The sequence below is a fragment of the Eulemur rufifrons genome, chromosome 17 (assembly GCF_041146395.1).
Source record: "Eulemur rufifrons isolate Redbay chromosome 17, OSU_ERuf_1, whole genome shotgun sequence".
Taxonomy (NCBI): Eukaryota; Metazoa; Chordata; class Mammalia; order Primates; family Lemuridae; genus Eulemur; species Eulemur rufifrons.
In genome coordinates, this window is record NC_090999.1 from 4,257,061 (window position 1) to 4,328,756 (window position 71,696).

General features: G+C 48.8%; 1 protein-coding gene across 1 annotated transcript; it reads left to right on the top strand.

Moving 5' to 3' along the window:
• The first annotated feature begins 24,900 nt into the window (after positions 1 to 24,900).
• Positions 24,901 to 57,623, top strand: UBE2QL1 (ubiquitin conjugating enzyme E2 QL1). The gene is made up of 2 exons (XM_069492766.1): positions 24,901 to 25,686; positions 57,492 to 57,623. The coding sequence occupies exons 1-2, from the start codon at positions 24,901 to 24,903 to the stop codon at positions 57,621 to 57,623; spliced, it is 918 nt and encodes a 305-aa protein (XP_069348867.1).
• Positions 57,624 to 71,696: the final 14,073 nt, after the last annotated feature.

Consider the following 71,696-nt stretch of genomic DNA (forward strand, 5'->3'; position numbering starts at 1 on the left):
CTTCCTTAGCGCTGGCCCGGGCACCGACATCACCGTCCATCATGAGGCTGCTGAACAAGAGCTGTCTGATGTTTTTGTCATCTGTTGTTTGCATTCGGGTAAGTTCAGGGAACTTGGATCTACCTCTCAAAAAAGCCAGATAGTCCATGTATATATTAATCCCTCCATCTACATCGGGAGGAGCTTAACACAACCCCTGCCCCCTGAGTGCGGGCCCCACGCGGTGACACACTCCCAAAGAGCAGAGAACAGTAGGGGACAGTAGCAACATCGCAGTGAGAACCTGACAGACACCCCCGAACCAAACAGTCCAGTGATCATCCCGGGCTGTCAACTGGATACCACGGGCCTCTGATACGGTGCAGCACGGGGGAATCTTCAGCTTGGTGATATTTTTTCCCAAAATATCCTGGAACCCCAGAGCAAACAGGAGAAAAACATCAGAGAAGCCAAATTAAGGGACATTCTACAAAACGCCTGACCAGCACCCCTTGAAACCACCGACGTCATGAAAAACAAGGAAACACTGAGAAACTGTCACAGAGCAGACAGGACTATGGAGACATGACAAGGACTGTGGTTTGCATGTGTCCCCTCCCAAACTCAGGCTTTGAAACTTAGTGGCCAATGTGATAGTTTTAAGATGTGGGGCCTTTAAGAGGTGCTTAGGCCTTGGGGCCTCCACGCCTGTTAATAGGATCCAGGCCCCTCACAAAGAGGCTTCACTCAGCGTTCAGCGTGCTTGACTCTTGACAAGGCACCCTCTTGGCACGGGGTTGGGGGGCAGCCCTCATTAGATAATCCAACCTGCCAGTCTTGGACTTCCCAGCCTCCAGAGCAGTATAAATTTCTACTGTGTATAAATCACCCGGTCTCGAGTATTCTGTTACAGCAGCACAAACAGACCAAGACTAAATGCTCTGTGGGATTCTGGACCAGAAAAAGAGAATAAGTAGAAATGCTGACGAAATGCAAATCCCACCTGCTGTTTGGTCCATAGGAACATAGGAACGCACCAGGGTCCACCTCTCAGCCGTGACAATGGGCCGCCGTCCTGGGAGGCGTTAACAGGACAGGAGACAGGGCGAAGGGGGTGTGGGAGTGCAGCCAGGCGCCCGGGGTGTGTGTGCACTTAGGGAGGTGCTCACTCTCAGGGTCACACGTGTGCCAGCCCTGCGTGGCCCTGTGCTATCTTTGCAACTTCTCTGCAAATCTCAAATTATTCCAAAACAAAGGTTTATTAAAGAGTAGACTTGAATAAGTCAGGCCCTGGTTGGAATCTTGCAATGTCCTCTCTATTGTACAAAACGACTACATTCTCGGCAAGGGAAGGAGAGAGTCTGACAGGGCTGGGCAACAAGGAGCCTCCTACTGCCCCTGCCGTCCTGAGGTCCACGCGCACCTGCAGTGCAGAGACAGCGGCAACCGAATCTTGGGCGTGACGGCCAGGCGGGAGCCCGCTGGGGGAGGTGTCCGCATTTAGCAGGACCTAAAGGGATCCCTTAACTTGGGGCTTGGCCACCCCAACCACAGTGTCTGTGGAGGACGGTTGGCCCACAGGCCGTTAGGAGTACGTCACGACCCCAGTCACTGCTCAGGGGCAACCACGGATGATAACTGCGGGTCCTGGTGAGAACGTCCACTGTGCCTCCCTCAGGACCTGTGTCCAGCTGGATCCTGATTTGTGGCCGGGCACAGTCTGGGCTGGTTGGGATGGCGCTAGTGCCCCTGGCCCCGGGCCTGCTGGCCGGGAGAACTCTCCGCCCCCACGTCCTAAGCACCTTAGTGAACCCCATGGGACCGCAGGTCTCGCTCCCCCGTCCCGCTCGCCCCCGCCCACGTCCCCAGTCTCTCCGGGGGGACGAACCTTTCCTTCAGCTGCGTCCTTAACAGACTGCAGCCAGCCATGGACACCCTGGGGGGAGGGAGGAAAGAGGTTTAAATTCTTTTTTGGGGGGAAGAGTCACCTCCTACTTGAATTGGGAGCTAAAAAGAGCTCTCCCATGTGTGCAGTGCCACGTAACTTCCGGTGTAATGCCACACAACACCCACGCCTGGGGACGCAGTTGCCAGTTCCTCCTCCCCCGGGCACGAGAGCCAGGCAGCCGGCCCCCCGAAGGGCCGGATGCTGGTGTTGGTGTGGACACAATAATGAACAAATAAGTGTGTTTTAGCTGACAAGGTGACAAAGAAGATTTCGGATTGGAGAATCTTGCCTGAGGAATAGCTGAATGTCAGTGGGGAGAAAAAACACCGAATAAACCCAAAATATGTTTTCAGGAAACCTGGAAAATGCTTTCTGCATAACATTATATCTCCCTCTGCTAGAAGTGCCAATTTTGAGTTTCTCACTATTTTTATTTTCTTGAGAAATGATCATTTTTATAAATAGCCTTTTAAATGTCAGACTAACTGGTTGAATAATTTATCTCTACTTCTCCCGAATAACTTAACCCTTGCTTAATTTTCTAAAGGGTTGAGGGAAAGAGGTTCTCAGAAATAAGCATCCAGAAGGAATTCTTCTGCTTGTCAAAGGCTCTGCCAGTCTCCTCTCCCAAGGGCGGTGTTGGGCTCCCTGCGGCTGGAGGGTGGTCGTCCCTTCGCTGTCCTGCTCCTCCTTGGCTCTGGTCACTCGTCAGCCACAGCCCACAGCCAAGGTCGATTCGGCCTCCTAGAACTGCTGAGAAGCAACCAACCGGGGCCCCGGGAGGCTGTCCTCTCGGCCACGGCAAGACCGGGACTTGTATGCCTCAAGGCCGCAGGGGCCGCTGGCCAGCATGTCCGCCCAGTGCGGGGGCCCAGCAGACCCTCGTCCCCCAGCAGGCTCTGGGCTCCTCTGGCGGGGCCAGAGAGAGGCAGCACCTGGCCAGGCGGAAGAGGCGTGGAGGGTTCGTTTGACCTAGACCACGGTCCTCAAAGGGCGAGCCCAGCCTCACCTGGAAGCTTGTCAGAAACATAAACCCTCGCCCTTCCTCCAGACCGTGGGGTCAGAACTCCTGGGGGTGGCCACGGCCGCCAGGTCACTCCGCTGCACCTTGTGGGTGAGCACCCGGGTCTGGAACCTTGGTCCCCAAACTTGGCTGTACTTTTTTTAAACGTGCCAACATCTGGATCACCAGAGACTGTCAATCCGTCGATCTGAAGTGTGGCAGGGACACTGGGGTTTTCAAACTGCCCGATCACCCTGACAGGCAGCAAGGCTGGAGACCTGCTGATCCGGAACAATCCAGAAGCCCTGAGCCCAGGCTCCTCCCCAACCCGGTGCTGCTCTGTCTTCCAGGGACTGAAAGCTACATTTCTCTCCGAGGGTTAATACAGAACCGGGAGCAGGGGTTCGCTGCTCTGGCTGCACCTTGGTGTCATCCCGGGAGATTTCCAAAGATCCTCATTGATTTTTCTAAATTTTTTTTCATCATTATTTCTCAGGCAATACTAACATGCAACCAACCAGGGTTAAGAGTCAGGGACTAACCACTCCCCCATTCTCATCTGGGTGGAATCCTCCTCTCCAAACAGCACCTGAAATTATCTCCACAGTCCGATTGGAGTGAGCATGCCACCCAGGGCACGCCGGGGTTAAAAGTCCCTCCTCCTAGTAGTTTGAGAGGTTTGGGTCCTGGTTGTTCACAGACCACCCTCCTGACTGAAATTTCAAATGAGCTTCAGGTTCCTGCACCTGTCCTTGGTCCCTGAGTCACAGCAAACCGGCCACCCCTGTGAGAAACGCATCTGCCCCTGGCCTGGCCTCCTGGGCAAAGCCCTGGCATGCAGGACACCTGTGCAGAGCAAATTCCTCTCTGTCCTTTAATGCTCCCTGTTTGTATGCAGCGGCATCCCTAATGACAGCAATTTTATGACATTCCTTAAGATAAATAATCCCAAATTGCATTTTAGCATAGCCAGTTTCACCACAATTAAACTGCCCTGGTGGATCTAAATCACAGAGAAAATCAAGGCTTCCATTTCTAAAACAAGCGTGGAAATTCTTATCTGAAAGCATCTCAGCTCAGCTCTCACTTCCTCCAGGAAGACCTCCCTGATCTCCCAGATGGAGACAAAACTCGTGGTCAAAGTCCTCCTGGCTCTGCAGACCTTTCCTCCTTGTCACTGGGCAGAGCCTGCAGCCACTGATGTGGGTGAAGTGAATCCTCCCCATCGGTGAGGGGGCAGCCAGGCCACGTGGCTCTCTCGCATCCCCAGCGCGTGGCCCCGTGGCTGGCACTGTTGTTGAATACACAGCAGGATGATCCTCCAACTCCAAAGAGCCCGGGTCCTTTCCCCATCTTGGCAGCTTTCTCTGGAAAGGCAGAGGAGGCTGCACGTGAAATCATAGGCCTCCCTGGCAAATTTAACTCCCCACATGGAAGTTTCAAACCAGGCATGGAAGAGATGTTGCCATTCTGGGAGGGTGGCTGGCTGCAGACCACCTGGGGCTGTTCGGCTTGGGTTTGTTCTGTTTTGGGGATTGCTTCTGCTCAAGCTGATCAAACGCAAAGCAGAAAACGTGCCACACAGTGGGGCTCACGCCCTGCAGTGGGGTCAGTCTCAGAGAGGCAGGCAGGGAGCAGTCGTAGCTCGAGAGCCCCCGCTGCCTGGGCATCCCAGCAGAGCACCCCTCACCCCACTTCTGCGGACAGCGCCACCGCCGGCTTTTTATTTTCCTCCAGGTCCCTAGATGAGAACACAGGGGAACAAAACTTAGATCAGGGAGGCTCATTTTCTCTTTGTGCCAGGTGTTCTTTTTGTCAGATCGTGTTCTGACAATCATTAAGTTCAAACATTAATTAATAAAGACGCTTAAAATACAAGATGAGTACGTTTTCAACGATCGTTTTGAAAGGATAGAGTCAGACTTTGCATTAAGAAAAGGTTGTTTGACGTCCCTCCCGCCCCGCAAGCTTTTGCCAGGGCTGCAGCGATGACCAAAGGAAAGATCGGAAAACGTCACCCTTCTCCTCCAGGAGGAATTGTGAAAGAGCGGAGAGTAAAAATAGCAGCAAAGCGTTGGGGAAATCCTAGAACTAAAAATCAACTCTTCGACAACCAAAGGTATGTTATAAAATAAAACCTCCAGAGTTTGTTATTCAGCATGGAGAGAGTTTTACGTGCAATTTAGGTCCCTAATGGAGGATTTAGTGAACGCTGTGCGTGGGTGTAATGCACATCATAGCGGTACCTCCTCATGCTATGACAAGTTACAGAATATTTTTACAGGCATTATCTACTATATGCCTCAAAACAATGTGTGAGGGAGGTATGAGCTTCCTCTAAGGCTCAGTGACGTGAAGAATGTGGCCAAGTCCCGGCAGCTCTGAGAGCCATGGCCGGGACTGAAGCCAGTTCTCTGTCTCTGAATCCAGAGCTCTGTTCCCCACCTGCAGCCCTGGGACCTGGGCTGCACCTGGAGCTGGACGCTGGCGCTGGGCTCACGTCCTGGGGCCGCCATGGCAAACCAGCACAGCTCGGTAGCTCGGAGACAACAGCAGCTGATTCCCTCGCGGTGTTGCAGCAGTCTCGCTTACATCAAGGTGTCCACAGGGCTGCGCGCCTTCCGGGCTCGGGGAGAGGATCCTTCCTGCCTCTTCCAGAGTCCGTAGCTCCAGGGGTTCCTTGGCTGGCGGCTGCCTCACTCCTGTTTCTGCCTCTGTCTTCACGTGGCTTCCCCTTTGTATATCTGCGTCTTCTTCAGTCTCTTACAAGGACAGTCTCGTTGGATGTAAGGCCCACCCTAATCCAGGATGAGAGCACCTTGATGCTTAGTTACATCTGCAAAGACCCAATTTCTGAATAAGGTCACATTCTAAGATTTTGGGAGGACATGGATTTTTGGGGAAACACTATTCAACCCTCCACCATCGCACCTACAGATGGCTCCACAGCAACACCTAGGTCAGCTGTTTGTTGGAACAACTGGGTGCACTCACAGCCGGACCGACACAGGCCCTCCCCAGCCCGTCGAAGCTGCAGGGCGGTGCACAATTGGCTTGTTTTAAGTCAATGACGTTGTGCTGCCTTCACAGGCTCTGAATGCTGGGGCACCAAGAGAAGACAGGCAAGCAACTAGTCTGTGAGGAAAGTGTGTGAACTGCCACCCCGATGGAACAAGGAATCTCCCTGCCACCTGCCCGGCGTCAAGGTGGAGACGGAGGCAGGGTCCAGGCCCTTTGAAGCACACATCAGATTCCCCTGATGAGGCTGCTGAGGGAGGCAGGCGGAGGCTGTGGCTGTGACCCAAGCAGGGCAGCCTGTCCCCAGGCCCACTCGTGGCTGAGCGCTGGAGGGCTGGGGTGCAGGCGCCAAGGGCATCCTCCCCTTGAGGCCTCGGGGGCCATGGGCCAGCCTGGAAGGGGACACCAGGGCAGCCCGGACCACCCAGCAGGAGGGGCCCTCCTCGGAGACCTTACAGGAAGGAGACTGTCCACGAGACCATCTCTAAAAGGGGCATTGGCTCAAGAAGGGACAAGATTTCTCAAAAATGCAATTCTGACCAGAGACCCCAGGAGGGAAGGTACCCTCGGGGATCCAGGAAGTGCTCTGTGTCACTGAGAGTGGCCGCAGGAGGAGGAGGCAGCCCGGGTGATGCTGGCTGGGAGGAGGCTGGGCACCAACGTCACTGCCCTGACGGGTGTCTGCGCACCGTGGGGACCTGGGAGGAGGCTTGATGACTGCAGGACACAGATGCCCCTGATTTTGAAAAGTGGAAGAAGGAGAACCCACCACCCGTTTTATAAGAAAGGGAGGCAGAGGGAACATGACACAACAGGATATTTAGGGATTTGTGCAGGGCTCTAATGATCGCTCACGATATCTTAGAAGGCCAGAGCAGAGGCAAGTGCTGGGCAATGGAGAAATGAGTGGCACCCAAGCCGGCAGCCCAGGCCAGCCTCGCACCCCCGTCTCTGGGGCACCCCTTACTGCCAATGGTCCACAACGAGTTTCCAATACTGCTTACTTCCAAGGCCATGCGGGCTAATTTTATTGATCAGCCAATTGATACGTGATCCAAACCAGCTTTCCTGGTAGCCCTAAGACAGACGACTGCTCTGACCACAGAGCCCCAAACAAGATGTTGCCACCATGGGGTGGAGGGGAAGGTGCCAGCAAGAGAAGACCTGCTTTCAGGTTGGTGGGGGCGGGTGGTGACATTTCTCCCAATTCCTTGTAACCGATTGCATCTTGGAAATATTTCTGGATAGAATTACAATCTTAGCATTTATTTCAGCCTTATCAATAACTATGTATTTGGTTTCATCATGCAAAACAGGAGAAACACAATGATTGACTTTGGAAAGTGGAACCGTCCAGAAATAAAATGCACATTGACTTCCTCGTACTCCAGCATTAGGCATTGTACACTGGCAGCTAAGATTTCACTCCAACTTTGACCTCGACTAATCCTTGCATAATCCTTTCCCCCTTGTCATAGCCTAGGGGCTCTCAGCTCAGGGCAATTTTGCTCCCCCCTCTTCCCATATGACAATGTCTGGGGACACTTTTGGTTGTCCCAAGAGGGATGCTGCTAAACACCCTATGACACACAGGACAGCCCCCACCACAGAGAATGACCCTGTCCCCAATATCAATATTGCCAAGGATGAGAAACCTGCTCTAACCCCCAAGACTCAAGTTCAAAGTCGTTACAACATTTTTAAATTCCAGATTCATTCATCTAACCCAATGATTACTAGCTTACGTATTTCAATAATTATAGAGACAAAAGGAGGCCATTAAAACAAAGTCCACAGAAGAAAGTAAAAAGAAAGTAAATAAGTAATCACTAACTTTTCAGTCTGCATTTATTAAAACTGAACAATCATTCTTATCACATCATAGCGTAAGTAAAAAATTAGGTACCAAATGAGACGAGTGTTCTTTTTGACTTTGACTTGTCACCTTGGCATATTCTCTGATGTGTCCCACATTAACCACCGTGGCAAGAGCCCAGACGACATTTGCCCTGTAAATACAATGTCAGTGGGAGGAGAGGCATGTAATTATACCAGGCAGGAGACCGAGCTTACCAAATTACATGTTTTTCCAGCTTTTCATTTTACAATTTAATAATATCTCCTATAATTATACATTGTTACAGCATGATGTCAGAGACGCACTCCAGCTCTTCTCTTTGGAGGGTTTTCAGTGGCTGTGCTGCACCCAAATGCTTCCCCAATCTGCAAGATGTTCTAGTCTTTTTATAGCTCCAGCTAATAAAAAGAGAAAGAAATTGCAAGGCGGCTGCTAAAAAGGGCCCCTTTATGTCGAGCGGTTGTGTTTCCACTGGCGTTTGACTGCTGTGGCATTTCCCAGAGCCGATGCAAATCTTGTGCTGAACACGGTTTGGCCCCTGCAGTGAAAACAGCCCCCAACTTGTGCAGCCCGCCGGAGTCTACACCGCTAATCCCTGCCCTGGTGATGCCTCAACCCTTGTGCATTAGTGTCCGGGGGCGGGGTGCCGTGGCAAAGTGCCCCAGACCACGGGGCTTAAACAACAGAAACTTATTGCTCACAGCCGGAGTCGAGACATCCAAGACAAAGGTGCTGGCAGGGCCACGCTCCTCCTGGAGGTGCAAGGAAAGGCTCTGTCCCAGGCCTCTCTCCCTCAGGTGTGGCTGCCTGTCTGCCCCCCGAATCTCCTCGCATCGTCTTCCCTGTGTGCAGGTGTGTCTCTACGTGCAAATTTCCCGTTTTTATGAGGACACAGATTATCCTGGGCAAGGCACCACTCTCATGACCTCACTTTAACTCAGTTACCTCTGATAAATACCTATCTCCAAATAAGGTCACGTTCTGAAGTATGGAAGGTCAGGACTTCAACATATCTTTTTGGGGGAACACGATGATTCGCTCGGTGACGCGCTGCTTCCATGGGTTTGTTCCTGACAGATGCACTGTGCAGAGACACGTTGCTGAGGCCTGCCCAGCGCCAGGCAGACTACAAAGTCCCTTGTGCACGTCTCAGATGTCATCCCGTCACAAGCCAAGGCAGAGGGTGCATTTACTCCCACTTGTGACAAAGGGTCCGGTCTGTCCACACAGCTGGCGGGTGTAGAATCAGGATTAAAACTGAGTCTGGCCAATTCCAAAGCTCACGTACTTCCCAGCCCACCTGCCTCTCCCTTGTAATTAAGGCAGATCTATCTTAATTTAGTTCTTCTGAGCGTCTGGGAGCCCTACAGCTCCTCTAGAGAAAACCAGAAACCCTGTGTGTCACCAACATGTCATCAAGAAACTTGCTTCTACAATTTTATATTTTTAAATTAGGGAACAAGTGTAACCCTTCGGCTTTGTAGTTAATTTTCTAAATCTGGTTATTATGGTATTGGAGACCCCTAGCTCATTATGTGTTTTCTATTTTCTAAAATGCAGAATTTCTTGTCTTTGAATCAGGAAGCGGTATTGCAGGAGTCCAGGGATAAAGTCCCCCTGGTATCGCCTTGGGGACAAATCCTAGGGTAAAGGGCATTGCCACGTGGACGTCAGATGAATGGGGTCCCAGAGGAGCCCGTGGTGGCCGGGCCCGAAGTCAGACTTCCAGATAAAGCCATCCTGTCTGTCTTCATCGTTCCCTCTCACCTTGACCCAGTTCCACTCACCAGTCTAGCGAAAAATTGACTTGGAAGACAGGCTTTGCCCCACAAATCAAGATGTTTAAATTCTGTCTGTTTAAATTCTGTCGATGACGTAACACCATGCCCACAAACAAAAAGCCACTGTCGTGGGAATCGGCGTGTGTGGCGGGCGGTGACGGTAGACGGTGGAGGATTGCAGTGGTCAGTGTCTTAACTCCCTCCTGGGGCAGAGCCATTCATTTCTTCTCGCCCTCCGGTACAGGGTGAAGTGTGCCCCCCAAAAAAGATGTGTTGAAGTCTTAACCCCAATACCTGTGTATGTGGCCTTGTTTGGAAACAGGCTCTTTTATAAATGTCATTAAATTAAGATGAAGTCATTAGGGTGGGCCTAATCTGAAGAAGAGGAGAATGCCATGTGAGGACAGACACGTAGGGAGGAAGGCTGTGTGACGACAGAGGTGGAGGTCAGACTGATGCCACCGCTAACCGGGGACCGAGAAGGACTTCCAGGGGCTTCGAGGGGCAAAGTAGGATTCTATCGGAGTTGCAGAGACAGCATAGCCCTGCCAAAAGCTTGATCTCAGCTTCCGGCCTCCGGAACTAGGAGAGAATGAATTTCTGTTGTTTTAAGCCACCCAGTTTGTGGCCCTGTGCTACGGCAGCCGTGGGAAACCAACACATCTTCCTTTATTGATCACCTTCCATGTTAGGCTCCAGCCGGGCTCCAGTGGTGAGGCACAGACCCCTTCATTAAACATCAGCTCAGATACATTTTGCTAGTGGTAAAAAGCTGAATTCCTCTTTTTAAAAAATACCCATTGGAAATGGAATCTTTCCTCAATATCCTGCCACTCCGTGTTGACCACCTCTTTTGTCTGTGAGCTGGGGGTTTACATGGGCACATGGGTCCGTGCACGGGGAGAGGGAGTCCCCAGGGCGCTGCAGGGCCTAGCCCTGGAAGGGCCGTCAGAGACGGGGTGATGGCGGAGGGCTGGCCTCGGGCACCCAGCCCCAGTGGCTCTGAGTTTCTGTCTGACTCAACTTACCCCATGAAAAGAAAAGCACTCAGCAGGGAGACGATATGTGGGCAGCGAGTAGCACAAGCAAGAATAAGCAAACCAGCTATTGAATGGATGCTCTGGGATAGAGGGGTGGGGACAGTCTCACAGGCCTCCCCTTCCTATCCTTCCTACCCCATGTCCCTCTGGTGTCTCCCGGGTTCCAACGCCACATCCTAGCCGAGGACACCTAGTGGTGCCAGCAAAGCAGGAGGCAGTTTAGTCTGCTGTGTAGGGGGTGCAGTCTGTCTGTCTGCCTGATGGGCCGGGGATGGCCAGGAAATAAGTCCATATATGAGGGCTTAAAAAGCCACTGTGTAGCCACCTGGGGGCCTAATCACAGTGCATAATAGTGTCTTTCAGGACAAATCCAGTTTGTTCTCTCTAACAGACTTAAAGTGAGGCTTGGAGACACTGCCTGTATTTTACACCATCAGCTATAACTAGGTTGGGAAGAAGGTTGGAAGAGAAGCCACAGCTGTCTAGAGTAGGCCAGGAGTCCATGCTCAAAGATCTCTCCCTTCTGTATTGCACAAAATGCCACTTGGGTGGACAGGCTCATTAGGGAGGCTGCCACAGCAAAGTGCCACAGACCAGGGTGCCTGAACAACAGAAATGTATTGTCTCACTGTTCTGGAGGCTGAGAGTCCAAGATCAAGGTGTCGGCAGGGTTGGTATCTTCTGAGCCTCTCTGGGTGTAGACAGTGTCTTCTCGCTGTGTCCACGCATGGTCGTCCCTCTGGGCCTGTCTGTATCCTCATCTCCTCTTCTTGTAAGGACACCAGTCAGATTGCATCAGCGCCTCCCCCGCCCTCCCCCTCCTGCCTTTGTTTAACCTTAATTACCTCTTTACAGGCCCTGTTTCCAAACGCAGTCACACTCTGAGATGCTGGGGATTAGGGCTTTAATACGCGAATTTGGGAGTTAACCAATCCTACCTTTAATGGGAAACTGTGCACATGTATCTTTGGTTTGGTTTGTTTGTATTTCAGAGACGCAGTCTCACTGTCACCCTGGCTAGAGTGCAGCAGCTGTTCCCAGGCATGATCACCACGCACTGCAGCCCAGAACCCCTGGGCTCAGCCATCCTCCTGCCCCAGCAGCACAGGGGGACCACAGGCCGCATCACTGTGCCAGGCTCATGCACGGTTTCCTTGGGAGGTGGGATAGACAGGATGTCCCTCCCCTCTGACCTGTGCTCATTTAAACATGGTTGAATAATGCAAATAATTGGCCCTCCTAGGAGACCACAGGTAACTGAGGACCGGCCCCGCCTCCATCCCATTCAGCCTGGAACTGGCCCGGGGCAGGAACAAGCAGGCGGCTCAACATAAGCACCTGATGGGAGCAAAATGGACAATATCGATCAAGAAGGACCCATCCCTCAACTGCAGCAGCTCCTCCACCCCCCAACACCAGGCAGGAAATACACACATCTTCACAAATGCTCGCGCTGCAAGACAACAGTCTACATTCTAAATTCCTCTAGCTGAAGACCAAAGTGCTGTGTATATAATGAGTTTGAAAATAAAAGGAAAATATTAGAAGACGTTCTTCATGAATTCTGATAAGGATATTATTCTGTTCAGAGGAATCCTAATTATAAAACTACACAATAAACCTCAATTCCAGCAGAGTTATTCTTCTCTATCGGGCAGATGGTAATTGCTTTTAAAAAATATTTGTGTACAACTTGTGTCTTATCTGTTTTGAGAAAGTAATATCTATCTTTTTAAATTACCTAATTTTTTATTCTGCGGAGGCTAACTCTGAATAAATCTCTTTTCAAAAACATTGCTGGCCTAGACAAAAAAGCAGCACTGAAGAAAAAAAGAATATTTTCTCAGAAAAGATGAGACTGCAAAGTGGTAAGACCAGGGGGAGCATTGTCATCTCTCCCTCCCCCCCTACTGGTGAATGCACAGGACACACGAAGCTGTGCCCACAGGTGCACGCGGGCCAGGTGGGACGGGGCGGGCTCCGGGCAGCTCACACCCCGGGGACAGGGGCAGGGACATTCTGGACATTTTAGGAATGACTTGGTGTGATTCCTCCTGAGGTCTTACCAGGACCATTCCCTTGCTTTAGAAGACGGCTTCACGCCCAGTGTCCAGCCACAGCCCATTACTTATAAAACGTTTCATAGGGACGAATATCTTGTGGTGTGTGTGCGGGGAAGGAGGCTCCGCTTTATTAGTGGAGATGATATAGGCTAGAATTCAACACTGCAGATCAAAGCCTATTAGAGAGGAATGAAATCAATTTAGCATTTTCTAAAAAATGCAATAATAGAATATCCCAGGCAGGATTAGGATAGGAAAAACAAGAAAATATCACGGTGCTTTGGGCGTAGGAAGGGTAAGTGCTGATGTGTCAAACTTTAACCCTTTCAGGGTCAAACAACAATTTACTCTGGTGCTCGCTCACCAATCTCCTACTCTCTAGACAGAGAGGGTTAATGCTGCCCCGATGCCATTTTGTGCTAAGACAAAAAGCACTGGAAAGATCTGGAGGGTGACCTACACAGCAAGCGTCACATCCCAGGGAGGACCGGGCCGTTCTGTGGGCGGATTGGCCAGTCAGATGGTGGAACAGCACCGTCCCTGCTTGGGTGCGCCCAGAGCAACCGCGGACCCATCTAGTCTTGCTGTGGTCTCAGGAGCTGGCTTCAGGAAGGGTGACGCAAGTTTGGGGCAAAGAGGAAAAGAACATCACAGTATCAAGGTGCACTAACATACACCCCTTTCAAATGTGAATACGGGACATTGTAGACATTTTCAAAAAGAGTTCATTTGCTTCCAATGAGATACTATAGATTTTTCTCGTCATGGTGCCTGTGTGTGTTATAGCCCACTCACATACCCCATGTGTCCAAAGCACATAAGCATCTTGCATAAATGGTTATAAATTAAATTTTCTTTTTCTTCAGACAGGGTCATCCTATATGGCCCAGGCTGGTCATGAACTCCCAGGGTCATTCCATCCTCCCGCCCTTGAAAATTTACATTTTTAACAAGATAAAAGACAAAATGAAACTCACCACAACTGCTGCCCTAAAATAAATATCTGGGGACTCTAACCACCAGCATGGCCCACCCCATATATCTAGCTTTCATTCAGCTAAGCAAATACTCTCGCACTTCGGAACACTATGGGATCCTAACACCACAGTGGGACAGGAACTGCCACGTACCTCGATTACGACTCTGTGTTCCACGGAAATGACCATCATCTGACACATTGAGTTTTCCCATCTTTTTTCCCCTAGTTAACACTTAATCTAAATTAAGCTAGAATTAAGTTTCTTCTTCCCCACCCTCATCCCTCTCTGTGTATTTGAAGGAATTCCGTGCCGGGCTCTCCTGTGGGCCGACTTGTCCATCATACACTAAGGACGACACCCTTCCCTAAACCCCCTGTCGGGGCTTCCAGAAGACATCTGAGCCCAGTGAAGCTGTGGCATTGCCGCGGTCTTTGGTGCAGTCGAGACTCATCCCACTGTGGGGCAATCAGTGGTGGCTTCTCTCCCGCACGTTGCCTGTTGGTGCCATCACATCCCGCCAAGCAACGTGGGACGTCGCAGGAGCTGGCTGTCTGGGAGCAGACACGTCGAGAACCCCCTGCTTAAAGAGCAAATGTGTAGGATGGCATGGGTCATACACAACTGAAACAGCAGCGAGAGCAATAAAATGACAGCTCATGTGAGAACTGGTACACCCCCCCCATGTGTCCCACCTGAGTCTACACAGGAAAAGCTGCACACATACCTTTCTAGAAATGCAGTATATTTGCTGGGGATTGCTCTGATTAGGACACAGGCTTTTCTATTTAAATATTCATTCCCGGATTAATTCATTTATGCACATATTCAATCGTTCGATGAGAATGTATTCAGAAACACTATGCACTGAACGAGACTAAATTTAATCTCACGTCTCTCTTGAAGGCATTCATTGTATATATTAAAATTAACCTCTCCTCCTCTCTCTCTACCTCTCTGTCTCTTTCTTTTTGTTCCTTTAACTTTGTTTCCTCTGGCGTTAGTTCTTTGAGTCGGGTTGCTTTTCCTCAAGTGTTTGGCGGTGTTTTGTTTTCTGTGAATATTTAAAAGTTTGGAATCCCTGCTCCCAGCTGGGGAAGGCAGATTCTGACAGTCTTGTCTTCTGTGGTGGAGGATTCAGAGCACACCCAGAAGACAGAACTGGTGCTTGTCATCTGGGTGAGCAGCTTCCAGCTCAGCCTGGGGTCCCTAGCTGCACTCACGCTTTCTCCTGAGGGTGATGCGTCTCCAGCTGGCACTGCCAGGATCATCTTGGTGAGGGTCTGAAGTCCCCACCATGTCCTTTCCGTCACTCACTCTGGAACAGCTCCAACCTCTGTGGCAGAGCACTCCTGCTGTGGACATTCTGGGCTACTTTCTCTGACCACCTGCTTCTACCTGCTAGTGTCGCTCAGGGATCTCTCCAAATTTCAGGTCTCTGTCTTGTTTTCTAGCAGTTTTGCTGGTGGTAATGTAAAATGGTACAGTCAACTTGGAAAAGAGTTTGGAAGTTTCTTATAAAGTTAACCATATACCTAGTCTTCTAAGCAACCATTCCACACCTTGGCATTTACCCAGGGTAAGTGAAAGTAAGTGTTCAAAATACCTGTACACAAGCGTTCATAGCAGCTGTGTACACAATAATGAGAACCAGAAGCATCCCAAATGTTCTGCAACAGGAAAAACAGATCTGGGTATATTTGTGCAATGGATATTACTGACCAATAAAAATAAACTACTGACACATGCAGCAACATGGACTGATCTCACCATAAGATTATATACTGATTACATATTGATTAATAGAAGCCAGGTATATTATAAAAGAGTACATACTGCATCATTCCCTTCATGTGAAATTCAAAACCAAGCAAAACAAATTTATGGTAATAGAAATGAAAACAGAGGGTGCCTCTGGTGAAGAGGGGGGTGGGCTTGACAGGGAAGGAACACCAGGGAACATTCCGAGTGATGGACATATCCCATGCCTTAACTGGGGTATAAGTTACACAGGTAAAAACATTTTTCAAAACCCACTGAGTTGTACAATTAATATCTGTGCCCTTTACCCTGTGTAAATTCATCCTCTATTTAAAACAGTTTTTAAAATAAAATACTATTTTGAGAACCCAATTTGCAGAATTTATTTTTTAATTATATTTTTCAAACTGACATGGGAGCAACAAGACATTTACTGTCATAAACTGCTGGAAAGACAAATAGCAAGAAGCTTCAACAGATTCCGTTATACGCTAATGCTTTAAAAATGCTTAATATAAATATAATACATGTTCTCAGTTTCAACTAATTATACTATTTCACTCACCACCCCACAGCTGTGTCAGGAAGCAGAACTGACTTCCCTTTCTCAGAACACTCTATTTGGCCCTATATTTAGACCTAATGTTTAAGGTAGCACTGAATAGAGACACTACCTTGACACGCAATATCAGCTGTCATTTTACACTTCCACACAACCAGAAAGTAACTGTCTTTGCCTCAAGCAAAGATGAAAAGGACAGAAAAACGAGATTATTATCTCTGGAAATCTCTTTAGGACCAAGCAGTTTCTTCTTCAGAAAGGAATGCATGACTCATTTCATCACTCAAGAGTTCCTTCAACTGCCAGGGAAAATCTACACTCCATAATTACAAAAGCCATCTCAGGTCCCTTCTTCTCTGCTCAAAAGCGAAGTACAGTGTAGCCCAGGAGGCGCTGCTCAGAGACTGTCAGGCAGGCGGCACACACAGGCCTTTGGGTAGTCCACAAACCCACCGCGTCCGCACCTGGCCACCTGACACCTGGAGGTCGTGCATTAGCACCGGGCTAGGCTGCGGCGCTGGTTCCTGGCCATCGCTGAGGTGGCAGAGGAGGGAAGCCACTGTGGATTCGAGCAGCCTCCGGGCACTGACGGCAGCACAGCCCAGGGGAGGCGCGGCGCTGGAAGCTAATAGCTAAAACCTCAGGCCAACCTCCCTCTTTCTTTCAGATTCTTCAGCAGCCCATTTCTTTTTCTGTTCTTTGAACATTTCCGCATCTTTATGACCAACTACTTGCATTACATCCCCTCTGCTGAAACACCTAGGCTATTTCTGTGCTACGACTGGACCCTGCCTAATTCAGGCCTTCGTTCTGGGAGTGGTTTAAAGATTGGGGTGACTACTCAACTTTGACCTTAAACCTAGTGATGGCATCAGTGCCAGTGGAAAATGGGGAAAACTATAGTGAGTGTAAGGCAGTAGCATTACAGCCCCGTAACTGTCACCAGCTGTGGTCGCCTGGGACGAAGGACACACTGACAGGAAAGCTTTGGGCAGTGAGTCACTGCCGCACGCGACCGTATCTCAGGATAGAAGATGACTCGAGGTGGAAGCTCGGCTGCCTCCGGCTGCAGCGGCAAAGGACGAGGCTGGAGCTCAACTCAGCAGGAGTCAGAGAAACAGTTTTTATTTGCCAAATTTAAAAAGTAATTAATTTTTAAAAAGACAGACAAGTAGAACAGCTGTAATCGTTTGTATATGGCAACCACCTTGCAAGCAGGATGGAGACAGGAAAAAAAAAGAGTCGGAACAGGTGAAACATCCCGTGAGTGCCCTAGAAGATGATCTAACTCAGAGCTGCAGGACCGACACGGCTCAAAATCAGTTCAAAAATTTGATTCTAGAGGCTGCAGAATTACAAAGTGCATTGAATTCACAGTTTTGCCGAGCCTCTCGTGTGAGAGTTAGAGACAGACTGGGAATGGGTGGGACCCTGAGGATGGGAATGAGTCCTGTGGGTTGACCCAGGAAGCTAAGAACCCACAGCCCACACGCGCCTTCACCCCCCTCAGCAGCAGAAGCAGTTTCTCGCGGCCCAGCCGGAGACTTGCCTGAACAGCCCCTGCTACTCCCACCCCGGGAAGCTGCCTTGCAGGGGAACGCCTTTCCCCTCAACACGCACCGGCCACTCCTCACGGCCACCCAACCAGAGCCCAGCACACACTAAGAAGACAAATGCCACGTCTGACCCAAGAGGAGATAGCTTAGACCCCAAAGAACTTATCTGGGCAGGAACCTGTGACCCACGAGAAAGGGCAGAGTGGAGGATTGCTGGGTGTGAGGCAGAGGAAGGGCCTAACAAAGGTTGCATGCGTGCATGATCGGAGCACCTCATTTTACAGTCCTGCTCCCTGAAATTGGGCTATTACGGTCCACTTGGCAAAGCACGTGCAGCAGAGACTCCTAACAGGCCCCAGTGCCCACATGCCCCTGTCGATTCCTAGTGGGTTTAAGCTGGGCACGTGCCATCCAGCTAAAAACCACATGTCCTGGGCTCCTTAGAGCTAGCGTGGAAAGGGATAATGAGTAAAGGGGCATGTGTGACTTCCAGGTCATTTAATGACAGTCATTGCCTGAATCAGGAAAAGACTGTGGAGGCCACATGTTAACTACCTGTCCTGTCATGTAGATTTGATCCTCTGGATAGCTTTTTGTTAAAGCAACTAACCACTGTTCTAACTAATACAAAATGTCTTAAGTTAAAATATAAATACACCTAGGGAACTACAAATTATTTAAAATTTTACATGAATCAGTTTAACCTACGTATTTTGTTCCAGACTCCTTCTTAGGTCAAAGACGGCCTGGTGTTTGGAATGCTACTCACCGCCCCCGTCCTCCAGCAGACATTATAATTGATGAGCACGTTCTCCTCTAAGCCAACACCAATCCCTCTCGACACAGCGCTGCTGGCAGCTTCTAGTTATCTATCCACGCTGGTGAAGAGATAAAACCCACTTGTCGTCCCAAGCTAGGGTGGATGGAAAACAGCAAGTGGGGTGGTCACTGAAGCCAAGCTTTGGGGAAGTAGGAGCAGCAAGAAGGCGCGTGCGTTAGGGGTGCCAGCCAGTAAACAACAACAACAGACAGGTGTGGGGCATGTACTCTCTGCGGGCACTACTCCAAGCAAGGGCGGCCTACATTGGCTAGCAGGTGTATAAATCAGAGTTCTTGCTTACAAACAACAGAGTTCATCCTAGCTATTGCAAACAAAAAGGAATGTATAGACACCACCTGAAGAATCTCAAGGAGGGTCAGAGATTTGATTTAGAGGCTACATAGCCTGGAATGACCTCAGCTTATACCACTGAATTGCCCCAGGGAAGACCCCTGCTCTAGCCGGGTACGAGCACTGTAGACAGAACCGTCGCCCCCAGCACAAAGTCCCGTGAGGATGTTGTCTGCTGCTGCCTCTGCAAGCCGGCTGGCGCTCCACCCACTCACCAGGGTGAACTCCTGTTGGTCTTCTCTTCTAACCTAAAGCTCTGCTCTGGGGCATGCGAAGGGCTGAGAGCAGGTCACATGCCTGTGCCCTGTGGCCAGGGAATCTGGGCAAGCGAGTTTCTGGCTTCTAGGCAGTGAGGATTAGAAAGAGATGTATTGCTATCCATTGTTCCCTAGCAAATGGCCCCAAACATCATGGCCTAAATCAACAATATTGTTTCTGAGCTCTCACACTTTCTGTGGGTGAGGAATTCAGCCAGAGCACAGTGGGGACAGCTTATTTCTGCTCCACAGTGACTGGGGTTTCAGCTGGAATCCTCTGCAGACACGCTCACTCACGTGTCTGGTGGTGCCACTGGCTGTCTGCAAAAACCTCTGCTGGCCAATGGCAGGAATGCCCACATGTGGCCTCTCCACGAGGCATGGGCTTCCTCCCAACATGGTGGCTGGGTCACCAGGAAGCATCCTGAGAGAAAGCCAGTCAGAGCCGTGTCCTCCGATGACCAGCCTGGGAAGTCGCATGGTTTCACTGCGTGTCCCCTCTCCACTGGGCAGAGCAGGCAGAGCCCCGCCCGATTCAGGAGGGGATGTAGAGCCCGCCTCTCCGTGAGGCTGGGAGGGATCTATTAACATGGCCATCTTCAGAAAATACAATCTGTCTCAGGAGGGAAAGTCTCCAAGTGTGGGGAGGGTGTGCTGGCGGTGCTAGTGGACCACAAGCTTGACAGAAGCCCCTCCACCATCCAGTTCAGGTTGGCAGCGCCTGCCTGATGCTCCTGTCCTGCTGCCCCTCTGTCATTCCTGGCCCTCCTCTCCTTCCTCTCTCCTTCCCTCTGCCCTTCGCCCCTGGAGATGCCGGCAGCCTGCAGCCTGTGACGCCATGAGAGCAACCCTGGAGGAAGCACCAGGACTGGGGCCAGACTCCCTCTCCCACAGCCTCCTGTGTGACTCTGGGCAAGATACCGACTTCTGGGACCTCAGATGTCTGGGCTGTAAAATGAAAGACTGGGCATCCATTCAACCGTACAACAAAAATGTGTGTGTGTCCATCGTGTGTCTTGAGCAAATGCAGAGGTGAGCCTGGTTCCTTGATGTCTCCTAGAGCGATTTTCTCTGGAGCTGTTAGGGCACAGTAAAGACGTCCTCCCTGGAACCTGAGCTCCAGAAGGGAAGGGAGTTCTTCACCGCTGTCTCATCAAGGACTGCGGGCACCAGGTGCTCTTGGTGCAGTGATATAAGCACCGTCTAGAGACAAAGCTGCCTGGGGTCGAGTCCTGGCTTCACTACTATTCACTGCATTATTCTGAGCCAGTTGCTCAATTTCCCTGTGCCTCAGTTTACTCATCTGTAAAGTAGGGGTAAGCACGGTACCTGCTTAATAGAGTGGTTATGAATATTTAATGAGTTGAGATATACATAAAGTGTTTGGGACGGTGTGTGAGATATGCTAAGTGACACTTAAGTGCCAGCCTGGATGATGGGAGGTGAGTGGCATAAGAGGCCAGGTGATCTGTAACGTTGCAGACCTATCCTGCACTGCCGTGCAGTGAATTCTTTTAGCACGAAATGGTTTTAAATTTTTTTTTCAGCTCATCATGGGGGTACAAAAGTTCAGGTTATATATATTGCCCATGTCTCCCCATCCCCCCGAGTCTGAGTTTCAAGTATGTCCATTCCCTAGACAGTGCACATCGCACTCATCAAGTAGGTGTACACCCATCCCTTCCACCCAGCCCCCACCTCTGTCCGATACCCAATTGGTGTTATTCCCAAATGCACCACATGTACTCACCAGCAAACTGGTTTTAAATTTTGACAGTGATCTTAACACATTAGTTAAGGGAATAAACAACTCACACAAATTTAGGGCAGGTGCTTTGGGGTGGTGTGTCTGATGTCTCCGTGACTTTAGGAGATTGGGACCAGCTGGAAGACTAGGAGGCAGTCCTCAGAGGCAGAGAGGAAATGGGCACATTCCAGTTCTTGTCTCTTCATGACAACTGCAGCTAGAGACAGCTGCACCCGGACCGTCCATTACCTGCTCATGAAAGAGTCATCGGCAGGTACAACTTAATTCTCAGATGATGGGGCTCAGGTGACAGCAGCTTCCCTCCCTCCCTTTCATGCTAGAGTAGCCATTTTCCATTCCTACCTCATCACTATTTGAGAAGGTAAGAGAAGCTACAGACCCAAAGTTGTCCTTAGAGATTATTTTATTTAACTAAATGCACCTAATTCAACTGTCCCGATATTGTAAACTTAATCTTCAACAAGATGATCATTTAAACCTCGATAACGGCCGGGCGCGGTGGCTCACGCCTGTAATCCTAGCACTCTGGGAGGCCGAGGTGGGCGGATTCTTTGAGCTCAGGAGTTCGAGACCAGCCTGAGCAAGAGCGAGACCCCACCTCTACTAAAAATAGAAAGAAATTATATGGACAGCTAAAAATATATATAGAAAAAATTAGCCGGGCATGGTGGTGCATGCCTGTAGTCCCAGCTACTCGGGAGGCTGAGACAGGAGGATCGCTTGAGCTCAGGAGTTTGAGGTTGCTGTGAGCTAGGCTGATGCCACGGCACTCACTCTAGCCTGGGTAACAGAGTGAGACTCTGTCTCAAAAAAAAAAAAAAAAAAAAAAAAACCTCGATAACAATCTTTTTCATTATTACTACAATACGTTCCTTTTCAAAATATTTGAAAATCAAATAAAAGAGAATAACTAGAACAGCAAAATGTAACCTCTACACACTGCTGGGCTGGGTAAGTATCCCTTCATTCCTCTGGTGAGGTGGAGCTTTCTAGAATCTTCTGTGATGGGAGAAGGAGGGGCATTTGCAAACCACATGGGCCCTCCTGTGGTGGCCTTACTGCCCTGAAGCAAACGTTTGGATCCATGGGCTGGGAAGGATGGGGCAGGGGTAAGTAGAGAACACCTACCTGTGATAACGTAATAATCGTTTTTATCCAAAATCGCCCCTCCTGGCCTTGTTTCCTCTGCATAGCTTCACATAGTTGTAGCTACTATGCAGAAATGACTTTGCACTCTGCCTTCTCTTAAAATTACTATGTAGATCATAAATATCTCCATGTTACTATATGCTCTTCGTAACTATAATGTTATTGCTGCATAATATACTCTCAAGTAGATTAGGTGTAATTTACATAACACTTCCCTGGTGTAAATTTAAGTGGTTCCCAAGTTTTAGCTAACATTTGGCTTCAGCCTTTCCAAGGTCCTCTAAGCATGATGGGTAACAAATGAGATGACTACCGCTTCTGTCAGCCAGTTCTGACCACCCAGCAATAATTCCATTCAGAAACAAAGGCCTCACAGACAGCTGCCTGAGATTTTGGCTAAACCAATCCCAAACCATAGCCGATGACACCCCGTTTCAGGCGGGATTGGTGGCTGTCACTGCCACAAAAGTTTCCCTGAGGCCTTGCCCAAGGTCAGCTGGTTCTGAGACCTTAACAGTCACACTCCGAGGAAGCTCTCTCACCTCCTGGACTGACGGCACACCTGCGTCTGAGACCCGGCTGTGCAGTGCACCTGCACAGCAGCCTTCCGACTGGGAGCGCAGAGCCTGGTGGGGCAGAGGGTCCAAGTGGGCGTGGAGCCCAGCCCGGCCCGACAAGTACACGGCTCAGCTGGGCCTGCTGCTGAGGCTCTCTGAGACTCAGTTTCTTCACCAATAAAATGGGTCAGATAGAACCTGAGAGGGCTTCTGTGGAAGTTAAATAAAACATATAACATCTGCCTACCCTCCTTTAATATCCGCTTTCGACCGTTTTATACTCCCTGGTCCCTTATTAAACAAACTCACCCCATCTTAAAAAACGGGGCTGGATGGAATGGAGTTGCAAGACAAAACAAAACAAAACACAAATGAGACCAGGACCAACAGCCCTCCAGGCTGCTGCATCTGAGATCCCATCACCAGCCACGGATCTCGCCGGGCCACTGTCTTCATTCCACCCACTTGGAAAGGAAGCGGCCCCCAGGCCTCCACAGAGGCGCCTGTCAGGCTTATCACCTCTCTGGGTGCCCCAAGAGTATAGGCCCCCCCTGCTTATTTACCACTGCTCTCCTGTCAGACAACCCCAAAACCCTGAACCCCAGACCCTTTGGGGTATAAGGGTCTCCACAGTGGCCTGAAGAGTTATTTTTCACAGTGAAAATTTCTAATAATTTGGAAAAGGTAAAAATGGTAAAAGATGTTAAGAATAAAGTCATTGTGGTGGCCCTGGAAATGAACAGGTTTTCCTAAGTTAGAGGCTCCCAGTTAAAAGTCAAACCATGAACAGCAGCAGTGAAGTCTAGAATCCTAAGCCATTTTGGTTTCCGGGGTAATTTTTCCTATATTTCAGCAATCATCGCCACGTTTCACCATTGCGCAGCTCGGACACACACACACACACACACACACACACACACACACGGCAGGACTCAGGTAGCTTCCTGCAAACACGGAAGCTTCGCGGGTCCCCGGGTTCTTCCAGCTTCTGGGGGTCTGAACTTGGTTTTTGCTTGAAATTAACCAGATTAAAATAAGAGTTTCGATGGCTTAAAGGAAGAAAGGGAGGACAGGGATGAGAGCATCCAGGTGGAAGGCGGACCTCGACCCCTTGCGCGGGCGGTCCGGAAAGTCAGCCATGGTACTGGGCACTCCAGGGCTTCAGAGGGGGCGACCCCGCACCCCAGAGCACCGGCCGACGCTGGGTTGGATGTGTTTCTCTGAGCCATTTGGAAATGAGCCACAAGGCAGTGCTTGGCTGGCCCCTCCTCCCGAGATCCCTCTTCGGAACGCAGGGACCCCCAGCGTGGCGGGCGGGAGGGAAGCGGGGGCGAGGAGGAGGCGAATTGGCGGAACAAAAGTCATGACTGGAGGGGGCTATTCTGTAGACGTTTTCGGCAGGCACGCTTCCCACATCTTACCCCCGCGGCCCCAATTCTTTGATTGATCCTTAAGAAAGCGTCCCTGCTGCTTGTCCCGGCCTCAGCTGGCCTAACACTGCTGTGCGGGGACACTGGGCTCCATCTGATGCGAAGGAATCGACCCAGAGGTTGCTTTCCACCCCTGTCCTCCGGCTTGTTCTAATGAGGTTAAGTGGGGTCTGAGGCTCGGGCCGGGATCGGGGCAGAAGGACCCAGCGCCTCCGACAGCCCCCGATCGCGGGCAGGCTCACCCCCTCCCCGCCCCGTCCCAGCTCCTCGGGCTCTAGGCTGGCCCGCCCGGCAGGCGGCTCCCCCGCAGCCCCGGCGCCCGCGAGCCCGGCGCGCTCCGCTGTCTCCCCCCAGCGGCCGTGTGCGTGTCGCCGCGGGAGCGGGCGGCGGGGGCGGATCGGCGCAGGCAGGCCCGCGGCTCCGCCCCGCGCCCCCCCTCCCGGCCGGCAGTGCCGCCCCCTCCGCGCCGCGTTCGGCTCAGACGGAGCAGCCGCCTCTGCAATGTCAGCAGCCGCAGCGGCGGCGGCGACGCGAACGGCAGCGGCCCGGGCCCCGCGGTAGCCGCCAGCGCGGCACGGCCCGGCAGGCGCGTCAGGCGCGAGCCCGAGGCCACCTCGCTGCCTCCGGGGCGCTGCGGGCGGCTCTGCGCGCCCCGGCGCGGCGCTCGGACTCGGGGCCAGCGCGGCCACCGCCGCGCACAAAGGACAGTGGACACCGGCACTCCGGGGACTGTGCCCAGGGACTGGCCCGAGGACGGCCAGCCGCGCTGCGGCTCCTCCACTCCTGCCCTCCCCGGGCGGCGGGAGCCCGAGCCGGAGCGGGCCCCGTCATATGACAGCGGCGACACAGCAGCCGGCGAGATCGAGTGCTGCCCGCTCCGCTGCGCCACGGCCGCCGTCGCCCGGAGTGGCCAGCGCCGCGCCCCGCTGAGTGGTCACCAGTCGCCGCCGCCCCGCGTCCCCCGGGCTCGCGGGCTCCGGGGGAGAAGTCGGGGGTAGCTCCCCGCAGCCACCGAGCCTAAAATGGCCACGCTGCTCCGCAAAATCGGGCTGATCCGCCTGCACAACCGGGACACCGAGGACCCTAAGCACCACCACAACCACCGCGGCGGCGGTGGCCAGCAGAGCGCGTCGCTGCGCGGCAAGGGCGGCTCCAAGAGCGGTGGCCACAAGCAGCAGCAGCAGCAGCAGCAGCAGCAGCACCCCGGGGGCGCGGGCGACTCGAGCCCGGGGCCCGGCAAGGGCAAGGGCAAGCGCGCGGCGGAGCTGGCCCCGCGCGACAAGCCGCCGCAGCCGGCGGGGGCGGCGGGGGCAACGGGCGCCGGGGGCCCCCGGGAGCGGGCGGCGGGCGCCAGGGCGGGGCCGGGCCCAGCGGTGGCGGCGGCGGCGGCGGCCGGCAGCCTGGTGCCCGCGGCGCGCCAGCAGCACTGCACGCAGGTGCGCAGCCGGCGGCTCATGAAGGAGCTGCAGGACATCGCGCGCCTGAGCGACCGCTTCATCTCCGTGGAGCTGGTGGACGAGAGCCTCTTCGACTGGAACGTGAAGCTGCACCAGGTGGACAAGGACTCGGTGCTGTGGCAGGACATGAAGGAGACCAACACCGAGTTCATCCTGCTCAACCTCACCTTCCCCGACAACTTCCCCTTCTCGCCGCCCTTCATGCGGGTGCTCAGCCCGCGCCTGGAGAACGGCTACGTGCTGGACGGCGGCGCCATCTGCATGGAGCTGCTCACGCCGCGCGGCTGGTCCAGCGCCTACACCGTGGAGGCCGTCATGCGCCAGTTCGCCGCCAGCCTGGTCAAGGGCCAGGTAAGCCCGCGGGCGGTGGGGGGTGCGGGGAGCACCGGCCGAGGTGGGGGCGAGGGCTGCCCACCCACCCCAGCCGTCCGGCTCGGCCGGGCTCTGTCTACACAGCCTCTGTCGGGGAGATGCTCCCTGGGAGATGCTCCCTGGCTCCTCCGCTCCTCTTCCCTGAGCGTGTCCGTCCTGTCCCCACCTCCCATCCTGTTGCTGCTAGTGTCTCTGGTCTCTCCAGCTCGTCCATTCTCTCCCTCTCTCTCTGTAAGTCTCTCTCTCACTCCCCCTCCTCTTCTCTCCCATTCCTATACGCTCCCTCCTCTCCCCTTTCTCCTGGACCCCTTCTCCCCTGCCCTCCTCCTCTGCCTCCCTTCCCTCTCCCCCCCCCCCCCCCCGCCCCTTTTCCTTCTTCCTTCCCTATGGTCCTGTCTTCTCGCTCTTCTCTCCCCCTTGTCGGTTTCTCAGTCTCCTGACCCTGTGATCTCTATGAAGGTGGGAACTTTTCGTGGACCCCGGGATCTAAGTGTCCAACCCAGCTTCTCCCCCACCCCACCCCACAAGGGTGTCCTCTGCAGACAGCTGGGGGATGGTCTGCAGGTGGGCTCCCCGAGTTCACTGCCTGCTGGTGGACAGCTCCCCGGCTTCCCTCTTCTCAGCAACATCTCCTGGAAAGGTGAAGATTTTGCTCGTGAGAAATCTCTCTAGGGAGTCAGAGGTGTGGTTTGAGTGCTTCCTTAAGTGACAAGACCAGACTCCATCCAGGAAAGGCTGTTCTCCCTGGCTGAGCACCCCTTCCTGCCTGGTACCAGCCCCCGCCCAGGACCACCACCTCTGGGGTAGATGTTCCACCTCTCAGTCTCTCAGACCTTGTTTCTTCCTTTTGTTTCCTCACCCCACCCTCAGTGGTTAAATCCTTTATCAGAGCTAAAGATTTTAATGAAATTCTGAAATAAGGTCGAGCAGGTCGCATGTCTTCTCACCTATTGCACCAGATGGCAGCTTTACGGCAAGGAAACCCCAGAGGACTTGAGAGCTGGCAGGAAGCAGTCTCCTGAGACGGGGCCACCAGCAGCGGGCAGGGCACGGTGGTGCTGTCTTCCCCATCACATGCTCTTGACCATGTTCAAGTTCTCTGGGCTTTCCCCAAGTCACTATTAAACATTATTTAATAAAATCATATTGTTATATGGGTGACTTAGATTTACAAAAAAATCATTGTTTTCTTTAAAAGACCCTGAATGACCTCAGCTTGATCTTTCTTCAAGCAGCCTATGGGAAGCCCCTGTCTCTGTCCCCTTCCCTGCAGGATCTTTCACACTAATCAAATAAGGCTTGTTCTGCCAATTTCACTAGAGGTGGAACCCCTGGGATTCCAAACAAATAGCATCCTAACTCCAGCAGAGAAGGTCACTTAATTCTTGAGCCTTCCTGCTAGTCTCATCTTTTCTAGGGTTTAAGTCCTGTGTATTTCTTGAGCAGGGAATAGTCTGCGTGCAACGGCTCTAGAAAAACATCTTCAGCTGAGAAAGGTTCCGTGCTTTAACATCAGAGGTTCATGCTTCATCCTACAGTTACATGTTGGCTCTGATGCAAGGTGCATGTGGTTGAGTACAAGCCACAGGGTCGGGGAGGGGAGCGATTTCAGTTTGTTTTTCAAACAGGGTTTATACAAACGGTGTGGAAGAATATTCCACAGAAATGCCTCTGCTATTTGTTTCTTAAATCATTGCTAATCAGAACTCTTTGGAACAGTCTGTTTCTGTTTTTCATTCTTCACAGTGAAGATGACTTTGGGGATCAGGGAAGAGGACGGTAATGTTGCCTTATAGATTCACAGAATCATAACATTTTTGACTTGGAAGAGATATTAGAGGTCACCTGGACCACCCTCTTTATTTTAAAAGATGCAAGAAAATAAAGCTTTCAGATGAGAAATGAGGAAGGCTTAAAAAAAAAGAGAGAGAGAGAGAGAGAGAGAGAGGTCAGGAAATTAAATGTTTTCCATTTTTACATTAATGCCGTAATAATAATAGTTCCACTGGTGCCCATATACATCTATTCAAATAGACAGGTCCTTGTGTGTATATCCCTTTTCTTTGTCATCAAAATTGAGAGCCTTGCATACAGTTTGCAAGTTAGAGACTTCATTATTGAAAACAATTACACACATTTTTATTTCTTAATTTGATAAAATTGTAATTGAATTCAGTGCCCCTCCACCCAGGATATTATGTTATATTATCTGTACAGCATAGATACAAAGAAACAAAGGTAAAAACTCAGCACTTTTTAAAATCCAATGCAGTTTCTTTGCATTTTCTATGCTGGTTCCAACATACAGCTCTCCGAGAGAGTAATTTACGGTACACATAAAATATTCAAATGCAATGAAAGAACTGAAGGGATGAATAGTCATTAATGTTTTAGGATTCTGTGCATGGAGGAATTCTGGTAGTGTTTCAGGTAACCTGAGCGTTACTGGGCCTTTGCACACTTTTATGAATTCACTACTTACAGGTTGTTCAGGCCACATACAGTAGTTACCAAATTATTTCCATGGTTAAAGGTAATATGCTTTGGGAAAGCAATCAAAATACCTGATTATGTATTCAAAGAGAACTGGGACTTCTACAAAACCAATAATTACTTTAAAGGAAAGAGCCGTTATGTTCCAGTGAGGCTCCTCTGTTTGGGATTTCTTTTTTAGGACTCATTTTCTTAAGCTACAAAGTTAGAAAAGGCTGGTTTGTGTCTTTTATAGAGGAAAACACTCACTGCTCAGCTTTACTTTCTGAACTGAAGATATATTGTTCCTACACCTTTAGAGAAGTCAGGAGCTTCATGCATAGTATTATAAAAAATATCTGCTTAACAGTTCTGTGTACAAAATAAAAGGTTTAGGTTTATCACATGATATGATAAATTCAGTCATTTCATGAGACTTTTACCTGACTGAATATCTGGCCCATGTTATCAAAATTTCTTGCATCTTGCTTTATGAATGGTAGTTATTTTAAATTAAATTAATATAGAAGTTTCTTATATGATATAGTCTATGTAGAAATAGTGACGTTTGTCCATTACTAAACCCTCTTTTGACTAACTAGAGGCATTTTAGGTAACGCTTTTAGTTCTCTATAAATTGGATCAAAAATTTCTGTACTTTTAAAATGAACTCTTGAAAATGCTAAAAGTATACTTTTAGATAATTACGTGTATCCTTTATCTTTACTGAACCAAAAGAACACAATCCATTGCTCCTGTGTAGGAGTTTTGACATTCCAAAGCTGTAAGATTTTGATCTTGAAACTAAAGTAAACTGTACTGCCAGCACAGTGCTTGCACCTAGTAGATCGCTTGACCTACAAACACTGCATTTTCAGACTCTGTAAACCTAAACAAACTAGCACCGGGGTTGGAGGGTCCTGACCGTTAAGGGCCTTGGAGTTCACTGGCTTCTACTCCAGGTTTGGAGCACAAGACACTGGCATGACTGGCCGGGGACCCTGTTTTTGCAGCTGTGTGAGCAGCAGGGTCGCAGAAAACCAACTGATACACACTGAGTTAGGTTCTACTTTCGTGGCAGCTCACCTCCTGAGCATCCCCTTTTTAATTAATTAGACATGGCCAGGAGCGGGGAACCAGATGGCAGTTGAATGAGAATTTCTCACTCCTTGCCTTTCCCCTCAGAGCCAACGATATGATTCGTCATGAAAACAATGTTAATAATAATAACAGCAGCAGCAAACATTTCCTGTTTGCTTGTGCCAAACTCCGGACAGCTAAGAAGGTAGGATTTGGGGATTCCTCTTCGTTCTCCTCTTTTGATGTTCATTGTACAGGCGAGGAGACCGTGGCTCCACAAAATCTGGTGGAGCAAATACAGCTTCATGCAGCTTCACGTGGTCATAACAGCTGACGAGTGGCAAGGCTCTGAACACTCGTCAGCAGAGTAAAAGCTGTCAGGCATGGCAAAGTCAAGCCGGGCGCCATCAAAGCACTTTGCTGTTTCCAGGCAGTTGTTTATTAATTGTGACCTTCGAGATAATCATTTGTGTCCACAGAGAAAAGATACACAGCCAGCCCTCAGCAGAAGATTCTCAGAACATCAGGACTAAAATATCCTCAAGTCTAAGTATTTGAATTAAAAATTGGTAAACAATTCCAGAACACTTTTGTTTGCCTGATAGCACTAGTTTCTGGGATTTTTTTAAACAAAGGATACTGGCAGATGCCACTTGTCTGAGCATGGTGAAGTCGTGAAGGCTCTGCAGCTCAGCTTTGTTCAGTGATATTGTGCATCACTAAAGATCCATTTTAGGGCTTGAAGGCGTCTACGCCGTGGCGTCACCAAGAAGCACAAGTGCATGTGCACGAGCAGACATAAGTAAACCCGTCTTCAGAACCTCTTCCAAAGTGCTAGGCCTAGAAACAGCATTTCACTTACGACTGTAAATTTGCCAGGTCTCATCAGAAAGAGGAACAAAAATGAACAGCCCTTTGGGCTCCTAAAATCTTGGGCTTCCAACCTAATGTAACTGATAGAATTTTCAAAGCCCTGTATTTTGTTGCGAGGGCTGCCATCACAGAGTACCTGAAAGTCCAAGATCAAGGTGTTGGCAGGGCTGGTTTCTCCTGAGGCCTCTCTCCTTGGCGTGTAGACAGATGTCTTCTCCTCCCTGTGTCCTCACATGGTCGTCCCTCTGCGTGTGTCTGTGCCCTAATGTCTTCTTATAAGGACAGCGGATCAGGGCCCACCTCATGTCCTTATGTTAGCTGGATTACCTCTTAAAGACCCCATCTGCAAACAAGGTCCCGTTCTGAGGTACTGAGGGTTTGGGGTCCAGCATGTAGCTTGGGGGCTGGAGGAGACATGTTTCAGCCCCTAAGGTGCCCAACCGGAGTATCTTACCAGTTCCACACCCTGTGTCTCCAGCGAGTGTTCCTGGTTTGAAAAGCAACATAGATGAAGGGAGGCACAGGATGGCAAATTTGGGGTAGCACCGTCTAATTCGTCCAGGGAGACGTGGATTTTGGGTAGTGCTCCTAGGAGTCACGGTGTAGGGGACAGAGGTAATTGCTACCACTGATCATGCCATAGCTGGAGGTATCCATAGGTTGGACTGTTCGGAGAAAAAATAGCTACTTGTTCTTCTATCAAGTAGGGCAGGCAGGAGGACACAGACAGGACTGTGCATCCTAAAAATAGCCCTGTTCCAAGTGGAGCTGGACAGCCCTGGAGTGCGCCCCGCCCGGGGTTCTTTGGACAGTCCGTGACTTATTTACCCTGAGGCTTTGAGAAGAGGATGAAAATGCAGTTTTGTATACTTTTCTGATTTGCCTTAAGTGATGGGGAGATTTATTTTTCCTTTAAGGACAGCATGGGTTTGTGGCTGTTTTTCAGTGGAATGTGCCCACGTGGACACTCAGCAGACGTTTGTGAGAAAGGCTGACAGCCACACCCCACGTCTCCTGTCTCTCCCCAGGAACAGACTCACCTGGGCTCAGGCAGCCTCACTAGTAACACACTGAGGACAGATAAGGAACCAGCTAAAATGGCTTTCATATTAAAAAAAAAAAAAAGCCATTAATCATAGGTTCTTTGAGCCATGGTTCAGATCTCCCAGAATCATAGTTTTGTGCCACCACGGACTGTCGAGGAGGCCATGGGGAGAGGTGCAGAGGATGGCTGGACACCGGTGTCACTCCTTCCGCTTGTGCTGGTGGTTCCCAGTTAGATGCCCTGGGGCAGGGGGTAAATTATTCCAGTGGCAGGGCCCTCCCCTCACCTTCAGACTGCGCAGTCTGGGCTCAGGCCCTGGCTGGTTGGAAAAGCTCCTACCCCATGATTCGAATGGACAGTGGGGCTGGAAAAGCCACCCGACTCTAGTCACAACCCACATTCTGCCTCTGCAGCCGCCTGCCCACACAGCCTCTCCCACCAGCACCCAGCAGGGAGCTGCAGGGCTGGGGGTGAATGAGATCCCCTGACCTCCCCACCCCCGTGTCCTAGGTCAACCCTGACTCAGCACCCCCTCAAAGCTGGACTTGTGTAGAGAAGGCCATTCCTTCCTCCCTGGACCGCTTGCATAGATCAAGTGGGCTTATAAACCCTGAAAAAGAAAGGAAAATACTCAAGACAATTCAGTCAACCCTCCGTTAGACACAGCCACGGAGGGCTGGGGTGGGTGGACTCTACAGAACCATGGATGAGTAATTAATTAATGCTGCACATTTCTGAGCACCTTCGGTGCTACGGATCAGGAACTTGCTAGGCATGCAGTGGTGCATAAGGTGCACATAGTGTCTGCCCCAGAGAACTTACCTTCTAGTGGGGATAAAGCAAAACCCATCCACATTTGTCTTTGACATGCTAGGCAGCTTCGCAATGACGTTCTGGTTAATATTTGGGAAATATCGATGGACCTGGCAATGGACAGTGGCCTGGGTGTGCTCTGGGGACTGGGGCAAGGTGGGGTCCTGGGATCAACGGGGTCTTTAAAAATTCTGGGTGACGTTCTCAGAGGGATCACTCTACTTAAGGATGGCTAAGACTTGACATTGACACTGAGTGTCAACCACTCAGTGTCTTTCTGAACATTGTTTCATTGCCAATAAATGGAAAGATCGGGCATTTCCCAGAACCCACCAAGAAGTTGTTGTATGGCAACAATATTTCCAGTGATGTCCACACTTTCCTACTCAGTAAGTCGGCAAGCTAAGGTTTAATTGTTCAGTTATTTCTTCACTGTTACATGCATCATTCATTCATTCAGCACCCATTTGCTGAGGGTCTACCATGATTTGGGCACTGTAGTGACATCACCCTTGGCGTTCCCCTGGCAACCTTCCCCATTCTGCATCTCATTCCTGGTCACTCCCCTGCTCTTCTCCCTGGCCCGCTAATCCAGTGAGGCTGGGAAGAAACTAGCTGAGTGGGAGGACCAAGGACACCAGACTGAGAAAGTCGGGTGGAAGCAGATTTGGGACCAGCCAGGAGGCAGAGAATTGGGAAAGGGGGGCAGGTCTGTCTGCAGACGCTGGAGAGCTTGCCCAGCAGATCTGACATGGTCAGGGAGCGTGCACTCCCAGAGGCTCTTCCCTTCCTGTTCCCCATCCCTAGACGTTCCTCCAGCCCTGCTTCTGCCTGGCAGGATGCTTGTATTCCTGCAGTGCCTCATCCCACCTCTCCGTCCCCTTTCCTCTTCCCTGATGCCACCCACGGGGACCCTCTAAAATGCAGACTTGGCTTTCTCACACTTTGCTATGAGCCCTGTGGAATAGAGCCCAAGGTCCACGCACTGCCCACCCATGGTGGCGCTCCTCCATCCACCTGGCCCCACTGAGCCCCTCTCCCACCAGCCCCTCCTGTCTGCTGAGCCCCTGTGCTCCAGCTTGGCTCCTGGCCCTCCTTCAAAACCCTGCCCAGGCGCCCCCCTAACTCCTCTGCAAATGGCCCCTCAACTGCTCCTCCAATAAAGTGATGACTTCCTCCTCTGAGCCACCTCGGCATTGTCTGGAAAAAGCTCATTTCTGTGCATATCCTGCTAGACTGTGTTTACATATTTACAACTGTGTCACCCCTTCTCCAGCACCCTGTGTGTGCCAGTGTGTTTGTCACAAGATTTGTTTACCTGAGCAGACACCCATCCCCTTTGAGTTGCCCCTTTGTGCAGCATGATGTTAAAAATTGGAAATGTGTGTCAGATGCTTACTGTGGGCCAGAGTGTGTTATGTGAATCATTTGATTAAATCCTTGCTGCAGCCCATGAGGTGGGTGCTGTTGTTATCCCCATTTTGCAGAAGTGGAAACTGAGGTTCCCTGAGGTTGAATCACTTGCCAGAGGCACATGGCTGGTTAGGAGCAGAGCTGAGCTGCCACCAGGCAGTCTAGTGCTGGTGTCACCTGGTTCTGACAAACTGTCTGGTTGGCAAGTAGAAGCCACTCCAACCAAGTACCTCATGTACATGGCTGTTCCCACAGGTGCGTGAGGATGCTAGGAGTGCCTTTGCAGTTTTGCTGGCATGGTTTTGCTGCAATACTCGGAATGCATCCACAAGGGCATGGATGGTGCACCCGTCAAGTGTGACATGCGGTATGGAATTCTCAGCAAAGTTCGACAAATACATTCATCCAAATTCACCATAAGCTTGTTATATCAATTGTGAGAAATGAAAATGTTTTAGTTCTTTCAAACTGTGGGAGAAAGATAATTATTGCTATTTTATTTCTTCTGTACACAAAAGGGAAAGGCATTTTAGAGATTCTGAAAATACCTCAAGAAATGCTTTTTGAACATAATCGTTACATTGATAGAATCACTCATATAAAGAAATTACTACTTTAAATTAATTTCTCTAAAATAAATACTAACTCTCCATCAAGATATTTGGCAAGCGTTTCCAAGATTTTTTATTGAGCTCTTTGATGAGGGAGATAAGGGAATACTATCTCATAAAGGAGCGGATTACACTTAAAGTTGAAGTGTCCTCAGCTCACTTGGGAATTGAAGGGAAAATTTCCAGAATAATATTATAAGGGTACTTTGCAATTTTTGATCTTAAAGATCAGACATTTCTAAAAATCAGAATATGAAGTTACAGAATTTGGTATATACGGGTTCTAGTAAAAAGCAGCTATTAATATTTTATGAATTTGGACATTGTGTGCACAAAGTTATTAAAACAATTATTTTTACCCTACAGAAACATATGTATTAGGGCAGATTTTGAGTGTCAGTCTGGGTGCCCGTATTATTTCCTGGAAGGTGTCAGTCAGGAATTGGATACAATTGTGCCAAGTAAACATCAATTGCTGAAAGGATTCATTTGTTCTGGGGATCCTTCCTGATTAGTGACATACGCTACTCAACTCTGCTTCCCAGCTAAAGAAAAGTAAGACTATTATTGTGGAAACTTAACAGGAATTGAATTTGTTACAAGCTTAAATTAACTGTAACTAGTTGAATATTATAAGCTTTTAAAAAGTAACTGTTTCAAAGTCATCAAATACTAAATGAATCACAATTTCTCTAACCTCACTTTGTGCCAGGGGGCTGTTCTGCATCAGAGCCTGCCCCCGCAGCTCACTCGTGTGTAGGTGTGTGTGTGTGTGTGTGTGTGTGTGTGTCGTGCCCCCGGGGTGGGTGGGAGCCCCCACTCCAGGTTGGCCTGGGAACGCACAGCACAGCAAAGCCCGCAGCCTCCCCCACTGCCGCGGGGTAGAGTTCTCCAGGGGCTGCACCTTCCTCCCACGTGAGTGATGCCCAAACCCAGTGCAGGTGAGCTGCAGAGGGTACTGGCAGCTGACCCCACCCGTCAGAGACCTGCTCCTTGATCTCTTCTATAATGTGCATTATGATACACCATTATCTTAGAGAACCTCTGCAGGACCATTTCTCTAACTGGACAGCTCAGCCAGTGAAATTTTCTAAAGCTTAGAGGACATTATTATAATTCATAAATAAACTGATCTAATAAAAAGTGAATTGAACTCTACCGAATTGAATTAGGGTGATTATTTTATTAGTAATCTCATTTAAAAGGGGATCCTGGCATCTGCCTTTTCATAAATGAAAGTGATGGAGGTCTCTTGTTGGTTATTCCTGAAGGCCAGTCCAAGAGAAAGGGGAGACCACAAGGCCACCTGGAGGACTGCGTGGCCTCAAGGCATCTGGGACCCCAATGGACCCCTCCTGGGAATAATGACTTTAATTGCACAAAATAAAACACATAGGATCTCAAAGGAGAACAATTATACTTAAACACAGTCAAATCACAAGATTTTTTTAAAATATGATGAACTAACATATGAAATAAAACAGCACTTTATTCACATACTAAATATCAAGATCTGGAGGAAAGTCTAAGACCTCTCCTCATCTAACAGTAATGAGCATCAATATGACATTTCAAAATATCTACAACAACTGAAATGCGATATTTAAACATCTGGGATTTCTATTGGTGACAAAGCCAAGCCATTGCTAATACTACTGAGGTTTGTTAACTTTCAATCATAATTCAAGAAAGTGCTGAACTGCAGTTAGAAGTTAGTGAAAATAAAGACTTTTTTCCTTCCAAATTCGTTTGCCCTTGAGGGTACCTGGGCACCAGGTAATTGACAAGCTTAAATTGCTCATGGCTCTGAATGGCGATGGCTGTCTTGGGAAAGATCCTAAACCTTATTCTGCAGCTCATGGCCAGAACCACTGGGAACCAGGCTGAGGAGCCCAACAGGTGCCTCAGTTCTACCGTGTTATTGCTGGGTGGGGTTGAGATAAAACCATGGACCTGGAAGCAGAGGTAGAGCTTCAGTCACGTCCCCACCCCATCCCCCCCACCCCCGGCCCTAGCATTGTTCCCCCCTGGGCAGGTACTCACCTCCCTGGGCATCAGAGCCTCACCTAAAGATGAAGGGCATGAACCTCTCTGCATAGGTGAACAGTGATGATCAAAAGAAAGGTTGGACACACGTTCCTTGCATAGGTATTCCTTCTTTTAAAGGAGTATGATATTTATTGAAATAAATACACAAGAAAAGTATGACCAAAACCCAGTAACGTCCATTAAACAAAGAGAACTGCTTTCATAACTATTAGTATTTCATGGCAATATTAACATCCAATGTGCTCATATTTGTCCATACGTGACCATAATTTTACAAATATTCACAAGAAACTCAGGACAGCCTCCTTTTTGCCCTCTTAAAACTGCTGCCTCTCATCGCAGACCCTTGTCGTTGCCTCGGCTGACTTTGCATCACCCAGTCATTTTGCATCAGCTGCAGTTGGTTTCTGGTAATGACTGTGATTATGTTATTGTCCTACCGCAGACTGATAGCTGAGGTTTTCTCACCTTTTCAATTTTGGTCTCTTAAGAATCCCTTTCTATTCATAGTATCTTCAAATTAGCTTGATATCCTTCGCTGGTGTTAAGTTAGAAACTTATGTAGGAGAATATTTTTATTTAAAACATTTACCTCCATAATCTCTAAATGCACACCAGATGTCCTTGATATCTATTCAATGTTGTTGAAGTTTTTTCTTTGATACAGAATATAACGTCCACTTGAAAGGTATCTTACCTTTCAAAAGGTAAATCATCCATTTCTGTGCTGCTTAATAGTTTCCTTTTCTTTTCCTGTTGCTTCCTCTGTGTGACCACGGTGAGGATTGGTCCCTCGCACCCGATCTCAATCTCCTTCGTCCTCCTTCGGTCTCGTTCCTTTTGCCATTTCCTGCTACTCTTCTAGCTCAGTTCAGTCACCATATTTACAGGTCAACAGAGTTTTAGAAAATGTTTCAGAATATTCTAGAGGGTTTTACTCTTAGATTGGATGAGTACATTTGTTTCAAGTTATTTCTTTCAAATAGTGACAATGTACCATGTTTTAAGTGTACATGGAATCACTACAGTGATTCCAAGGAAAGTCTGGGGAAAGAATGAGTTTGGGAAATAGTGGCGAATGGAGAGTCACTTGGATAGATGCAGAAGGGACGGCGTGTCCCCGGTGCGGGGCCTTGAAAGGGGAGGCTCCAAGGAACAGATTGGCACCCTCATTTTCCTGCAGTGGTGTAGACCGAAGCAGTCACCGACCTGTGGTGTCCCCACTACCCCTCCCCCAACTCTGGGAACACCCGGAACCAGGAGCCAGGCCTTGGCCCGAAAGTCTCCCAAAGCCCCATTGGGCTAGGTATTTGCACTGTGACCTTATACTGAATTTTTGTTCCAGAATATCCTAAGGGCTTTTCTAAAAAGCAGGTATTCAGAATCACATAATTAAACAGAGTTGGGAAAGGTAGGTGCAGTGAACAGGTCGCTTGTAACCCAAGATCTCAGTGACGTTTGTCGAGCTGTGATAACGCTTGGCACTTTCTTGCCACGCAAAGTAAGTGCTCCTTCCTGATACATTAGGTTCTGCAGTGGGGACAAAGAAGCTACGAAAGATTTGCAATCCCACGTGAGACAAATTCCAAACTCAAGATGATGAGATGTTGTCTTACAAATAGAAACAGGAGCTGGCTCCCCCTCAGTTCCAGTAGAACCTTCTAGCATACACGTTCTCACTTTGCTCACTTGTCTGGTAGGTTCTGAAGGTCTTTGTCAGAAGTAGCTGATGTCACTGTTGTGCAGTCGAGGGGTCTCGGCCACCTCTGGCTGCTCTCGGCAGGCAGAGGAGGACTGGAACAGTGTGTGGGGTCGGGGAGAAAGGAGGTGACTCTCGCAGCTAAGAGCTGGCAGTGTCCTGGCAGCCGGCGGGTCTGGAGGGGGCAGCGGGAAGGCGGCCTTGCCGTGCCCTTCACGGTGTTTACACACACGCCTCAGGCCACCCTCGGTGGAATTTTAACGGCCTTAATGACGTTTCAAAAACAGAGGTTCATTTGGACTTGGGATGCAGCTATTTTTTGCTCCTGCAGTTAATGGCATTCCTCGCTCTGCAGGGCCATCTGTCCCGGTGCCTCGACAAGAAGCTCCGCCATGGAAGGATTGGGCACAGTGTCCTCTGTGTGGCCGCTGAGGCGCCGGCACCATTCTGGGGCACTTTTTAAATGGAACTACCATTGTACTTTTCTTAGACTCTTTCTTAATAGATTCATATTGAAATTTCAGAGCCAGGTGAAGTGGCAGGCAATAATGAGATTGCGTCTAAATAAGAGTGAATATTTTAATTTCATAACAGAAAACCAGGAGATGAGCAAAAAATAACTTTCACGAAGTCTGCATCTCAGGGTCCAGTGGCTTTCAGCCTTGGTTTCCACTCCTGGTGGGGGGGTGTTGCACCCCCACTCCTGCTCCACCCGTCCCCTCCTGCCGCCTGCACCCTCCCAGGGCCCCGAGCAAGCAGGAGGCACGCAGGTGGTGAGCTGCACACCTGACTTGGCGCCCAGGGTGCTGCGTCAACGGCGGGGCTACAGTGGGGCTAGCTGCCGCTTCACACCACCCCACCCCACCCCCACCCCCACCCCCGATTCCTCTTCCACAGACTGGGGCAGGAGTCACCTCCTGTCCTTGGCAGCTCGCAGTGAACTCTCCCAGGAAGTGTCCCTCTCAGTGCGCAGTGAATGTGAGCTGGTCTCCAGCGCCCCTCAGCACCCTGCGGCCAGCTGTCCTGTGGAATCCCACCCGTCCATCCATGTCCTCGGGCGGCCTCTGCTCTTCCGGCCGCCAGGCGCTGGCCAGGCCAGCTCTCTCCATCCCAAGCCCAGAGCGCAGCCTCCGGCTGGCTGCAGCACGTGGGCCTCCCGGGGGGCTGTCCCGTGTTTCCCTACGGGAGGGGCACGTGGCATGTGGGCCTGTGGGGCTGCAGGACCCGCCCAGACCTTGTCCCTACCAGGCACTCAGCGCAGCATTGTAGAATGAAGAATGAAGTTGAGCGGATGACCTTTAAGGCAACACAAGGTCATGAGTCATCCAAGAAAGGTGGAAGGTGCTGAGTACACGGTAATTGCGGTGTCGGGAAAGTGGACGTTTTTAGCAACAAAGGGACACTCCATCAAAAGGCGTGTTCTGGTTGGGGATGAGTGCCAAAATAACGTCACTCTGGCACCGTGAGCACACTACATCATTAGAATTCTCTGTCTTCCCCTGCACACAGAATTCACTGGTCAGGCTGTTTTAGTAACCGAGAATTGGTTTTATGGGGTTTTGTTTTTAATCATGTGCCCTTGAAATGTCACCGTACTATTTGCCAGAAAGGATACCAGGCGGGACGTCAGAGAGAGGTTTGCATTTGAAGTTGAGAGACAGCAAGCGAAGCCGCCTGCCCATTGTGCCCAGACTGTCACCCGGCATGCCCGCCCTGGGTGTTCATTTCACTGAGTAATTTACTGCAGAGGGTGTTGTGTAAAGAATGTCTTCGTAAACATCTTTTCTTTTGCTTCACTGAAGTCTTTTCTGGTTGGAGCTATCATGTAAGTTCAATCTCTCTCTCTCTCTCCCTTCCCTCCTTCCCTGTAGTTGTGACTTTTATTACTGGAGCCTATATTATTGGCCCCACTATCATTGGAGGGCTGCTGAAACACAGTGCCACAGATCGGGAGCTTAAACAACAGAAATGCATTTCTGGAGGCAGAGTCTGAGGTCAAGGCTGGGCAGGGTCTGTTCCCTGTGAGGCTTGTGTCCCTGGCACATAGATGGTGCCTTCCCCGTCTTCACACAGTCTTCCCTCCATGCCTGTGTCTGAATGTCTTAGAGGGACACCGGCCATATTAGATGAGGCCTCACCACAGTGACCTCATTTTAACTTAATTACCTCTGTAAACACTCAATTTCCAAATGCAGTCACATGCTCAGGTGCCAAGCGTTGGGGCTTCACCATAGGAATAGGAGGGCATGCAGTTCAGCCCCCGAGAGAGCCTTTCTTTCCAAGCACGTGGCAGTGTGGGTCATCTGCTTTCTGTCTTGGGACCTTTGCATCTCAGACGTCCTCTCCCTTGTCTCTGCCCAGCTGCGAGCAGGCCCCCTGCGTTAGCTGCGGGCTCCTTCGTCCCCAGCCCCCTGTGCTCCTGCAGCATCCACACAGCCTATATCGCCAGCTTGAGGTTTCCCAGGTTCCTCTGCTTTTCTCAGCTGTCCCAGAAACATTTTTTTTTTTCACTTTTTCCAGCTCATCATAATTGCCTCTATTTGTTCCTGCTTTGCTTTTCCTCTCCACCTTAAGGATTGTTCTTGCTTAGTCTGCTGCGGCTTCTCTCCTTGCTCTTATCAACATCAATGAACACTCTGTCTTCTTCAGCACTTTCTCCATTTCCCTCTTTATTCCAGAATGACATTATTTTTTTGTCTCACTTTACCTTGTCAAAGTCTCTGCAAATCTCCTCCTTCAGCCCCACTCTCGTGCTGCACATCTGGGTTTGTCCACAGTTAACAGGAATATTCTTTTTCTGTCCTCTCTTTCCAGCCATGACTGTCATAAAAATGCCCTTTCCCCGAGGAGCTGGTCCCCTGCCCAGTTTTCTCTCCCTGGCCGTCCTCCCTAGGAGCATGGGGGCTGGGTTAAGGGACATCCCTGCCCTGTGCATTGGCCTGAGGATCTGCAGACAAAGAGGACATGGGGCAAAGGGATTGCAGAGGGATGGAGTGGGCAGGCAGTGTAGACATTCAGGGGGACTGAGAGAAAGACGGGCTGGGGAGTGGATTATTATTTCAAACAACCACCTGAAGCATCGTGATCCTTGAAGGCCACCCTAGTGGACCAGCTGCGGTTGAAATTATCATGGTGAATGTGTTTTTCATCCGGTTGGTTTTTATGCTGATACTTCCAAGGGATGCTTTGTTTAACCATTGTTTTCATCATTTTAAATGTTTCACCAAAGTTAGATGTAAGATGCTTTCTGAAAGTCCTTAATCCCAATTTTTATGGTAATTTTACTCATTCAATTTATAGTCACATCAGAGAAAAATTATTAGTTGTTAATTTTATTTACTCCTTTGAAGCAAACGTGAGAATCTGGGTGATACACCAGCCCAGTCACTAGGTCTGTCAGGAAGAACAATTTTGTTCAACTGTTTGCACTTTGAGTGCATTCTTAGTTTATTTGAAAGTAGAGAAGTTCATCAGAATGTCCCCAGATATGCCGCCAGCACCACCGGGCAGCACCACGACTTAGAAGAGGGAGGCCAGCCCTTGCTGTGATTCACAGAGGCTCACAGCCCACGCCTACGGCCACCCCCCACCGTGGCGCCTTCTTCCCGCTCTTCTGTCACAAGACTCCTGTCTCTCGCCCTTTTGGGACTTTGAACTCTACAAGAGCAGGACGCACTTGGTTTCCTCCACCAGCATCGGCAGAGGGTAGCACGGCTGCCTGAGGCCTCGCTGTGTCTCCGTGACAATTGTCACTGTCGTGTGTCCAGAGCCCTGGCTGGGCAGATGACACTCAGCATCCTCCCACGCTCAGTCGCCGAGGCTGACCAGCCCCAGGTGGCTCACGAGTGGAGGGATTTTCCACAAAATTCACAAACACTAGAGTCCAGCAAAATATCTTAAGACTGGGTCCTTAACTTATGTACAACCTAAAGCTTTTTGTAAAATGAAAATGCACATTTAAAGCATGTCTATAAATTTTTTTATTCAAGCAGTATACACTTAAATGTTTACATTTTAATTCCAAGATGACATCCATGACTTTTACAATGTCATAATTAAAATGATCTGTGGGGTTTTTTCTTCCCTTAAGTGCACTTAACCCAAAAAAGCCAATTAAATGAGAAATAACATAAATAGATTTTCTCTGTTGCTACCGACTTTGATCTGCCCTCGTGATAGTAACGATTTATTAGAGAAGTAGATTGCTCTGATTTGGTTCAATTTAACAAATACTATTCAGTTGGAATCAGATGCCCTTCCGTGATGAGAGTGAACACAGGGGGCATTTGATGGTAGTTCTGGGCAGGACCCCACGTTGGTCTACGGTGACTGTGGACCCAGAGCACAAGGGGTGAGTCAGCCGCGGTGTCCAGGCTGAGCGGCAGCGCTGTCGCGTGGACCAGCACTGAGGGCAGAGCTCCTCCGGCCACTCCAGGCTGTTCAGAAGACAGAACCTGGCGCTGTGACTTTGACCTCTACATGAAAGACGAGCCCCTCGGAAGACCCACACTTCCCCAAGGGCAGCTCTAGGAATGTGCCTTTGTCCACTCGCCGTTGGTCCACTTGCATCTGGGCCTGCAATAAATCAGTCATATAATTATATTATAGTCCTCATTGTTATTATTATTATCTTACAATTTTTGCCCTAAATATCAGTGCTTTGGTATTTCATGAAGGAGCCAGGAAAAGCACAGATTCGTGATAATGTGCAAAATTGTAGTGCTGTATGTTATCTCGTCTAACTTCTAAAACTCTTAAGAATTTGTCTGCTGATCATGAAAAGCTCCATGATCCCATGTGTCAGAGTAGATGCTTTTCTGCACACATAGAACACACACAGTTACACAGGTATAAATGATTTCTTCGGTAATGGGACCATGCTTTTCCTGGTGAAGTGTGCACGTCTTTCTCATGAGTGCACCGGACAACCTGCTCAGCTAACTCTTGAGAAGGCTGCCGAGCCTCCTAGGATGTGGGGTGGCATGGCTGATGGAGCAGGTCCTCTGGGAGGGGACAGTTAGGAGGGCTCCGGTCATCCCCTCCTGAGACAAGCTGCACACCAGGTCTGCTCCTGTGCTCTCCTTACCCCAGGGAGACACCCAGAAGTGGGGTGCTGGATCAAAGGGCAGGGACACACCCCATATTGATCGGATAACATTCCTAGACTGCCCTTTGGAAAGGTTACCCTGGGTTACCGGTTCACACCCCCATCAACAGCATGAGACTCAAACCCTCCCCAGCCCTCCAGCCCTGAAGATTATGGCACTTCCTAATCTCACTGGCAAAACATATCTTATGTTTTTAGCTTACATATTTTTTATGAGGTTTAGCATTTTTCATGCAGTTGGGTTTTTTATTTATTTGTTTAGGTTTGGGGGCTTTCTTGGCCACTTGAATCCCTTATTTGCCCCTTTTCCCTTTTTATTTGATTGGCATTTGTCTTACTATATTTAGGAAATTTTTTTGTCAAGTTGATTCCTAGGCCTCTGTTTTCTTGATCTATTGCAGCAGAACAAATTACCCCCAAACTCAGTGTCGCAAAACAACCAACATCTCTGCTCTCAGTTTCTGTAGTTCAGGAATCCAAGTGCCACATGGCCAGGTGCCTCTGGCCCTGGGTCTACCGTGAACCTGCAGTGGAGCCGTGGGCCCGGGCTGCCGTCTCATCCAGAGGCTTGGCTGGGGAGGATCCTCTTCCAAGATCATGCGAGTGGCAGCTGGAGGGATTTGGTTTCTGTCTAGAGGCTTCCTCAGTCCCTTGCACATTAAGTTTCCTAGTTATGTGGCTAATTCTTGTCAATTTTCAGAATTTTTTTTTCTGTTTTCCAGATATTAATTCCTTGTGTGGGTGTTAGACATTGCAAACATCTTCTCCCAATATTTTCTCTCTCTTCCTCTCTCACTTTTTGTTGGGAAAAAAAAAAAAAAACCCTCCCTACTTTGAAGTGGGCACATTGGTACATCACCTCACGGTCAAGGTGTTTGTGGGGATCCACTTCCTCACCACACCGCACGTCGCAGGACGCCCTGCCATATTCTCCCACCAGGTTCAGAGGGTTCCTTTTGCATTTTAGGTTTCACCCACCTGGAGTCCTCCTGTGTGCGCTGTCAGGTCAAGCCGCAGCCCCCTCCCTGCCTCTCCAGACAGCGAGTGGCTTCCCTTCGCCCCGTGGACCGAGCCACCTCAGCCACCTCATCTTTTTCCAGGGCCGTTTTCACCCCATCACAGTCCCGTGGGAAGATGATTCCCTCGTCTGTTCCACTCCCCGATTTTCCTGCTCCTGTGCAGACATTATACCGTCTTTAGGAACATGCGTCCTGATTTAACATCTCATAGGCCAAGACCCCCTCTTTGCTCTTCGTTTTCAAAATTATCTTAGCTTTTTGTGGATCATGTAAATGTCCCAATTGTGTGTCAAGAATTTTACTCAGAGTAGTGAACTCTAGTTTCCACAAGAGAGCCGACCCCAACCCTCGGTGGCTTAGCACAAGAAAGATGCGTTTCAGGGCAGAGTCTGATACAGGCCGGTGTCCCTCCCCCATCGGGACCACGGGGCATCCGAGTTCACAGCAGCAGGAATGAGAACGGGGGACACACGCGTGTCCTTCCACCTACTGCCCGCTGGCCACTCGGCCCCACTCTGGTGGCAATAGAGTCAGAAATGTAAGGACACGTGCCCATCTCTCTGCCACACCCAGTGCCCTGGAAATAGCTGAACCTTTAGGGTTTTCTGTGCGTAGCCATTCTGTCCCCTGCAAACAGCAAGGGCCGCAGAATGCTGCCTCCCTGTGACGCAGACACTCTCAGTGCACGAGAGACAGGCGGGCAAAGCCAGAGCCGAGCTTATTTTTGCGACTTCAAATCCAGAGATTGAACCAGCCTGATTTTTGTTATCTTTGAATCTTAACAAAAGCCATTGTAAATACCGCAATAACAAAGCCAGGAAAATTAATTTGTAAAATTGTTCTTATGCCATTTAAAGTATCAGTACAAAATGCAGCTGGGATCAACTTTTCCATTACGAGGAAAAGGGCAGTTTTGATGACATACTCTTTAACTCCCTTTGACATCTAATTTAGGGCCCTCCACATATTGCTGACCGCAGACAGAACAAATTAGGTAAGGTACTTTCAGTAAAATTGAAAGACTTTACTTTGAAACTCCAGTTAAATGATACTCACTGGGAAGCTGTGATCAGAACTTGAGAGTTGGTTGAAGTTTTAAGCCTGTGGGGCTAAGATGACATTGGCTTGTGCCCATGGGAGTCTAAAGGGTCAGTCATGACCTGTGACTTCACGCAGATCCCCTACCCAGGGTGGAGCACTCCAGCGTAGGAGGCTAATCGTCACGAGTACATGCATGGCACGGCCTGGGAGGAGCTGGGTATTCTGTGACCAGCTAAGGCTGGGAAGTCATGGCTTAGGAGGAGTTACCGACAGATTCTGAGCACCAACAACATGCTGATATCTCTTGTGAATGTTCAAGTATCACAGGTTTCCAACTCTGAGTCCCGGAATAGGCTTGAGCTGTGGAGGGACGCTGCCTTTTCCTTGGAAACTGGTATGTCCCTTGTTTGGAATTCTAACCATGCCATAACAGGGACTTCAGGTCCATGGTGACAATCCTACAGGATTTGTCATTCATCCTCAGCAAAGATGCTTGAGCACCCTATAAGATGCTGGGTGTGCAGTCGTGGGAAGCTTGCAATGAGATCTCACGTACTCGGGGTAATGCGTGAAGATGCGTGGCCAGGGGTTCCACTGTGTCATGAGGGGAGAGGTGGTTGTGAGTGTGGGCTCTGGAACCCAGCTGCTCCAGTTCAGGTCCCATCTCCAACACCCACCTTGGGTGGGTGCACAACCTTGGGCAATCTAAATCTGTGCCTCAGTTTCCCTGCCTTTCCCTGGTGAGGACTGGGCCAGTTTATACACAGAAAGTCCTTAGAATAGTGAAGGGCACAAGCTTTACCTACACTGTGTTATAAAGCATGTATTATTTGGAGATTTCCAGTGATGCTGATAAAAATCACTGATTAAATTATTTTTGTATGATTTGTGTTGCTTATTGAAGTCTTACTTAATCAAAAAGCAAAGAGTGTGTTGCAACACCCCTATACAAATAAAAAAATTAAAATGAGAGCATCTCCCAAAGTAATGACCTAAAAGTAATAATAGCCATCCCAGTTGCTTATAGGAAATCTCTTGTTAATTTTATTAGGTCAATCAGAATCAGTCCTGAGCTTTTCAACCAGAGACTAGAAATGTGAATTTAGAATCAACTTCCTGTCTTGATCCCAATCTTAAGAGTCTTTCATGTTAATAGAACACTACATTTTCCACAAAGGTCCCCGATTTGTTTTGTCAACACGGAGTAAGCTGTTTTATCTTGCCCTGTGCTTTGTCCTGCATTTCCTTGCAAACCTGGGAAAGGTGTGTGCTAGGTTTCATTTATACTGGAACCATCGCTGCGTAACACCAGCCAGTTCGGGAAGGTGGAGTGACATTGTGCAGCCCTGAAGTAGTTTGAGTCCTCTCCTTGTCTCCTGTCACTCGTAGCCCACTATGGGGCGGGTTCTCCTGTTCCGGGCGCCCTCAGCGTAACGGGAAACCAGCGCAAGTGCAGGGAGGGGCGATGGCGGGGCAAGCGCCAGCATCGGACTCCATCCTGGAAGCCAAAGCTCTGCCTGGAGCTGGGGTGAGAACTGGCCTTCCAGCCCATGGCTGGAGACGACAGAGCCCTGCGGTGTGGAGAGAGCCTAGGCCAGTAGGTGCTCCCAGCGCAGAAGCGCACGGGCTTTCCACAGCCGGCCCCTGCTGATGGGAGCTTGATTTCACCACAAGACCTGCCAGAAAGACTGCTTTAGGAAATACACTTGTTTTTTAAAGTAAAGGGCTTTAGGATTACCTGTAAATTCATCACACCCCTTGAAAAGGCTCAAAGGGACCCTTTGAGATCCTTGGGTTCAGGGGGTGGGGAGGAGAACTGCCTGCTTAGCCATCGGATGAGTTTCTGGAAGTCTGGGGAGTTGGTGGCTCTTGGGCTGCTCTTCCCAGTGGGGGATGGGGTGGGAGGGGGTCTGCGGGTGTCAGAGAGGGTGTCAGCCCTGCACCTCATTAGCACCCCGTTAGCAGCCCTGCACAAACCATCAGAATGGTCTTCTCAGGGCAAATGTGCAAGCATGGTTCAAGTTTATTGCAAGATGTTTTGCTGTTAAAAGTTTTCCTGGCACATAAAAGACTAATTTACCCACAAGTGAAAACATCCCAATTTAAGAGTGTGTTTGCCAGCTGGGAACAATGGCTCACACCTGTAATCCCAGCACTCTGAGAAGCCAGAGCAGGAAGATCACTTGAGGCCAAGAGTTGAGACCAGCCTGAGCAAGAGACCCCGTCTCTACTAAAAATAGAAACAATTAGCCGGGCGTGGTGGCATGCCCTGGGAGTCCCAGCTACTCGGGAGGCTGAGGCAGGAGGATCTCTTGAGCCCAGGAGTGTGAGGTTGCTGTGAGCTGGGCTGATGCCACAGCACTCTAGCCTGGGGCACAGAGCAAGACCTTGTCTCAAAAAAAAAAAAAGAGTATGTTTAGAGTTTGCCCTCTGGGTCATAGGGCTGCCGAGTTCGTGTTGCCTCATTGAGAAGGTTTGTGTCGTCAGACACAGAAAATCCCTAGGGCCTGGCAAAGAAGCCACATGAGCACCCTTGGGTGTGTAAAGCCTGCTCCTACATTGATGATACATTTGTGCGCGTGCTGCTGAAATCACAAATGCTCCCTGCATGCATGCCGTGTTTGGGGCAATGCCCTTCGGTGCCTTTCATTGCGTGGGGTAACCGTCAGTCATGTTGTGTTGGCGATGCCCACTTGCTAATCAGCTGGTCTCCTTAGCAGGAAAACATAGTTGAGATTGACAAAAGCAAACTGCTGTTGTCTTCATTGGACACTAGTTGCCACCAATAATGATTTGCCCTTCACAAGGGCAGGCGTGGCCCCCTCTTGGTGCAGAGAGAGGTGGAAACATCCCTTGCCCTTAGAAACCAGCCACGCCAACTCGAGGGACTCAGAAATTCCGGCCGGCACCCTACCCTCACCAAGGTGGCTGGCACGGGAGCCCCAGACTGCCGGCTCACGTCAGTGCTGAAGGCCCGTGGTCATGTGAGGGCACCCGCTCCCTGGGCTGCTAGACTGCCTTGGAGGGGCGCGGAGCAGCCATGGACCCTCCACACACCCGCATGCCTGCGCTAGCCCCCCACGGCCCTCTGGAGCAGTGGTCACGGCCCTGTCCCAGATTGAGTCAGTGTCACCCCTTCGTGTGCTCTGCACCCCCACCTCTGCGTGTGCCCAGTGCCTCACTGGGTGTCACGGGCATCGTAGACCAGCTCAGGTTTCAGTCATGCCCCTCTCACCTGAGGCCAGCCTAGGCAGGTGTGCGCAGGTGTGCGCAGGTGTGCGCAGGTGTGTGCAGGTGCAATGGGCCTGGGTGAGGCTCATCCCACCCCCTGACCTAGGACAACATGACAGGGTCCCTGCTGCCACCACCCCACCTCTAAACCCAGGTGGCTGGACCTGCAGGCAGGACTCACCACTGCAGGGGAGAAGGGCTCTTGGTGACATTCCAGACTCAGAAGAAATGGTTGACTAGAAGTTGGGCTTTGTTCAAAATAGGGAGGCCAAAAAAACCGTTTGGGCAGGAAGCTGATGGGCTGGATCCCAGCGATGTCCACGTGGAGGCAGCAGCTGCCGGCCTGGGTGGTGGCCAGCAGGAAGTGGGTGTATACGTCGGCTCGGGGTGGGAGGTAGAGGCTGAAAGTCTGAATTCCAAGCAAACCCCCAAGTGGCATGTGTGAACCAAAGACCAAGTGGGCCAATGACCAAATCCCTGTGGTTCTTTGGAAACCAACTGCGTATTCATGGCTATTCTAGGAGGCTTCACGCGGATGCCCTGTGACGTCTGAGTTCCGTCTTTACTCAGTGTTTGGTTTCTTCAGGAAAGAAACCTGGGAAAGACAGTGAAGCCATAAATGTCACCATAAAGTGCGAAGGTGGACACGTTCCCTCAAACCAGACACAACCTTGAGGGGGAAAATGCCAGGAAGCTGTTGCCTGGGTTGTCTGGCATTCCTTCTTGATGAGACTTTTCCAGAACCAAGCATTTCTTCAGGAAAGAAACCAAACTAAAGACGGACCTTGATCCATCCCCAGAAACCATCCTGCCAGAACAAGTCTAAGGCTGATTGGCAACTATGTGGGAATCTCGAGTGGGCAGAAATCAAATCTCACATCTTTATGAGCACTGTTCCTTTCTTTAAAAGTCAGTAAATTGGGAGGCTGAGGCGGGAGGATCGCTTGAGCCCAGGAGCTAGAGGCTGCAGTGAGCTGTGATCGCACCACTGCACTCCAGCCTGGGTAGCAGAGCCAGACTGTGTCTTTAAAAATAAAAAAAATGGTAAAGTAATAATGTAGGTGAAATAAATAATCCATGTAGAGTCTTGTTATTGCTGCATTTTTACAGCAAAAACAGACTGTCCTAAAAAGTAACATATATTTGTAATATAAATCTGTGCCCAAATCATAACATTTTCACACTTGAATTTTTCCAGAAAATGTATCTGAAGATTTCCAATGACTCCAAAATCTCGTTAGCTTTTTTTATTCAACATTGTGGAATCTCCTTTCCCCTTGCAAAACTCTTGTGGTGTGCAGTGACGTCACTTGGGAAAGACAGTGAAGCCATAAATGTCACCATAAAGCGTGAAGGTGGACACATTCCCTCAAACCAGACACGACCTTGAGGGGGAAAATGCCAGGAAGCTGTTGCCTGGGCTGTCTGGCATTCCTTCTTGATGAGACTTTTCCAGAACCAAGCTCGGGATTTTTCGTCAAGTCTGTGAAGCTCTGGCTAGCAGGGTCAGAGAGCGGACCGTGGCTGCCTCTGTTTTGACAGATCAATCCCCCAGCTCTCATTCCGGTCACGTTTTCTAGTGACATTCTTGGTCTCCTTCATTTCTTTGGGGTTTCCCTTCAGCAGAATTTCCATAGCTGTCATCTGTCTAGGAGAACTGTTTCCACAGCAACGCTGCACCCTGGGAGTCGTGAAATAAAAGTTTCCCAATTACCTGATGAGGGAGGGTGACCAAATCAGCAGCAGACGGCAGGGAAGGGCCTAGGGTCGCGGGCAGGTGACCTTCGGCACGTGTGGGAGAGGGTCTTCCTCGGCACAGATGCTTTCTGTCGGGAAACGGGCAAAAGGCAGGAAACGTGGAGCGTGGGTCACTATCAGCTCGTCTCGTCTCCCTGGCAACGCTTGTTCTGCTGCTGCGTCCCTTCTGCTGGGGCCTGTGTCCTTCCTGGGAGCAAGGGAGGCCTGGCCTCACCCCAAGCTGCCCACCTGGGGGGCATCCTTCTGTCATTCTGATGTGCACCATCGGGACAGCGCCGGACCCCAGTGCCCCATCCGTAAATCAAGGCTGCACGGCCGGGTGGAGACAACCTCGGGTGTCACGGGGTGGGCATGGGCGGTGGCCACAGGTCAGCATGGGCAGAGTCGCATCCCTAGAACAGGAGGGTGGCAGTGAGAATTAAGCCACCAAGACTGGATCGGCCGAGGCAGTGCTGGGGCACTGTGGGAAGAACCTTGACCCTCTTCCCTTCCAAAATGTGTTTCAAAAAGAAAGAGAAACGTGAGCCCCAAGAAAGTCCAATGTGCAAGGAAGAGGTTGGGCCGGATTCTGGTCGAAGGAATCAAGTTGGGCAGGAGAATGCCATGGGTTCCTGCAAGTCACTCACTGAGTGCAGGAGCAGACGGGGCCGTCTTCAGCTGGGGGTGACTTCGGTAAGAAAGCGGGAATTGCCCAGGCTGACCACGGTAGCCAGGACCTTAGCGGAGCCAAGTCCAAGGAGTGGAAGCTTCCAGAAAATGGTCTGATCGTTGGCGAGTCAGCCCATGATAACCAGGGCGGGGGGTGTGCTCAGGACTCTTCTAGAATCCCACATGAAGACAGCTGGAAGTGTTTCTTAAGAAGACACAGAAGGAGCGGCTGTTTTGTGCTAAATAAATGTTTTAGCCTTGAAAATGGAACACAGTGTCCTTGGTGTGGCCCATGAAAAGCAGCTTCCTTTTGCGTTCTGTGTCTAGCAAAAAGGAAAACACAGATTGCCGGTTATCTTGGAACTGAAACCGAGAGAACAGAGCCTCGCCGTGGAGACGCACCTGCCCGTTCGCCGAATCAGTCCACACCGGGCGGAGCGAAGGCCACAGCCTTGGCGCTGAAGGCAGATTCACGGCCTTAGGCTGGGGGTTTACCCAGACTCCATGGTCAACCACGGGTGGCGGCTGGAGCGCCACACCCACTCGAGGGTACGCAGGGACACAGGCACGTAGTGGCTGAGGAGAGCCTGCGTCGGGGCAAAGCCAGGTGGGTGCGTGTCACGGAGCGAAAGGTCAATATCTCCTTTGCCTTCTCTTAAATCTGTGGCCCTTCCCCACGTTTCTCTGGCCTGGCCTTGGGGCTCAGAGCGTGGCCACCAAAGCCGGGACTCCTGCCCCGGACTGCTTGCTCTCGGCCACGTCCTGGCTGGGTGACGTCAGGCACCGCCCTGAGCTCTCTGTCCCGGTTTCCTCATCTGTAAAGGAGGGCTGGCGCTAGCAGAGCCCGGCTGGCGGAGGTTCCTGGCGGGTTCAGTGAGAGGGTTCACCTGTCCTCAAAGCAGGCCTGGCTCGTGCACCGTCCCGGACACAGCCGCCTTGACGCCTTTGACGGGTGCGTCTCACTGCCGCTCTCCTGCCTGGGCATTGACGCAAGCCCCTGGGGTCTGGCTGCTTAAGCAAAAGCATAAGTGGTATCTCCAAAAAAAATTTTTTTTTGAAGGATTTTCTGATATCATTTACATTTTTAGTAAGAAGTTCCTTTTTCTGTGCTTGCTTCCTCCAAGAAAATGCCATCTGTTTCGAAACAGATTCAGTAGTTGCTAGAATTTTCTTTAAAATGTGGAGGGAAGAGATGCTTGTGTTTTGCAAGCATCCATGATCCCTGCCTTGGGTGCTGCCAGAGACTTGGGGATTTTCTTCTAAGTAAGCAAAGTGGGTTTACTGTAATTTCTGGTAAATACTATCGAAGTTTACACAAAACGTGCTGGCTTTGTCATCTTGAGAGACATCACAAACAAAATTGGAGACAGAATCTGAGCACGAGTATGACTAATACCCCACCCGAGGTCTGTCTGGGGGCACATGCTTACTAAGTCTTCGGGGATTACAGGTTGCTCTCTTTGGACTTGGTCTTGGCTAAGCTAAGTTATACTTTTTTAAAGAACCAGATATTTTTTAATGTGCAGAGATTGCTAAAAAAAAAAAAGGTCAAAAAGAGTTTTTAAAACCTTGATATTGTAAACCAAGTAAGCGTCACACATCTAAGACGACCGCTCTCTCCTAAGGGCCGGCCCTGCGATGCTTTTCGGGCTGTCTCACCTGTGCACGTGACCTGGTACTGCTAGGTTTCCTGCTTCACCTGTTGCCTGGCCCCCCAACACTCCCCGTTCCCCCTGAGGGACTCCACGGCCTGCTCCTAAGACTGTCTCTCTGCAGGCCTGGCCCCACGTCCCCTGCCACGGTGGCTCCCAGCACCTCCATTGTGTCTCCCCTTGGCGCATCCCCCTGTGCTCTGGGCCAGGGCTCATTACTACTGAAGGCTCACCCCCAGCAGGCGGTGTTGGCACTTATGTGACACAGATGCAGCGACCAAGGCACAGGGAGGGGACTTGCTCATGGGCCTGAGGCTAGTGGACAGAGCAGAGGCACGATGCCCTCTCAGCCTCGCATCTCTCCTGGTGGGGCCCAGCACGTTTATCACTTGGGCTCCCTGGTGTGGGCCCCAATCGCTACCTCCGGCAGCCTCCTACCCCTGTCTACCTGGATTTCTGTGCACACCGCAAACCCAGCCAACCCACACATAACTTGGTATCTTATCCTGAAAACCCGTTTCCCCCAGGTCAGCAACCTGGAGTGACCCGGGCCTCCCATGCTCACCCCTCCCTTCCCAGGGCCTGCCAGGTGGCCTCTGTCAGACTGGCCCCCCCATCTTTTCCGGACCATGACAGTTACCTATTGGGCCCCAAACCTGAGCATGTGCTTTTGTCAAGCCAGGAGCCCTGTGAGCTTGAAGTTTCTCCTCCAGGTAGAGGTGTTACGGGGAGAAGCTAACGAGCACTACCTGTGCTTGGTACTCCTGCCAGGGAGGTCAGGGTTCATGAGTGCTTTTAGACTAACAATTACACTCTCAGAGACTCTAAAATTAAGTAGCAGCTCTATAATTTGAGTACAGGAAATGACTTCAGGAACCTCAAAACTTTACATGAGCAGTCTGGAAATTTAACCTATTTTTAGAAAGCAAAAGTCTGTAATTTATAGGCAAAGGAAACACAGAAATACCAAGAAAGTATATTTGCAAAGAAAAAAATAAGAAAAACCTAATCAAGTGAGAAACATGGAATTAATGTATTAATTTCAACCTGTTAAAATAGACATAATTTAAAAGGCTAAGAAATTAGCCATGTAAATGCGATATGTTGGATTTGCCTGAAGACACTTTTGTGACTGAATAAGCTAAGTCATAATACCCACATAAAAAGACAGACATTTTGCGTGTTTTTTCAAGAGGGAAGAATGAAACTATCTTTAACAAAGGATAAGACCCTCTGTGATAGTTTAAAAAATAAAAAGCCCCATTTATTGTGTTCACCCTGTGCCTGGCACTGGGCAAGCATCTTAGCATATTAAATTCTTATAAAAACCCGGTGTCATATAATACTATTATTATGATTATTTTGCATATGAGGAAATTGAGATTCAGAGAGGTTAAGTAACTTGCCCAAGGTCACACAGTCAGAAAGGGACGGAGCAGGGATTCGAAGCCAGGTCTGTTGAATTCTGCAACTCCCCCCGCAACACACACACACACACACACACACACCCCGACCCTCAAATGCCATGCCCAAGCCCCCAAACATCTGTTCATCGCTCCCTGAGCACAGCAGCCTGTTTCAAGCCTTCCCTCTTCACCCCTCATCATCTCCCACCGCCGCCTGGTAAACACCCACCCACCTGTATTTCAAGCTTAAGTGTCATTAACCATGAACTCTTTCTCGACACACAGACCACCAACAGCTCCACTCTCCTCCCTCCTCTCTCCTTTCTTTCTCTCTTCCCCAGTGCGTGATCCATCACACCCTCCAGGTACAAGTTTCACGAGGACCAGAATCCCTTCTCTTAGAAAGCCCTGCAGTCCCGGTGGCCAGCACAGTTCCCGGCCCAGGGGGTACCTGCAGCCGTCGTTTGCTGACTGCACAGAGAATGGACTGACTCCTTGCTGTGGGCTAGCTGTATTCCATACAGCAGTGGTTTTCAACTGGGAGTGATTTTACTCCTGTGGGGACATTGGACAATGTCTGGCAACAATCTCATTGTCATTACTCAGGGGGTGCTCCTAGCATCTAGTGGGTAGAGGTTGGGAATGCGGTTAACATCTTCCACACTGGAGCACTGGACAGCCCCACCACAAAGAATTACCTGGCCCAAGATGTCAACAGGACCAAGGCTGAGAAAGCCAGAGATCCACCCTCTGTCTCAGCAGCTGTGATACACCTGGTTATGTCCCCAGAGTGGACTCCAAGCCCCTAAAGGCAGGGACCCGATATCACTTGCCCTGTTAAGCCAGCACCCAGCGCACTGAGCGAGTAAAGGGATGGTGAGAAGTGAAAGACAGCTGCAGATGCAGGGGTGCCGGAGCCAGGCTGGAACTCGGTGCCCGGGTGGGCGTGCTGCAGCCACTCGAGCTCAGGGGCTGAACTGAGGACTTGAGTCGGGGGCCGCTTATCAGCTTATTAGCTACGTGGAAATGTTTCACGTTGAATCACTGCAATTGGTCCCCCAAAAGACCAAAGTGTCACCTCTTGGTTTTGTTTGACAAATGCAGCTCTAGAAAATCACAACTCAATAACGCTGTCCTGCCTCAATAGTATAACGAGATTTTTAAGGTTGTGATGGCAAAACCCTATGGTTGCTCATAACTATACGTTTACAATTTGTGGCTCAGGACAGAGAGGGAATCTTACTTATCAAAGGTGTCGTCATAAACTCTGAATGACAAGCGAAGCTGTCGGTTGGTGGGTGAGTAAGCTGTCCCTTCCAGGTCTTTTCGCATTGAACACAAGTAGAGATATTCTAGAAGAAACAGGAGTTATGCAAAGGAAATAGATCAGACTCTGATAATTTAAGAGGAAACAGACAAGGGAGAAACAAAAATGTTATGGCAATGAGGAAAACAGTTCTTAATTGTAGGAAGGTCAAAATTCTCAGTGTTTCCAAGTCCAATATCTTACTGGGTGTTCGTAATGATGCTGTAACATGCACGTTGTCCGTACTTTATCTCCAAAAGTCTCCGAGAGACTGTGTCTTGGGAAGAAGAATGGGGGTGCCCAGACACCAGCAGCAGCCGTGGAGCAGCAAGGGACCAAGGGGCCGCCCCGCTTCCCGGCACAGGGAGCCCCTCGAGGGCAAGTGAGCGAGAACAGCTCCGTGCCCCTGGCAGAGCCAGGAAACGCAGGTGGAGCTTTGAAAGTGCAGCATTTCACTGTGCAATACATGTTTACACAGCCAATCAGAAGAGGATGGGCAATCTATGAAAAAATATTTGTTAACTGTAAATGTGGGCTTAAGATACCGGAGTTGAGACGCGAGTCTTTTATCGACAGTCGAGTGTAGTAAAAGCATGAACCTCGGACTGGCTCATAATGGGCTCTGTCTCCCGGCTGCTGAATTGACTGGGCACTGGGGCCTTTATGTTCATAATTCTTCCAGGGACGGAAAGGCAACAAAGCGTGGTCTGTCCCTGTGGGGTTTTGTTTGTTGTTTCTTGTAACAATTGGGACTTTCACAAAGGACAGGCAAAGTATCTGTTCATGCCAAACACCACAGAATATTCCAAGATGATTGTGAGCCTAGATTTGTCCAGCTACTTTTAGTTTAGAATTTTCAAATTGTACCATAAATCTTCAGTATTATAGAGAAGAAGGGTAGAAATGGTTAAAATATTCATTTTTTTCAAAAAACATAGCCCTCAATATTTGCTCTCACTTGATGTCTAAATCGATGCCCACATCCCTGCAGAGCACATTTGCATATGTTTCATGACATAGCTCTGGACTCTGATCTCGGCCCACGCCTATGATGCTTATAGATGTGTTAGCCCCTGGTGGTCCCTTTTTATCAAATATGTTATAACTGCACCACATAAGCACAGTATGAAGTTTCAAAATTGAAAATAGGAGTCCTGTCTTAGCGAGGCGTGGAGACCTTTCTAGCAGTCGGTAAACAGCCACTTCCCGCCACCTTCTCTCCCAGGCTGACGTGAGCCAATCGGCCTGTTAGAAAAGGTGCTTCTGCCCCTGCTGGTAGAGGGACAAGCAAAGCCAGAGGGGTGTCCAGAGGGGCCAAGCACAGTAACTCTGGATTTCTGACTCCTCAACTATGGATAACAGCTGTGTGGGTCCAGAGTTCAGAGTTATTGAAAAGGAAGTGCAAGCTCTGAATTCAGACGTGTAAAATGTTCTTCCAGCCCCAGTGTCTGGTGCTTGGGCTCCATCTGCCCAGTAGCCTGGAGGTCGGCGCAGCCGTCCTGCCCCTGGAGCTGTCAGTGCGTTATCAGAGTGGGTAGAGCTCATCTGCCTGTGGCCCTCGGAGCCCGCCAGGGGATGGGGCTGCAATGTGCCCCAGGAGTCACTGTCGGGAGGCCCAGCACATGCCCAGCTTTAAGAGTGTGCTGTAGCACAAGCACCAGGAGTGGGCTTGCAGGGACCCACTGGGAATCCCGAGAGCGAAAGTTCACACGCAGATGGCCGTGGTTGGTAATAGCCCACGTGCACGTGCTGGTCGATGCAGCTCACCCAGATCTTTCTGGGGGTTTCTGCCCCATCTGCAAAACACGTGCCCGAGGCTCTCGGAAGACAGGCACATCTTCCAGGAGAGCCCGAGGGAGGGTAAGTGGCAGTAAATGTGCCTCAGAGGCTAAGGGAGCATTTCAGGTGACCTGACACTGAGAGGCTTGATGAAGAATAACTGAGGCTGGAGTAGGAAGAGCTGCAACAAGTCTAATCAGGGCCCCACTGTCACACCCACTCCTGGTCACCATTTATCTGCTCGTGAATTTTAGAAGTTAGAGTTTTTAAATGTGAGTGTGAATATACAAATATACACATCTATATATAAATATATTTATCTCCATTGTTACCAAGGAAGAATTACAAATTAAAATTAAATGCATTCTTTGGAGGGAGGGAGAGAAGTTAGAACAATATTTTGCATTAGGGAGAACATGCTCCGTCCGAACGATGCTCCTGTGATAAGGCTGACCTTGCAGCGTGGCGCGGGAACCAGGGCAGAGGTTGCCTTTGCATCCCACACGAGCAGGTTCCGACCAAGCCAAGGCTGTCTGTGGGTTTGCGAGGACAGCACCCGCCCCCCAAAGGTTTGCCGGCCCCAGTCTCTCCATGCGTTTTGCGCCAGAGCTGAAATCTTCCACACCTGCCCGTCGAGCATGCCCCCACCTCGCTGGTGGCCAGCACATCTCCTCGACTCAGACATCAGACACCCCCACGATTTTGTGTGCTGTTAACAAAGACGGTGGGAAACAGAATTGCTACTGAAGTTCTAACCTGGTTTCTCTTTCCATCTCACGCAGGGACGAATCTGTAGAAAAGCCGGCAAATCAAAAAAGTCCTTCAGTCGCAAGGAAGCGGAAGCTACCTTTAAGAGCTTGGTGAAGACTCATGAAAAGTACGGCTGGGTCACCCCGCCGGTCTCTGATGGCTGATGTTCGCCACGCGTCAGATGCTTGAGCCGCCTGTCCACACACACACCACTGCCCCGACATCTCCTCCTCAACGCCGTGCATCCTCCATCCTTTTTCACTCCAGCCAGAACTGCATCCTGAATGCCAAGGAGACGTTTAAGTTATTTATGAACAGATGTGTTTACAGAGAGAAAGAGGGAGCAAACGCTGTTCGGGATTATGTTTCGATTATAAATGAATGATCGCCTCTAAGTCACTTTAGAACAAATGTTGAAATGGTGACATTTCCCAGCCCGCCTGCCCCTCTGCCCGCCCTGGTCACACTGCCCTTAGCTTCTTTCCATGACAGCTGCCCCAGCGAGCCGGCAGGGAGCTCCGTGCCCTGCTCGCTCCACCTCCGTGTAAATGGCGCCGTGCGTATTTCCTAGGAAGGTCGTGCGCCGCGGCCGGTGCACGCCACCACTTGTTTGCTGTGCTCTCTATTGCTGTTTCTCTTCCTGGCAGGTCCACGTAACTTGAAGACGTGTCTTTCTGTGGCCCATGGTCTGCTGTGATGACATTTAGACCTCATTCGTGCTATGACCTTTGGCTCATGAAAACACAAATTTAACATTGCCAGATTCTGTGATACAAAACTACAACTGCCCACGTGGTTACCATGTGCTCTCGATGCTGATTTTGTGATGTGCTGCTGTCCACAGATAAACCAGTGCCATCAGACGAAAGGCAGGGGATGCCGCAGCCGCCCGGGGCAGACAGTGGTATGGACACCCGGTGCACCCCGGGGCTCAGAGCTGTGAACAGTCTTTTCCGATGTTGGGAAATGCTCCTACGACAGTGCATTTGTGTTCCTGTCTTCTCTCAGCCACCAAACGCAAGAGACAATTTCCCATTCACTGCAGTCATCTGACTCATTTTATTACATGTGCTAGTGACAGGGAATGCCAGAACTGCCAAAGGATACCAAGTGATCGTACGATGATTTGCATGACCGGGTCTGTTTCTTCACCCAGTAGTCACTTGTGTGTCCCCCGAGGTTGGGATGCGTGAGCACCCTCGCTGTGATGTAGACTTCCTGTTATTTAATCTCCCCACGGTTTCATTTGCTCTTCTGTTAAGTTACTTAGAACTTTCTAAGAAACTCCATGACATGAGGAAGTACTGTTTATAATAATATACGGAAAGAGGTAAAATGTTCATTCCAAGTGGAAAATCTTATTGGACACATTTTAAATAAAATCATGCATACCTGATGCACGGCCTCAAGGATCCAATCATTGTGGGCTATTCTTCCATTTAAAATTGGTAACCTCTTTTCAAAAGTTTTAGTATTGCAAATACTACAGACACCTCCATGTGAACTTCAGAAGCAGTATTCTGCCAGGTACCCAGGAAACGAGTCTTAGGAACCCATAGTCTTTGCCAAACTCCAGTAAACTAAAATGGTCCCCAGAAGCAGCCAGGGAGAAAAGTAGAAGCTAGAGGAATGATTGAGTCAGACTCCAATGTTGCCAGTTGTATCTTACCGCCATGAAAGAAACAAGCTTTCCTGGCTGATGGTATACAACCCTTCAGGCAGTTTTGGCTACTTGGGGACCTGTTCAAGGTTTTCAGAGACCAGAGACTCAAAGACAGGGGTTGGCGCCTCCCAGCATGGCTGGTCATTAACCAAATGTACCGTTGCTTTTGTTTTTTTTTTTTTACCACTTTTGTATTTGCCCCAAATACACACATGCAGCTCTGCTGAGCCAAAATGGCAGCGTGCTGAGAATGCATGAGCTGCTCGGCTTTCTCCGAGTAACAGAAGCCAGGGCATTCTTTCTTTCGTCTGATCCTCCCAGGTGGAATTCTCCATCCTGGAAACCTGGCATTTAGCCGACAGTCTTTGGACCCTGGGGTTATTGGTTGTAATGGAATTACACTGTGGATATCAAAGACCTAGGATGGAAACCTCTTGCTAGGGGAAAGCACCTGAATGTATTGCTTTCCAGATATTTTCCTCTTCAAATGTAAAATCAAAAGCAGAGTTTTTAGGAAAAAAAATATGTGTAGTCAAAGCTGGATCACTTTAGTGTTGTTTAGTAGCCGACTGAAAACCCTGTCCACAGCTGTCTCTGGGTACGCCACACCAGAAGGCGTCACCAGGAGACTGGTTGTGACCCCAGTGTGGGCAGGTCGGTGCCGACAGCAGGCAGCTCCATTCCCCCTTTCTGTACACCTGGAATTGTTTGCATGACATTTCCCCCAGGTCTGTCGGAAACTTACAGAAGAAATCAATTCTTTAGTGAAAGAAATGCCATTTTCACCGAAATTGGTAAAAATTTCTAATTTTAAAAGCAGTGGGAAACAACTTAAAACTGTACTATTCCTTTGACTTGTAGAAGCAAGAGCTCCCTTCCCGGGGGCCCCTGCTGTCGTGAGCAAGCAGGGCGGTGCTGGCCACTGAGGCTCCTGACACCCACACCTTGGCGCAAGCCTCATCTCTCCCCCAAGTAGACACCTGACCGTCTGAGCCCAGTGTGAGAGGAAGCCTGCCACCTGGGGTCACATTCCCACACAAGCCGAGAAACCTATCCCTCTTCAGACAGCAGGGGGACAATGGGCTAGAGGTGCCAGCTCCACATTGCTATAAATCAAGCCAGGGGCCACACAGCCAAAGGGACAGAAAAACTCGTTTGTTCTCCCCTCAATGTAAAACTCTTTCCTGTGGAATAGATTTCCAGGACCGGCCACCCTTGTTCCTGGTCGTCCTGTGTGCTGCTCGCCACGGCTGTGGGTGAGACCCGCACACAGTTTATCAGCTGTATCAGCTGACTTTCCAGAAGACTGAGAATTCCTATGCCTTAGGAAGTTCTGCGTGAGCAGCAAGACTGTTACCCCCAGTTACACACGCACGCACACGCACATACATGTACATACACGTGCACACACATGTGCACACACATGTGCACACATGCACCCACATGCAATACTCATGTGAAGACTCACAATCTCTAAAATCCATGACTCAGAAAAACCATGGTTTAGGCCTAAATTTTTCAGCTCCCGCGTTCTCTCCACCTATCAAAATTTGACTTTCTTTTTTTTGAGAGGAAAATCTCTGGACCAGTGCAGCAGGCCTGAGATGGAAAGACAAAGCCGGTGTCTGTGTGACTGCGGCAGCCCCGGCCCTGCCTGAGCCTGCTTCCTCAGCTGCAAACTCTCAGCAGGTCGATTGAGATTGACCACAGTGATGCAGTAAAAGTGCCTCGGAGATGAAAGACTGTCCTAAGAACTTTAGATGTCATTTTCATAGTATCAGGAAATTTATTTTATAACAATAGGCTTTAATTAGAAGACCCTTGAATAGCAGCTCAGAATGAACAATTACGGTGGTTAAAATACAATTCCTTGTGATCACATACTTGCTTTCTGATCTCAGTTCTCTACGTTAAACCAATCAACTCTTCGTACTGACCATCTCTCCATCTTCCCACTCACTCAGCACTCTTAAGATACAGGAGATGCAGAAGTTTCAGACACATCTCCTTCCCTGGATGGGAACTCCTAAGACAAGATCGCACATAGGAACCAGCAACAAGCAACACAAGTGCCAGATTGCACTGCAGAAATTATAGACATGGTGCAAGTCCAGAGACTTCCTGACTGATAACCAGGAGGATTCCATGGCGTGAGTCAGGTTTGAGCCATGGCTGGGCAAAGGGAAGAGGAGGGCAGGTACAGAAATGGGTGAGGCTGAGGGTACCCCCTAGAGGGCGTGTTCTGTGTCCTCGCTGGCCCTGTAGAGAACTAGTGGCTCCTTGCCACTTCTCACCTGCAGGGACCCTGTTCATCAGGCTGGTTCCAGGAGGCAAGACACAGTCCAACCTCACAGCCCAGCATGGCGTGTGGAGCTCACCCAGGCGTGGGAATTATATGTCAGTGTCTTATCTGAACCCTTCTAGCGACATGCAAAAGCTTCATGGAATTTGCCTTCTAAAGGGGTAGAACTTGCTTCCTGAGTGAGGGCAGAGCCATCGAACCTGGGAGGCCACATAGCCTAACTTTGTACTCTCTACAGGGAAGGAGGCAAACCCAGAGATATTGGCTGGCTCATCCGAATCACCTGGAGGACCAGAGCCGAGGCCACTGCCTTGCTGCGGCTTTCTGCTCCTTCCTGACACTTCTCCTGAGACCTTAGGCAGTTTCCATGGCCCAGATCCAAGCACAAACTCTTCACCCCTCACTGAGTCCACATAGCTGTGTGTCTTCCAAGCTGGCTGGGAGACACCCAAGGGATCCATCCCGTGCCCAAAGCAAGTCAGTGCAGAGGGCAGAGATCTTCCTCCAGCTGCTTTAGGAAGCTGCAGTTAAGGGGCTTGGAACTCAGCCCGTGTGATCACAGTCAATAATGTTTTTTATTCTTTCTCCAAAGACTCCAAAATAATATACAGCTCTGTTCTTAGTTTTCTGCTACGTTCTACCTTATCTTTCTAATGTTTGCAGCCTCCAGTTCTCATAGTATTGAGTATCACTCACCCCGGGGCCCATCTGACCCGCAGGCTGTGGCCAATGAACTGGAAAGGCCAAACAGACTCTGTTGACGTTTGGGAAGGCAGTAAGTGATGTTAGCTTGGTTCCAGAAGAAACCCAAGAGCAAAGTGTGCTGGCCAAACAGAAATAATAAAAGCAGAGGAAAGCAGGATTTTATTTCAGGGTTGTGACTGGGCTAGACAAACAGAGTGGACCGAGGTCAGGTGCAAGGCCGCCGTCCTGGTCAGAAAGGCGATAGCAGCAAGGGAGTGGACCAGCTGCCCGGTACCCGTACACCCTGCTTCCCTCGCAGAGTTAAACCAGGAGGCTGCTCTCTCATTTCTTCTGCTGGAGGTAAATTAAAGGACTGTCCTACTTTGTAGACACACAATCATTTTGTATTTCTAGATCTTTGGCAGTCACTGGTGATGACACTAACTGAGCTAAAATAGAAGCTACTGTCACCTGATGTGCTTGGTTTCATGCCTGCTTGCCTGCCCTAGGGATGTGGGTTTATTTCATGAACGCTGTTGCCATTCCGACAATGCCAGGATGCTGATCTGCGTATCGTGGGTTACTGTAAACTTTCAGACCATCACTGAGGTTCACAGCGAGACTTTGGTGTGTCCTCTTTCCAAAGTTATCCTCTTCTGTGATCCTCAAAAGGAGAGAAAAATAATGTACGTGGCCTAAAATAAATAGGAAAAAAATGTTTACCACTGGAGGGTGGTGAACGCATGAGTCAAATAATCCATGCACTACTCTAATGGGAAACACACTGGTTCTGGAAAGTTAGACTTTAAAACCAATAAAGGTCTTTACACGGAACCCTTGCTGTGTCCTTGCATGGCCTAGGTTCAGTGACTGTCAGGACTTCTCTGGGTTTCCCTGTGTGTCATCCCCTGTGGGCCATTGTGGGGGACTCTCTGCCATGTGGTACCCTCTGCTGTTGTGTGCTTGGACTTATCTGTGGTTTGCCAAATGGAAACTTTGGAGCATGTCACGGGTATTCTCTATAAAAATCAATGAAATATAACTGAACCAAATCTAACTAAGCATCAGTGTGATTTAGAATATTTCTCCTTCAGCTGCCATTTGCATTATAAAGATTTGTAAATGTGTTTGCCAAAGATTCCCATTAAAGTTTCTCAACATAAATGAAATAGCATGCTTGGCACAAAACCGCAGCCTAAATCACTACTGAGTTACAGAGACATTTCCTTGGAAAACTTACAGAGTAGCAGCAACTCTGGAAAGTAGCAATTTTCAAGTAACCTAAGCACAATTTTCCACACTAGTATGTAAGCTGGTTTCCAGTTTTTATTCTACACTGTTTATCAGAGGGATTTCTCAGCCTTTGCCAATATTTGAGATCATTTTCTGATCAAGAACACACTTTTGCTTTAACATCTGAAAATGACGCTATTTGAGTAGTGAACAGGCGTGAGCTTTGGAATCATCCCTGAAGCTCCCACCTCATACCACGTGTAGGTGAGGATCGCAGCCTCCCAGATGGACACGCAGCTTCTGCTTTCTAAACTAAAATTTTAAAGTGCGTCTCTACTGTTGCAGATTGCCAGGACAAGACAGGAAATACATGGGAAGCAGGAAGCCCAGGGCCTGGTATATAACTGGAACTCAGTAAATTATTTTGGAAATAACAATGAGATTGACTTGTTGCATTCATGTTGACACCTTGAGTTGGCTGTTAGGATCCACTTTCAGGCTGTTCCTTTCATCCCAGGTGAATTTACAACCTTTCCTTTGGGTGCAGTCATGGAAGATACACCATCAACAGGGTGTTGACACGGGACTTGTGGGGTGACAGATGGAAGTGGGCTGAACGCCACACTCTCCCCAGAGTGTATCCAACCACAGCTGCTTCCAAGAGGTGACAAGCAGTGGCCTGGGCCCTCTGTGTCCAGGGATGTATTTTTCTTAAGGCAAAAGTAAAAGACCCAATAGGATTGAACCAGTTCCCTAGTCCCTAACACCGACTATGCAAAGTGCGCTCTCTGTGTCCATAGGACAGGTGCGGGCCCAAACCTTACACAATGCAAACTCGTAGCTCGACTTCGTTGTCTTAAAAGAAGTATATTCCGTGGCAGAATAAATGTTACTGGAAATAAGTTATTTTTACTTAAATGGAGTGAAATCATAGGGATAGTAAGGTAGACGTATATACAAACTGCTTGCCAAAATGGAATTTAAATAGATCACCTTTCATTTGTTCATCTTTACGTGCAGAAATCGTGTAACTGTGCAGCAATTAGCCAGGGTATGGGAAACAAGGTCACAATATGGTGAGTTTTGAGATCACAACTTTTTTAAATCAATCTCAGAGTATTTTTGAAAAGACTTTTAGAGTCATTAAAGGTCTCCTGATAAATAATATTGATGGTAAAAGCCAAGGAAGTAATTCTAAACGGCATGAATAAATGTTCCCATAGGAAATCATTCCCTTTTTGTTTTTTTTCCTGCATTTGCAAAGTTTTTAGTTTCTCAAAGACCTTTTAGAACTATCTTCTCGTTTCATTTCTGCAGGCAACACTGCCAGCAGGTTTGGTCGGCAGCGGGTGCAGCTCACAGAGCGGAAGCAGGCGTGAAGTGCCATTGATTTTTCTAATCTGATTTTACTTAAACATGGTCAATTACTTTCCCGGGTCACTAAAACATTACATTAAGTCAATCCTGAAACAACTTTTAACTCTCTAACTTTGAAGGATATTTCTAGCAACTTTACAAAATTTACCCCTTTTAAATGATTCCAATAATTTTACATTAGATAGTACTTCTTACTTTTACCAAAAGTAAGGAACTAGGAACGAGGCACTATCCTGGAATGTGAAGAAAAAAAGAATAGAAGGAACCAACCCTGGCAACACCTTGCTTTTGGAGTCCTGTGAGAATAAATTTCTGTTGTTTTAAGCCACTAAGTTGGTGTTAATTTGTTATGGCGGCCCTAGGAAAATAAGAGAGAGAAAGAGAGAGAAAGAGAGGTCCCAAATTTATTCTCTTACTTGCTGAATGATAGTCCTCCCAAAAAAGAAAAAGCAAAGCATTTCTTCCTTGATTGGGTAGGATATACAGATATACCCACTTCAGGCTATATTAAGGCACATAATTTTATAATATAACAATGGAGGACACAAATTTGCTTAAAATCTGATTTTGCTAATTAAGCTCTCAAAACCGTCTAGCAGTCACAGCAATGACATAGGTCGTTGCCAGTGGGCTGTGGATTCCGAGGAAATCGCTTCAAAAACAGCACTCAAACCAGTGTCTTTTCAAACAATGTAATTCCTGCATTAGTTCTCACACCAACCTCCAGCGGGTACCAGGGTCCCACCCCTCAGTGAAGAATGTTAACAATGGCCAAGGGAACCTGGATTGTCTCAGAGCGTGTTGCTATGGGGTGAAGCTTTGCAGGTGAGGAACAAATAGGTAAACACATGGGCTTACAAACGGGAGTTTCCTTTTGATTCAGTTTCCTGGGAGTTCTGGTTCATTTGGTTGGTCATTTTGGATTCCACCCTCCTTTTGGGTTTACTCACTTCAGGGTCTTCGCACACAGGCTGGTGCAGTACACAGGGCCTTAGTGCTTGGGTGGGAAAAATCAGGCAGAAGCCACGTGGGATGCAGAGAATGCAGGGATGGGTGGTGGGTGGATGGATAGAACTACCCCATGGGCCTTACACAGAAACATCTTTTTTTCCCTTGACATTTTCCCCAGGCAGGGTTATTCCTTCCGTAGGTGCTTAGGTTAGGCTGTGGGACCCAGGAAAGGGCCCAGGGAGGCAGCTCCTCCTGCTTCCAAAATGCTGAAGGCCAGAGACACACAGCGACTTCTCCTGCCTCTCGGAAGATGAGCTCATCAGTGCTCAGGGTTCCTCTGAGCACCTGGGTGAAGCCCAAGCCAGTGACACAGCGCCCATCTGCCTGCACGCAGCCCCGGAGGATGTCTCCCTCAGCTGCCCGGGCATCTACGCTAGAATCGAAGCTCGGGCCCCACCATCACTGTGTGGGATCCCTCAGCACCTCACAGGGAGAGGACTTGTAAACTGAAACTCAGCAGGCATATAGAAAGTGTATTTCTGGTTTTCTGCCATGTCAAAATTGCTAATTGTTTTGGCAAAAAAATAGTAAATGTGAAGCAGAAATTGCTAATATAACTGTGTACCAATTAGTTTACTACATTTTTTAATTTGTTCTTATCTTTTGATAGGATGTGCAATATATCATTATTGTCTATTAGAACACAGTTTGACCATTTTGTCTTCTTATGACACCTCTGCTGCCTTTTAGGTATCCCTCCCAAGCAGAGATGTTGGTATCCTTTGCTGCGTCCCAACTAATTTCACCCTAAGTCCCTAAGGTCCAGGACAGAAGGCAGCAAGTTAACACTTGATCTTTTTACGGGCTGTTTGCAAACTACCTGCCCTCAGAGAAGCCTTCGCAGCCTCTGGCACGGGGCAGTCGGAAGGGTCCTGTCCCCGCAGGTGCTCAGACAGGGCTGCGGGGACACGGAGCAGCAGGTCATCAGGTGCCATTGTCAGGCCCCGGACCAGGCACTGGACACCCGTCGTCCCACTCACATCTCACCCGACGCTGTGTTGATGTCCGCATTTGAGGGAACATCAGTGTCTCTACAATTGAGGGAGAAGAGACGCCAAAGAGCTGAAGTCCACGGTCCACCCACGATCACATTCTGGTGTTCCTCGTCGATATGACTCATAATCTTGAAGTTAGGCTTAGGCCCTTGTAGTTGTGCACTGGGCTTGTGAGACAGTGTGTTGGGCAGTTGTTCTTGTATAAGCAGCTATCTGTCCTCGTGCTGTTAGCTGTCCTTGTGCTGTTAGCTGTCCTTGCCTACTCGTGCGGTGAGCTGCGGTTTGAGAAATACTTTGTGCTAGTTCCTATCAGGCAAATCGTGCATGGGAGCCCCTCCCCTTCGTTGCCTCCCTGGCGACTGGCCAGGCTCTGACACAAGCGACTCCAGTTTGAATCGTACACCTTTTACCTTTCCCCCTTCTGATCAAGATTTTTCTCTGAAAGTATCACTGATCAGCTACCCTGTAGTTAGGTGTAGACTGTCCCTCTGTGCTGGGATGAACTTGTTCCTGGTTGCTGGTCTGGTCCTACACCAGGGCAGTGATTGCTAAATCGGAGTCAGTGTCAAAATGCTCTCAGCCGCCTTTGAGCAGCACGAGAGGGCTGGGGAAGGCGACTCTCAGGCTAGTCTACCTGGAGTCCACTATTAAGCTTCCTTTAGTCAGTTCCATGGGTGTCAGCGGTCACTCTGAAGTGCTGGGCCAGCATTTCCGTTCAAAGAGTGGCACTCCTGCAGAGGTTGGGCAGGCAACAGGTGCAATGTTTAAAGGAAATAATTCTAAGTAAAACCAGCAGGAGATAATAAATTCAGGTTGTATAATGATCTCAGGCCAGGAGCCCAAGCCTAAGGCAACCAACTAAGCAAATCAAGAGACCCTGGGGAAGCTGGGGGAGGCCTGTCACAGCACTGAGCGACATTCCGTGCCTCGGTTGAACTAAAGCAGAGAGCGCCAGCTTTATAAAAGGGCCTTCTGCTACAGCTTGAACAACAAGTTGTGCTAGGGATGTTGTTGAGGTCACCCACTGGGTGGACTACAGGGATTTTTAGGTCAGGTTCTGTCAGGTTACTCACAGCAGTTCCTGACTGTGAAATTTTAATTACAGCACTTTGCTGTCAGGTGAAAAAGCTGAGCATTAGGAGGGGTAAGAATCTCTTTATGCCACGGGTCTCAGGATGCCAGCAGTCTTGCAGTTCAAATGTCTCTGGTTATGGCAGCGAGTGATTTGGTGAACTCTCCGTATGGTCCACATATGGGACACAAGATTCGTCCCTTGATATGCATTCAGTTTCAGCTTACAGGGTCTTAGGAACAGAGCAGCTCTTGTTCTTAATGGGAAATGTGTAGCCAGCTATTGGAGGGAACTAGAATTCGGGATCTAGTCCAGTCTGCAGGTAGATAACAAGAACTCAAAAGCAATGTGCAGTGCTGCAATCTAGTAACAGGTATGTTACAGTCATCCTGATTTTTACCAAGGATAATCAGAGTGAGACTAATTTGCTTGTAAAATAAATTTAATTTTATCAGATTTTTGTCTGATTATTTATACATATATAGCAAGAACAGTGATTGAATCTCAGATTAAACTTTTTTTTTTTAATTTTTGAGTCTAGGAAACCAAATTCAGGCAAGCCTTAGATTTTATCTATAAATAATTTTCAATATGACATCGTAGTCAAACCCTGGTAATATAACTGACATTGCTAGTTACATACTGTTATAAAGAAAACAGATTTTTATTGAAATTATGTAAATGGCTATATTGTCATAAAATAAAAAATACTCACTGATAGTTTCTGAATTTTGGAGGGATGAAGTCCAAAGAAAAAATAAATATTTTCACCTGTTTATAAAAGTCTACTTCACCAAATTACTGAAAACTATAGATAGCTTAAGAGAGAAAGTTTTCTTAAATCTAGAAAACAAACATTTAAGTAAAGAACCAACAATGTTTCAAATAAAAGTCATAAAAATTATAATTTTTATCAGTTATTCAATGTCATGTAATTCGTTTTTGTCCTGATTAATTTTCTTCTGCCTAATCTGTACTTTCATAAGCCCATCAGTTTTTATCAGAGTTTTAGAAAATTTTGTTTAGTCCATTGATAAAGTGACTAGAAACCTGCATTTAAGAGTACTTTTGAGATTCCTTTTTATGAATCTGACTGCAGATGCCCTTAGAGAAGAATAAACACCGTAGATTGCAAAACTTAGAATAGCTGCAGTTAAAATCTGATGAAAGTTCAGCAACTGACAAGGGACTTCAGCTATTTCTCCTGCATGCAGTATTTTAAGATAACAACTAGAATCATGGCTGACAGCATCACACTAAAACCATTAGACTTTTATAAATTTTATATAATTTTCAGAACATTCACATCAATAACATATCCATACAAATACTAGCTAAAGAAGATCCGGTATCACTTTATTATTTGACAGAGCTTTTTATATGATACAGCATATCAAATAAGCCTAATGAGAGACACATCCTTTGAGGCTTTTCAGAGGCCCAACTGAAAAATCCCAAAGTCAATTTTAGGTTAAAAAGACTTTAATTAGAATTCAATTTTCGAAGTTTGTCAAAGATGTTAAAAGCTTAAAACATTTAATTAAGATGGAATCACCTGTCATTGAGAAATAATAGTCATTTATTTAATTAGAATGATATTTAAAAGACTTCAAAAGCAAATATAAAAAGTTACATAATTGAGAGGAAAAAAAGCTTAGACCTGTATTAGAGATGACTTAGTTTTCCCAAGTAGTCAAAAACCTAATAAAGACAGCATGAAACACAAGAAACTATTTTAAAACACAAAATCTCTGTTTCGTAGGCTGCTTACTTAAAAGGTAAAGGAAAGCTTCCTGCAGCGTGACTGCTCCTCCTCACAGGAAGCACGTTTGGATAACCGGGAAGCCAAACCTTCTGGGTTTGGGAAGGTGCTTGAACTCAATGAGACGCTGGAAGACTGGGTGTCTCAGGGTCTGAGTGTATAACCATAGTGTAGAAGAATAACATAAACAAGAAATCCAGTACCTGAGCAGGGCAGTGCATGGCTTTTAGAAAAAGTAAAAGTATGTGAAATTGCCCAGTTACAAAGAACAATTTAGACACAGCATGAACATCCAAGTTCTACGGGAGGAAACATCATTCTAGGTCTTCAAGACAAACATTCTCAGCATCAGGGCACAATAGCAGAGTCAGAACTGGGAAAGAGCTACAAAATCTGACCAAAAAAAGAGTTGAGGGAGAGAGCCACCACTCCAGTTAAGCAAAAAGTTGTGCCTTTTTAGGCAGAGAAGGAAGAAGAGCAGAAGGAGATGATGCACGAACTGCAAGTCCCATGGAGTGAGATACGCGTTATAAAAACCCACACCCTTGAGCTACCGAATCTGAAAATCTTTAAGGGAAAAAAATCTACCTTGAGAAATAAAATTATCATTTTAAATTAAGAAAATAACACTTCCAACTTGAAATTTGGTAGAAACTGTAAAACAGGAAGAAGCTGTAGTAGGGAAGATGGTTGAAAATTTAAAACAGCAGATTTCAGAACTAAAATCAAAACCTCTTAGAATTTTTTTTTTTTTTTTTTTTTTTTAACTAAGAGTAGATCAAGATCCTGGCCAGGCATGGTGTTTCACGCCTGTAATCCTAACACTCTGAGAGGCCAAGGCAGGAGGATTGCTTGAGGTCAGGAGTTTGTGACCAGCCTAAGAAAGAGCAAGACCCCGTCTCTACTAAAAATAGAAAAAAAAAAATTAGCTGGGCAACTAAAAATAGAAAAAAAAAAATTAGCCAGCGTGGTGGTGCAGGCATTTAGTTCCAGCTACTCGGGAGGCTGAGGCAGGAGGATCCCTTGAGCCCAGGAGTTTGAGGTTGCTCTGAGATAGGCTGACGCCACGGCATTCTAGCCCAGGCAACAGAGTAAGACTCTGTCTCAGAAAACAAAACAAAAAAAAGATGCTAAGAAAATGTTCTTGCTCCACACATAGAGAACCAGACCCCAGTCCTTTATCAGTGCACCCCTGACACCAATGCTTACTTCTTAGAACAATTTATAAACAATTCCTTCCAGCCCGCCAACACACACACAAAACTCGGTATATGAAGCCCGTCTGTCCTAAACCCCCCGGTGACCTTCCTAGACCTTCCATCATTCTCCTGAGCCCCCAGTCTTGTCCCACATGTCACCCTTTTTTATATTGGAACAACCAATCATTTTACCTTTGGACAAAAATTCACTTTTTTCCTCCTTATCATTGACACCACACAAAATTCTTTATCATACAAAAATTATTTCTTGTACATTTTGTATACAGAAATATATATATTAATTATAACTTTTAATCTTTAGTAACCTTAATTTCTGGTAGAAAGCCACGAAGTAAGTAATTTTGAACTATTACATATTAATATATCATGAATATATATTTTATAATCTCTAAAACCATATTTTTATAGAACATTTTTTGATGTGAAATAAGACATACTGACTAATAGAGCCAAACAGCTTTTATCTTTTCATTCAGTTTAAGAAACCAAAAGTAAATAAACTTGAATCTATGTTTAGCAATTACAGTTTCAGTATTTTAATTTATTTAGAAGTGACTCAGCTATTTTATGAATCTCTATTATTTAATTCAACGTAACTTTAAGATTTCAAATTACGTGAAAAGCTTTTTTATAAATGTTGATCCCATTTACGTTCACCTGATGTCTTATTTTTAACAGGTGTACCTGCATTACTTGTGAAACCTGAGATGTTAGGCAGGGCTAGTCATTATTTCCAGTTATTTTCCTGTCAAAGACAAACCCTAAAATCAAACGGTCGTGCCTGACCCACGGGGAACAATGGATCCTGCACACCTGGTTTTCCGTCAAACTCATCCTTTTATGATTTTAAAATGTTTACCAGAGGGAAAAAAATAAGGTGTGCTAACAAATCTGAACACATCTTCATTTTTATTTTAC

Excerpts from the sequence above, each read along its gene's own strand:
- UBE2QL1 (XM_069492766.1), top strand. The coding sequence starts at position 24,901 with ATGGCCACGCTGCTCCGCAAAATCGGGCTGATCCGCCTGCACAACCGG. Across the intron at positions 25,687-57,491 it reads CCAGCCTGGTCAAGGGCCAG|GGACGAATCTGTAGAAAAGC; the intron begins GTAAGCCCGCGG and ends CATCTCACGCAG.